The sequence below is a fragment of the Terrapene carolina genome, unplaced genomic scaffold, assembly GCF_002925995.2.
Source record: "Terrapene carolina triunguis isolate 2854851 unplaced genomic scaffold, T_m_triunguis-2.0 Scaffold604, whole genome shotgun sequence".
Classification (NCBI taxonomy): Eukaryota; Metazoa; Chordata; order Testudines; family Emydidae; genus Terrapene; species Terrapene triunguis.
The window spans coordinates 1,115,881-1,187,969 of NW_020664955.1; the positions used below are offsets into that span (position 1 = coordinate 1,115,881).

The 72,089-nt window shown below is 43.6% G+C and overlaps 1 protein-coding gene across 3 annotated transcripts; it reads right to left on the bottom strand.

Annotated features, from left to right (window-relative positions):
- Positions 1 to 14,810: 14,810 nt before the first annotated feature.
- FKBP5 (FKBP prolyl isomerase 5) lies at positions 14,811 to 41,684 on the bottom strand. 3 transcript variants are annotated; one of them, XM_029913345.1, is made up of 11 exons: positions 41,556 to 41,684; positions 39,999 to 40,143; positions 38,249 to 38,391; positions 36,993 to 37,107; positions 26,810 to 26,966; positions 25,690 to 25,780; positions 24,234 to 24,317; positions 22,452 to 22,624; positions 21,978 to 22,185; positions 17,724 to 17,963; positions 14,811 to 16,419 (listed from the first exon to the last, which is right to left on the bottom strand). In XM_029913345.1, the coding sequence occupies exons 1-11, from the start codon at positions 41,658 to 41,660 to the stop codon at positions 16,330 to 16,332; spliced, it is 1,551 nt and encodes a 516-aa protein (XP_029769205.1). In that variant the 5' UTR covers positions 41,661 to 41,684; the 3' UTR covers positions 14,811 to 16,329. The 3 variants fall into 3 exon arrangements, with proteins under 3 accessions (XP_029769205.1, XP_029769206.1, XP_029769207.1); XM_029913346.1 differs by lacking the exon at positions 22,452 to 22,624 and having other exon boundaries at positions 21,978 to 22,163; XM_029913347.1 differs by lacking the exons at positions 14,811 to 16,419; positions 17,724 to 17,963 and having other exon boundaries at positions 21,985 to 22,163; positions 22,456 to 22,624.
- Positions 41,685 to 72,089: the final 30,405 nt, after the last annotated feature.

Sequence of the window (72,089 nt, forward strand, 5' to 3'; positions counted from 1 at the left end):
AACCTGGTTGAAATACGGGAATTTAATTAAGGGGACAGAGGTGGCCGTTTCTGCTGCTGCACGTTAACAGGAAAACCGCAGCATTCAACAGGCTTTGCTTGGTATGTGGGAAAGGAGGGCGCTGCTTGTAGGAAAGCTGCAGAAGCCGAAAGACAATGGCTTACCATGGCCGCATGCAAGCCGAATTCTGTTGCCCGGACCTGCATCTGTGATCTCTAACACCAAAGCCGCAGGCACTCAATATTAAGATGCAAAATGCGACCTTGTACCGAAATCACATGTGCTATGTAATGTGAATAGTGTTGTTCACCGTGAAAGAGTATAAGCATTGTTCTGTAAAATGTATCTTTTAAATACTTCTCTCCTTTTTTTTCCCTCCCTCCCTCAGCTGCAAATTTTTCAAGCCTCCCTCCTCCGTCCCGAAGGCTATCTCAGATAAGGCGGCGAAAAAAAAAGGACGCGAGACGAAATGTTCTCGGAAATCATGGAATCCACCCGCAATGAAAGAGCTCATCTGAATGAGTGGCAGGACACGGTATCAAAGTACAGGAAAGATACCAGTGAATATGAGACCATGAGGGACGCTCGAGGTGAGAGGTGGCAGGCTGCAATGCTGGGGCTGCTGCGTGATCAAACGGACATGCTCAGGCGTCTGGTGGAGCTTCAGGAACGGCAGCAGGAGCAGAGTGCCGCTGCAGCCGCTGTATAACCTCCCTCCCCCCTCACCATGTTCCATAGCCTCCTCACCCAGATGTGTAAGAATGGGGGGGGGGAGGGCTCCGTGCACCCTCCCACTCCACCCCAGTGAACAGCCCAACCAAAAGGCTGTCATTATATTGAACTTTTTAGTGGCCTTTTACTTCCCTCCTATCCTCCTCCCAAACCCCACCCGGGCTACCTTGTCAGTTCTCTCCCTCTTTTTATAATCAATTAATAAAGAATGCATGATTTTTAAACGATAGTGACTTTATTTCCTTTGAAAGCAAGCTGGGATCGAAGGGGGAGGGTGGGTTGCTTACAGAGAACGAGTCAATCAAGGGGGTGGGTTTTCATCAAGGAGAAACAAACAGAACTTTCACACGGTAGTCTGGCCAGTCATGAAACTGGTTTTCAAAGCTTCTCTGATGCGCAGCACTTCCTGGTGTGCTCTTCTAATCGCCCTGGTGTCTGGCTGCGCGTAATCAGTAGCCAGGCGATTTGCATCAGCCGCCCACCCCGCCATAAAGGTCTCCCCCTTACTTTCACAGAGATTGTGGAGCACACAGCAAGCAGCAATAACAATGGGAATATTGGTTTGGCTGAGGTCTGAGCGAGTCAGTAAAGTGTGTCAGCGACCTTTTAAACGTCCAAATGCACATTCTACCACCATTCTGCACTTGCTCAGCCTGTAGTTGATCAGGTCCTGACTACTGTCCAGGCTGCCTGTGTATGGCTTCATGAGCCATGGCATTAAGGGGTAGGCTGGGTCCCCAAGGATAACTATTGGCATTTCAACATCCCCAATGGTTATTTTCTGGTCTGGGAAGTAAGTCCCTTGCTGTAGCCGTTTAAACAGAGTAGTGTTCCTGAAGACGCGAGCGTCATGAACCCTTCCCGGCCATCCCACGTTGATGTTTGTGAAACGTCCCTTGTGATCCACCAGTGCTTGCAGCACCATTGAAAAGTACCCCTTGTGGTTTACGTACTGGCTGCCCTGGTACTCCAGTGCCAAGATAGGTATATGGGTTCCATCTATTGCCCCACCACAGTTAGGGAATCCCATTGCAGCAAAGCCATCCACTATGACCTGCACGTTTCCCAGAGTCACTACCTTTGGTAGCAGCAGCTCAGTGATTGCTTTGGCTACTTGCATCACAGCAGCCCCCACAGTAGATTTGCCCACTCCAAATTGATTCCCGACTGACCGGTAGCTGTCTGGCGTTGCAAGCTTCCACAGGGCTATCGCCACTCGCTTCTCAACTGAGAGGGCTGCTCTCATCTTGGTATTCTGGCGCTTCAGGGCAGGGGAAAGCAAGTCACAAAGTTCCATGAAAGTGCCCTTATGCATGCGAAAGTTTTGCAGCCACTGGGAATCGTCCCACACCTGCAAAACTATGCGGTCCCACCAGTCTGTGCTTGTTTCCCGGGCCCAGAATCGGCATTCCACGGCTATAACCTGCCCCATTAACAGCATGATCTCCAAAGCGCCGGGACCCGCAGTTTGAGAGAATTCCATGTCCTTGTCCTCATCACTCTTGTCGCCACGCTGCCGTAGCCTACTCCTCGTCGCCTGGTTTTGCAGGTTTTGGTTCAGCATAAACTGCACGATAACGCGCAAGGTGTTTACAATGTTCATGACTGCTGTCTTGAGCTGAGCGGGCTCCATGCTTGCCGCGGTATGGCATCTGCACTGTTCACCCATGAAAAAGGCGCGAAACAGTTGTCTGCCGTTGCTTTCCTGGAGGGAGGGAGAGGATGTACCCAGAACCACCCGCGACAATGTTTTTGGCCCCATCAGGCATTGGGATCTCAACCCAGAATTCCAATGGGCGGAGGAGACTGCGGGAACTATGGGATAGCTACCCACACAGTGCAACACTCCGGAAATCTACGCTAGCCCCGGTACATGGACGCACACCGCCGAATCAATGTGCTTAGTGTGGCCGCATACATTCGACTTTACACAATCTGTTGCCAAAAATCGAATTCTGTAAATTTGGATTAATCCCATAGTGTAGACATATGCCGTGTCATTCAAAAGTAGAAAGGCTTTAGATTCTGTTTAATGTTTATACAGTGATTTTGAAGAGCTAACATGGTACAGAAGTGCTAAATATTATGACTGGGCAGCCATCTAAAGATCTGTGTCACTTCTAGCTGGTACCTTTTTCTTACAAACAAATGCAAACGGTAGGGGGCTGGTGCACACAGAACGCATGCTTAAAAAACCGCATGTCGGAGCTGCTGATCACACATTCTAGAATAGATAATACTTAGTCCTGCCATGAGTGCAGGGACCGGACTAGACGACCTCTCGAGGTCCCTGCCAGTCCTATGATTCTATTCTATGCTTCTAATTGTGGCAGAGCTTGGTGACAGAGTGGCCTGATGTGGTGAATCACTGGAGATTAACTACACAAACTGGGTATCATCCCACAAATAATATTTGGGTTCAATTCATTGTCCTCAGCCAGTGCCACACTGGGAGGCAGCTTTCAGAGCAAGACAGCCTAAAATACAATGCCACCCAATGTAATTTCCCCACTCCTACTTCCTCTACTTCAGTGGATTTTACACCCGAGTGCTTTTCTTTTACATAATAAGAGTTGGCTGCCTCCCAGAGTGCAGTCAGAGTGAGATAGGGTGTGTGGTGTAGAGTCCATAGCTTGGGGGAAACACCTGCAGGGCTTGGCTTTGCACTGTGCCACGTGGAGAGCTGAGGGTAGACGCACAAGGTGGAAAGAGGTGAGCAGGATGGGGAATGTTGCAGTGTTCATCCTCATATAGATGAGCACTCCACTTCCTCAGAGGAAGGAGGCCCAGGAGAAGGACAGCATAGCATCCCCTGTGCTACCTCTTACTCAGAAGTATCTGTAGAGAGATGTTTGACTTCATAATTTTTTTTGCAATATGTCATTCATACTTAAGCCCTTCCCCCCCTTAGCCTTAGGCCCCTCGTTACCTTAATCCTGCCCTGCCAGCCACACAGGCATCCTGCAACCCCCTGCTCCACCCTGGGGCTCAGAGCCAGCTGGAGCAGCCCAGAAACTGGGTGGGAGGGCATGTAGCCAGAGCACCCATACAATAAGTTGAATCGGCTTACGTGAATGGGGCTTTTCCAGGCCTGGAACCCCTGGGAAGCGGCAGTACCAGTGCCTGCCCTCCGTCAGTGTGAACACCTCCACTGACATGGATGACAGGGTTCCATCCCTCTCTACCCGGGGGGTGAATGGAGCCCAGGAAATGATACAACCATTCAGTGCTCTGATTGAAGACAGGACTTTCTCCCCTCTTTCCTGTGTAACAGCATTACCGGGAACCCTGAAGAACAGACAGGCTAGTTGCTAGCAGCTGGCTGTACTATCTAATCCATCTCTGTATTTACAGGCTTGCAACTCCATAGCATCTGACATTCCCTTTGAAGTTACTTCGCTTGCATATTATGCAAGCAATCACATCTCTGCCTACTGAGCAGGGTCACTGGGTCTTTTTACCTGTTGAGTTGACTGAGGTTTTGGTTTTTAAATCTGATGCGACTCAGCTGTCAGGACAGATCAATTGTATTTTTGACTTTCCCATTGTCACTTGACTGTCAGTGTTGAGTCACCAAGCCAGCACACACAGCACAACGTGAGTGAGAGATGGTATAAACTTACAGAGAAACGGGATGGAAAGAGACTGAAAGGTGAAATCTATAGCATGTGCAGCCTTCAGTTGGTGGTTATGGAAAGTCAGGCCCTGATCCTGTCCCTTGTGCCTGCACAGAGTTCCAGCGAAATCAGCAGGGCTCCAGCCACATGCATCTGATTGGGAGTCAGAGTAGTGTTTCTAGGGTCTGCATAACATTCTCCCAGTGCAACCAAAACCTACTGAGAACAAAACAGTGATCAAGAAATGCTATGGGGAAAGTGCCAAAGTTCCTTAGTTTAGCCCAAGGGCCGCAGGGATGCAAGATATCAAGTCACTGCACTTAATCTCTTGTATTCTGTTTCATTGTCAGCACTGGTGAGCGATTTTTCATTCAGCAGGCCATGCATCGTCTCTCAGGGATGGCTGCTGACGTCCAGAGTTGGGCGCCCTGGAATTTTCTGTCTGTGACTCTGAAGACCAAGGCCTTGGTCATGGGCGGGCGGAGTCAAATGTCTGTCCACTGGAGATAAACTCTTCCCCTATTATAGCAATGGCCAGAGTAAAGAAATGGCAGGCACTTGTTCAAGTCTAATTTATCCTGAGCCGTTCCGCTGTTAAATCATGTTTGTTTCGTTCATTTGAATGTGTTAGAATAGGAAACTTTTGTACCATTTCCACTACTAAACCATGAACGGCTCCCTGAGTCATTTCCCAGCTCAACTCCTGCAGTGGCTTCACCCCCAGATTTTGGTTTCTTTTCTCCATTTTACCTTCCAGGATCTGGAGCCTGGCAGACAGACAATTTGGGACCTAGCCACTGTCTTTCCCCATCTGTTTAGCTAGAGAGGCAAGTTTCTGGCCCCATTCCTACTTCTCAAGGTAACAGAGGCTTTGTCACCCAACTGGAGCTGTAGGAATGGGATCAGCTGCTCCCTCGGGAGAGCCATAGTTCAGTGGAGTTACTTCTGATCTACCCAGGGGTAAGTCAGAGTTGAATGGGGCCCCGTCTGCTAATCACCAAAGTTCCAGTCCGACTGCCTGCATGCTGGGGCAGAATGCAAACGGTTCAACAAACAAAACAAACTTGGAGGAAGAACCTTCCTGTTGGAGGGGAATGCTCCCCTGTGCCCATATTGCCACAAGCAACACTTGGTAAAATACAGGGGATCTAGAACTCGGGAGATGCTAAGACCATTGGCTGCTAAGGCAGTGATGGTTTATTAACGAAGCACAGGTAACGGCAAGGGTGGCGAAGACAGGAAGCGCCGAGAGCACGCAACGCATGCAGTGAGGCTCATGAAGTCTCCTCAGCTCCGCTGGAGTCGAGCTTCGCAGCAACACTGCTTCCAAGAATGGGCCACGATCCCCCCTCGAACCCAGCGCCTAGAGTTGAACTCTGACCCCCTGGTTAGTACAACTCTGACCTATCTGCAGCAACCAACCTACTTAATGCTCATGGTGTGTTCTGCCCGGTCTTATTTCCTAACCAGCTGCATCTTGTGCCACTAGGTGGCACCACAATACCATTTATCTATTTGAATGTCAAGAGCAAAAATATGCCGTGGTTTCGAAGAGGAAAGGGGACCTGTGTGATGGGCTGAGGGAGGGAGGACTGTGGTGTGTAAGCCCTTTCCCTCCACATCAAACATCCTCTGCAAAGCAATTGCTCTTGTTATCCTTTGACCAGGCTAATGCATTATTCTTAGCAAGCAATTCACTCGGACTGGCATTTGGCAAGCTTCCAAGCCAGTGGCTCCTTCACCTACAACATCCTCCCACTCCTTCAACTCCTTTTTCCAACACTCGCTTCCATGCCACCAGAATCCTTCCTCCACGCCTCTCCTCTCCACAGCCCTCTGCCGGAGGACAGAGACCTCTACCCCAGCTCCCCCATGTTCAGTGCCTCCAACCCACCTCTTCCCCAGAAGCCTGCCAATAAAGGTGGGCGTTGCAGGAACGCTAACAAATCAGAGGGTGCTCTCCCTTTTGAGTCAGTCCTGGGCCAACTGCCCAGCATGCCAATAGAGCGATGTGCTGCTGACGGTGTCTCCTCCAGCATGGGATGTCAAACCGAAGAGCTAAGCAGCCATGGCCATTAGACACCCATAATATTTTGCACAAGAGTAACAGAGTTAGCCCAGGCATCCTGATCGGATTCCAATCCCGTGCGTAAATACATTCTGCCTAACTCTCTCCTTCACGTCTCGTTTTAAAACTGCTGTGTAGTGCCGCCGTGCATCATTATACAGTCTACCCCAGAGGCAGCTGCATTTCAGCAGTGGGTGACGCTGGACACAGCTATCAAAACACTGGGCTCCTTTACGGTTAAATCTTTTCACTCCGATGACAGCTATAATTAATAAAACAGCCAACAGGCCGTAGCTCAACTGACTGTCTCAGCACCCTGCAAAATGTTCAGTTAAAACACAGACCAGTTCTCGAGTTATATGAGGTCAGCAAAGCAACACACTCATTTTTCATTACCCAAATGCTTAGTAAAAACAGACAACCACAAGTAAAACCCAACCATGCATGCACGGCCTCTCGTGGGTTCAGTTTCACCTCTGATCTTATTTTTACAGTCATTACGTATACACCTCCAAGAAACTGTTTGCAACGTAGGAACAGCCGGCTGCTATAGGAACAGTTTTGCTATAATTAAGTAACAAGTCACATTATGAGATGTTCTCCCTTGACACACAACCCCCCCCCCCCCCCCGAGCTTGGTGAGTTTTACAGAGCGTAGCATACAGCAAAGTGCTTCTTAGGTGCTTTGACACCGAGGTAGGACCCATATCATGTACAATGGTGACAAGCCAGTGCTTTGACCTGTATTTTCAAGCGCTGGATCAAACTGATCCATCACCCATGGTTATCATAGAGGAGGGAATCCAGGTCAGTAGTTGAGAGACTGGAACTAAGAGGTCTGGGGGGTTTTGTCCCAGTTCCATTTCAGGCTCACTGTGTTAATTCACTCTCTGTGCCTCCTCGGCCCCCATGTATAGACAAAGCAGCAAACACACCCCTAACTCTACAGCTTGTGAAGTTTGGTTTGTATTTGGTGAAGGGCATAGACAGCCTCAGCGCAAAGGCACTACGGGCAAAGCATTTCTTATGTCATATATAAGAAATAACACTAACAAGATCGCTTATTGTGCCTTGTTCATGCTAAGGCATCCAATCCAGCTGCATGATTTTGAAGAGCAGACTCTGGCCGGTTGGGAAGCTTTTAGGAGTTTGTCAACTCTCAGCTAAACTGGGATACGTGTAGTTGTTGTCAATACTTGGGTGGAAGGTCTCATGGAGTTAGTGGCCTCTCCGCTGAGTCTGGACCGCCCCAATGTGCCAGGTGGCACCGTGCTGGTGGAAGTCACATCTCTTAGAGACGGTCTCGATCACACATGTAGTCATTAAAGATCACATAAAAGCAGCAAAGAGTCCTGTGGCACCTTATAGACTAACAGACGTATTGGAGCATGAGCTTTCATGGGTGAATACCCACTTCGTCGGATGCATCCAACGAAGTGGGTATTCACCCACGAAAGCTCATGCTCCAATACGTCTGTTAGTTTATAAGGTGCCACAGGACTCTTTGCTGCTTTTACAGATCCAGACTAACACGGCTACCCCTCTGATAAAGATCACATGGCGTTCTTCACGAGACAGGATGTGAATGGGACACTGGCAGGCCGGGTGCCAGGTTATGCCAAAGTCCCCATGTCTCAACTGAACACTGACGAATACGTTGCTGGAATCTGTCTGGCTCACCTGCGTGTTACCATCGTTCCAATAGGTATCAGCCTTCTAAGGGCGTATTTAGACTTTATTGAATGCGTGTGAGTTGCTGTACGCTTTAATCTCACTTAGCGCACCTGTATCCCGTGGAACTGGCATTTCCTTACATGCCATCAACAAGAGGACAAAAGGCTGTGTTGTTCTGCCCTCCTCCCCTGAAAGTGAGTCATGCAAGCGGATTCTCCTCATCAGCTGAGGTTGCAGCTCTGGGTACATGGCAGGGAGGGAATAAAACCCCTTAAAAAGGGAACTGATTATCTCTATGCTGCTTGGATTCCAGGTGGCTTTTCTAGGCATAAGCAAGAGATCCTCAGCTGCTTAGCCTGGGTTAGCCCTAATGGACACACAGAGCTTGCAGATCATAGAAGCTTCTATGACCTTTAGAAACTTAAGATTGGAACTCATTTGTGTCCTTACGTTTGCCAGCTTTAACCTTGTAAATAATTCTTCAATTTCCTTTTCCTATTAATCACTCTGTATATAGTTTATTATAAGATTGGTTACAAGAATTGTCTTTGGTGAGAGATCGAAGGTGCGACTGACCTAGGGTAACTGACTGGTCCTTTAGGACTGGGACTAACCTGAACATTGCTGTGATCCTTGGTGGAAGGGTCTATATCGATCACAAAAGAATGCTCACCTGGGTGGCGAGATCAGAGTACCCAAGGGGACTGTGACTCCACGTTCAGGCTGTTCTAGTGCATGAGGATTTACACTTGATAAGTGGTTTGTGAAATCCAAGGGTAGGACTCACAACCAGTTTGGGGTTTGTGCCGTGGTTCTAACAGTTTTCCCTGACGGTGGTAGTCACACTCTTGAGTCATTGAGAGCAGCCGTACAGTGAGCTAACAGGTCCTGTCTGAATTCCAGTTTCTGGCCCCACACATCCTGGCCCCTTTAAATTCCCCTCTGCAGTTTCAGTTCAATACAGGATTTTTCGTCACTTCCTCTCCTATACAGTTTCCTAGCTTTGCTGTGCACTGGTAGGTAGCTGCCAGGCTGTACGACTGCACCTCCACGATCCTGCCCCTTCCTGGTAACACAACCATCTCTGAACAGGGCCCAGAGAACCTCTGCAACCATTCACGATGAATACTGGGGCAGTTCTCTGTAGGCAAGTTATAATGAGCCAGGACGCTGGTGCTCAGACCTCCTATTCTTCAAAAAGGTGCAGAAAGATTTTAATTGGCCACATTCATTAAAGCCAAGAAACTGACTGTCATCTGCAAGTTAGCGCCTCTAGCAGCACAGCGTCCCTAGCCATGGGGGGTGGGGTGGGTTATGATTCAGCAGCCCAAGGGAAGAGAGCTGTGTGCTGAATAACCAATGCCACTACCTGAACAACCCAAGTGTACCCTGCCGATCTCCCATCCACATACAGACCAGGCCAAACCCTATTTAGCTTGTGATAACTGACAAGATTGCAGTCAGCAACGTTACAGCAGCAGACGCTTAGAAGAGTGTTTAGCAGATTGTGGGTGGCCAGTGTCGAGAACCCCACTTCCACAGGCAGAGGTGCTTAGGTGCCATATAGAACTCCTGAACAGTAAATAACACATACGAGAAAACACTCTTTGGCAGCAGGCTCAGCATAGTCTCTACCCTTGTGGCCTGCAGGGTTGGGGGGGGGGGGGGAAGAATGTAGGGAGAAAGAGAAATCTTATATCCTAGCTTTAAAACAAAGACTGATCATATTGTAAGTGTGAATCAGATTTGCATTTATGCAAGAGATAGCAACGATACCCAGGAAATGTCCAGGGCCCAAGCCGGTTAGCTGGGGTAATTAGAAATTTCTGCGCTTAGGCCTTCTCCCCCCCCGCATAAATGACCAGATGCAATATGGGGCTCCCTCTTCCTCTGCCTGAGCCATGTCAGGAGCCAAACAAAGGGTTCACAAGAGGGACACTCGGCTTCAAGATCACTTTCTAGTTCCATCCTGTTGTCATCCAGCTGCTGGTTTCTTAGCAACCCCTCCTCCTCCACAAAGACATGCATGAGAGAACCACAGTCCATTTACAGAAGGAAATAAGGAAAGATACCGTGCAGCTAAGGGGCTGATCTTAGGGTGACCAGATGTCCCGATTTTATTGGGACAGTCCCGCTATTTGGGGCTTTTTGCTTATATAGACGCCTATTACCTGCCTATTACCCCCCACTCCCATCCCAATTTTTCACACTTGCTATCAGACGTCCTGATTTTATAGGGACAGTCCCGATATTTTGGGCTTTTTCTTATATAGGTGCCTATTACACCCCACCCCCTGTCCTGATTTTTCACACTTGTTATCTGGTCACTCTAGCTGATCTAGATATGCCTGCCTGGTGGGAATCAATCTGCTTTTACAGGGAGCATGCTACCCCTCCCCCTTCTAGGCTCACCTCAGGGCACTGGGGCAAATAGAGAGAGCTGTGAACAGGTGCGGAAATCTTGCCAGGTACTCCCTAGCTAGGGGGTGGGTGGGGTGGGGGAAGCCCCATGACCTCCAGCAGGAATAGCAATAGCAGTAGGAGCTACTGCAGTTCTACAGAGGATGTACAATTCAACATCCCAGCCTCACTGGAGAGCAGACACTAGTGCAATGCACGACAAGGATGCGACCGCAGGGGGATAACCAATCTACAGAAACACCGCAGGCAGAAGGCATGCTTCTAAGGAGCATAGATCTACCAGGAGTGAAAACACTGGGAGGAAGGTCAGGATCTACGCCAGTGGTTCTCAATGGGTACGTGTGCGCCTGAGAGTACACAGAGGCCTTCCGGGGGTACATCAACACATCTAGATATTTGCCTTGTTTTACAACAGGCTACATAAAAAGCACTAAAAGTCAGTACAAACTAATGTCATAGACAATTATTTTGTACTCCTCTGTATACTATACACTGAAATGGAGGTACAATATTTATATTCCAACTGATCTATTTTATAATTATATGGTAAACATGAGAAAGGACGCAATTTTTCAGTAATAGAGGCTGTGACACTTCTGTATCTGTATGTCAGATTTTGTAAGTTTTTACGTGAAGTGAAACTTGGGGGTACACAAGACAAATCAGACTCTTGAAGGGGGAACAGAGAAGTCTGGAGAGGTTGAGCTCCACTGATCCATGCTTCAAAATTCTGCTGGTGGCTCGGACCGCTTCTCCCATTGGTGAGAATGAGCAGTTTAGGGTGACAGCCAGGAAAGCGAAAGGAGAATCAGATGCAGAAGGTGGAGCCAGAGTGACAGAAGGCACAGCCGCCTTTCCCGTGCGGGAGAGCTGCAGATGAGCTGGGGGGTTGTAGGACACCAGACGGCTGCTGCAGGACACAGACAGCAACGAAGGGACAGAAAAACTGTCCAACTTGATGAGTGTTTCAAGCTTTGACGTGCCCAAGGATACAACATCCCCCCAGAATAATAAATGCTTTAAAAACACTAACAGGCGTGGCCAAGAGCCCTGCAGCCACTCTAGTGATGAGGAGAGAGTTGGCAGTAAACCTCCCTCAGAACCATCTCCCTCAGCACCACAGTATATGCACCAATGGGAAGGGACATGGACTTGTAGGCAGCCCATTCCTTACCACAATAGAAATTAAACCACATCCAAGCCGAGGCACTCTCCACTCACAGGAGGAGCAGAACACTGGGGTTGTGTATTGCTGCAATATATTGAACTGAAAGACATCTGGGTTGCTCTCTGCACAACAGTCCACGGCGTGGCAGCCGGAGCTGGGAAACGACTGGCGACGTTCGTTTGGAGTTTCTCTTTATTAGCTGTCCAAGTAATGCTGGCTTCAAATCCAGCAATTTTGGCTTCACAAAATAAAGAGAAGAGGGTTTGCTTTGCTTTCAGCTACATCTTTATTATGATGTAAACGGATGACCACACATGCTTTTGACCAGGCTCCCCGGACTGTAATACCAGGAGCATCTGCCATAAATACAGCCCTGCTAGCCACCCGGCGGAGGAACCCTGCCTCGGACTCAAAGATCCCGATACCCTTATTTTTTCATTCAAGGCTACTGCAGTTATCAAAACAAGGATGTCGCCTGGTCACTTGTGGCTGTGTATCTGTGTCTCCCCCTCTCCCCGAGGCACCAAGCCTACAGTAGCATGGAGGATCCAGAGGCCAGGTTGAGTGCTGGGGAAGTCTCCAGCAGGTGAAACAATAGATGAGCTCGAAAGATACTGCAGCCTCAGGCAGCATTTGAATGAAGAGGAAGAAAGGATGCTGAATTTACCTGGCCTGCGCTCTCCCTTTAAGGTGATGGGGTCTGGACTCCCACAGCCTTTGCAGTGGGGTACAGGAAGACCACCACCACTTACAGATACAATAAATTCGTCCCTTCCTGCTCTCTACTCCCTTTATGGCCTGCAGCAGGGACAGGCTGGATGAAGCAGCCTGTGTGGAACAACATATTCCGAGAAGAGGGAGTGCTGAGCAGAGATGGGGTCCACTATCATGGAAGGGGAAGAGTATCTGGGTAACCTTGTGAGGCAGGCTTTAAACAAGTTTCAACAGGGGCAGGAGACAAAAGCCCACAGGTAAATCCAACACATGGAGAGCTGGGTGAAGGGTCAGAGTCTGGGAGGAACATGAGCAATCATAGCAGGGAGAGACAAGAGAGACGATAGAGGGGAATCTAATGAACATCTTAGATGTCTGTATACGAATGCAAGAAGCGTGGGGGAAATCAACTGGAAGAACTAGATACGCTCGTGAATAATCACAATTGTGACAACAGGCATCACAGACTTGGTGGGATAATTCACATGACTGGAATATTGATACAGAAGGGACAGGCACGGGAAAAAGTGATGATTTGATCAGGGCTACCACGTTGGCTGTGGGCAAAGGGGCTATGGATAGCAAAGGTGGACACTAGGGGAGCAGTTTATGACAGAGGATAGGGCAAGTGGTTTAAGTAAGAGGCCCCGTTACCCTAGAAAGGGAATTTAGATGAGAATGGGGAAGGGGGTGGATCTTGTGCCTATTACAGAAGTGATGTGTGACCACATGACCCGAGTCACCTTCATTCTTGTAGCTACAGCCCACTTAACCAACTACCGGGGCTATGTATGAATACAAGCACGGCATTTAGGGCTGGGTGTCCCAGGGCCATGAGAATAGGATATAGCACCTTCCTCAGTTGAAATGTGGTCCATTTGCACATACGTAACAGATAACTGTTTGGCCCTCTAGGAAATCAGTCCGTCCAGTCCAGATCCCAAATGATCACTTAAGCGCACTGGTCTCATCCAAGATTCAGTACGGAATGGGCAAGGAGTCTTACCTCCCCCCTCACTCCTAAAGATTGTACCTTTGCCGCCAGGTTGACGTTAGACATACTGGAAGGACTGTGAGTAGGGGGGAGGGGAGGGACAGCTTGCCTGGCTGGATACAAACAATTTGTCTCCAAAGCCGTCTACACTAGAAACCTTTTCTGTGGTGCAACAGGCACACTGAGATCAGTTGCACATGCGGACAAGGACAAAATCTACATTCAGCCAAACATGGTTTGTCTTTCCCATCTCTTGCAGCTACACTGCATTCACCACTCATTTAGCCGCACCAGCTGCTGACACCCATTGTCTGCAAGAGGTAGGTTTGCTAACAAAGGCTCAAGTCTGCCAGCCTGGCCCCTTCCGTACGCCCCACAAAACCTGCAAATAAACAACAACAAAAACCGTAATGCACCCATGCACTTTAGAAGTTAGTTTGCAGATCCCTGTAGAAGTAGAAGTCCTTTTACAGTGGCAAGAAAAGCTTTCCAAGCACCAAACTGCTCACCCATCCACCGGGTCAAATCACCTTTGCTGTCCAAAAGCATGCAAACTGATGCTTAAAGCCTCCCCAAAATACATTCAAATGAGATGACAAGGTCTGACTAAATAGACACAAGAGGCAGGACATTCAGTGTTCAGACTCAAATGCTATATTGAATGTACTTCACTGTGGGGCTACTGTACAGTAGATGGAACATTCACTCAAATCCCAGCAAGGTTTAAAGGAGACAAGGACAGATTTTAATCTTCCCTAGTTCGTGGGTTGAAGTTAAGCTCTTCCCGTTATTTAAGTGTCCTGCTTCATGGCACCGGGTGGTTTATTTCTGTATTTTAAAATACAGTCGTAATAAAAAAGGGCAAGTGCAGGTAAAGTATCCGAGTCTTCCCTCCCGATGGACCCTCTAGCGTATCAGCTGATTCATTCAAGGGGCACTGCTTTCCTGCTCAGGACAAAAATTCAGACTACTTTAAAATGTCTATAAAGTGGGGATTGGGCTTTAAGTTCTAAATATATTTAACATTGTTTAAATCCATTACCAAGTTGAATTTTTAAATCTGCTTTCCGTTTTGATGGGATCACACTAAAATACAATTAAATACAACCAACTCCCTCTACTATGCCCACAGCAGAGGCTAAATTCTGCCCTCAGGTACATAACTCCCAATGATGGTCAATGGCACCTTTGCATGCATACACCAGGGCAGCATTAAGCCTGTGCCTTTATATAGTGAACAGACTCCATCACTAGGGTCACGCAGATTTTCAGGTTGGTTCCATTATCAGCCATGCACATTCCCCATGTCACAATGCAAGGTCGAGAGACTGAGAAGTGAAGAGAGAGAGCCCGTTGGTTTCTGCAGCATTAAAGAAGAAAGAGCAAAATAAAATCCGGTATTTGCTAAATGGAGAACAAAACTGATAGGAAAAGTAGTTTTATTTTCAAGCTTCAAAAGGGGGTATTACAAACAATGGAGAGTAAATAAAAATTTAAAAGCTGGTTTAAAAAGGTAGTGACAGCGTCCCTTTAAGGTAGAAGTACGTTCTAGGTTTCAAAGGAGCCATAATGGTGTATGTTGAGAATGTGTATTCCCAGTCAGATCTGTAATTCACAACGTATTTCTGTGCTTTGTAGGTTATTAATAAACAAATACAGCTCTCACCAAAACATCAGTGAGTGTTGGATAAAAGATATACATTGGCAAGCTATGATTCCTGGTACCACGTATGTGCAGTAAGAGACCAAATAACCGTTTTGAACCACAATATTTCATCTGCCTTTTTTTTTTTGCACAACCCCCTAATAAGCTGTAAACTCCATTTAAAAAAAATTAAACCTGCAGATTGTAAATTAAGCATCTGAAAACAGCAGCTTCTGAAAACAATCTTTTGCACGCCAACAATATTAAAATGTGGTGCAACTTTTTTTTTTTAAATGTAAATAAATTAACTCCCAGAATGAAACCCTATTTTAAAGCCAAATTATAAATCCCTAAGAAGAGAGAGGAGTTCTAATGGAAGGGATGAAAAACGTAACTGAAGCAGCACTTGTGGGAGCCGTTGTAACAGTTTCCGAAAAGGAAATGGGAAAGTCATGATGAAATGCAGTACTTTAATGCTGGTTACTGTCATCACATTGTAACATCCCCAGAAACGCGTCCAAGGAACCTCCAGACAGAAACCCAACCCCCAAGAGCTCATCACCGCTGAATGTAACCATAAGAGCTAGATTGTTCCGTCCCCTGTGCTACAGAAACCCATTTGAAGTCTATACTGGAGTGAGAGAGAAGAAAGAAATTATGTGAGAAGGTAACCTCTCTGCTTCTGGCTTTCAAGTCCATAACACTGCGGTACACAAACCATGGCACATTGCTTTGCACTTTGTTCTAGTAGGTACAGCGCGATACCTTGAATCGGTAGCACTTGGGTCAATTTTTTTTTTTTTAAAAGAACAACAACATAGGCCCGTGTCGTGCTATGACAGTACAACCAAATGCAATACTGAATTGTACAATTGATAGCTCCTACATTCTAACTCGTTTCAGAGGACCCTGGACACTGTACAGAAAGTTGACATGAACTGAAATAAGCAGGACTTGAGCCGCCTCAGTTAACCCCCTTAGTGCCAAGTTTTGTTGCTTTGTTGTTGTTTTTTTTGTCGTTCCCCCTTTCTTTTTAAAGACCATTTGTTCCACTTGGAGTGGTCCCACCGTCCCTTTGCTTCTGCTCCACTGCTGAGCATGCTCACAGCAGAAGGGCTGTTTAAACATTTTTGTTTGTGAAGCTGCTGGTTAGGCATTTTGCTTCCACGATCACACAAACTGTAACAAGCTTTACAATAAACACTGTGGAGTCCTGAGTTCCGCAGAAACCTGTTTTGGCGCGGGCCAAGTTCATAAGGATCAACTTTCCACCTTCTCTTCCGTCGGATGTGCCCCTCAGACTTTGCCTTCAGGCACTGGAGTTTTTAGCCCCTTTTCACATGGTTCTTTCTCTGCCTCGCTCTCTCCCACGGCTTTGCTGGCCTCCTGCACAGTGGCAAGTAAACCAAGCATGGTTAGTTGAGACACAAGCAGTAAAGACAAAGGGAACCCAAGGGTCCTCACATGCTTTAGTGAGGACAGACAATCCCTGCAAACACATTGTAACAGAAATCTCTTCCTAATCTCAGGTTTGCCTACGGCATAGCAGTGGTAGTCACACAGCGCGCACAGACTGGGAACGTGTACCTTCTTGGCTAGGAGAGTTAGTACATCATATGCAGATTACACTCCACTCCTCTTGGCTAAGTGAGATTAGGTACATAGAAGGTACTGGATTCACCTTTTAGCACTTCCGCAACTAATTCACAGGAACGGGGTGTTGTATGATTCACCCCTCCTCTGTGTGCATTTGGTCCCATCACTAAGAACTCTTACAGAAGTGGATGTTTGGGGACATGGGGGAGTAGAAGAGGGAAACAAGGTAAAACCTCTCAGGATAGACTACATGGAGTTATGGATGGAGCTAGAGCCAATGCTCAGATACCTGGGGCCAACACTACAGAAGCAGGAGAACATTATTCCTGGGAGAGCAACTCAACTGGCTAAGTTGACTGTGACACAAAAAGGAAGTTAATAGCCCTGAGTATTCATTGATCCTTACGTAGCAATGTCTGGCAGAGTTAATTATTTGGCAGGGTTCTTTATTTATCAGGCACTAGTTCTGAAGGTAATGCTGTAAAGGATTTATACAAATTTGGTTTCATAGTTCATGTATTCCCTCCTGCTAGAGTAGTGTGTGCATCAGGTACTTGTTTGTTTAGGCAACTCATAGCCTGTTGTTGTAAGAAAGAGACATCTATATTATAGATGGAGGAAATGGGGTCTTGTGTGGCAAGACACATGCTTGATATCCAGTGGATTTCCACTACCAACTCCTATCAGACATTTCAGGCCTAGCAATAGAACTGAATGACACCTTCAATCCAGCACAGGTCAGCAGTGACTAGGAGCATGCCACCAAACAGCTGTCAGATGGAAATCATAAAATTAAGTCTTGGTCCCTGGGAAAGGTTCACACTGCAAATACCCTTAACAACAACTGATACCTGTGATATCAGCCTCAGCTGTAGAGAGACCAAGAATGGACCATTAAAAAATACATAGACTCTCTTTCCATAGGGTTGGTCCCTCCAGGTAATGGGTCAAACACCCCTTCTTGTTCCATCTGTTAGAAAAATACAATCTGCAGTTCTGTTAATCTGGTCCCTTTCTCCATCACAAAGTCCACTTAACTTGAGTCAGCTATCAAGTCATAACGGATGCGCTCCAAGCGTCAACACAATACAAACCTTTGCATCTCTCTCTGCAAACTTCTCGAACATGTTGGCATATATCCTCCGGTCACGCTCATTGTGCTCCTTCATCTTCTTCTGGCAGACTGTGATCTGGGACTTGGCAGCTTTGTTCTGCGGGTTTACTTCCAGTACTTTTTGAAAGTCACATTTCGCCAATTCAAATTCATTCATTAGTAGTCTGGCTTCACCTCTCCTATACAACCCCTTCTCGTTGACTTGATCCAGTCCTAATGCCTGCAAAGACACATTTCCACATTAATGCTGGATGCCATCCTAAGCTTTGCTAGTTACCCTGGGGTTTCCCTTTACTGTACTCCAGTTAACACAAGCAAGGACTGTGCTGGAGGAAATGACTTTAGCAAATATGCACCAGGTACAATTTATAAAAGATGTACATGGCCACAGGTGTCATCAGGTATTTTTGTGCAGAACAGTCTGCCACCAAACGGCACACAGAAGAATTCCATTACCTAGCTATCTGTTAGGGTGCACAACAACAACAACAAAATGGTCGCATGCTACTCTTTGGTGAGATGGAGTGCTTGATTCTGATCTCACACCAGTCTAACTCCACTGACTTCGCTGAAGTTACTCCAACTAAGATCAGATTAAAGAGATAAATACTTCCACCACAACTCAAAACCTAACCCCCTAAAATGAGACATTGCTGTAAGACACCCCAATAATGTTGAGGTCACACAGTCACCTGAGCGCTCCTTGTTCTGGGGTCCTAAACGCTCTGCTAATGTGAATGTGTCTCTCTTTCAGAGGCATTGCAAGTTTTAAAGCCTCATCAAGCATGACTTATGAGGAGAGGCTGAGGGAACTGGGATTGTTTAGTCTGCAGAAGAGAAGAGTGAGGGGAGATTTGATAGCAGCCTTCAACTACCTGAAGTGGGGTTCCAAAGAGGATGGATGTAGGCTGTTCTCAGTGGTGGCAGATGACAGAACAAGGAGCAATGGTCTCAAGTTGCAGTGGGGGAGGTCTAGGTTGGATATTAGGAAACACTATTTCACTAGGAGGGTGGTGAAGCACTGGAATGGGTTACCTAGGGAGGTGCTGGAATCTCCATCCTTAGAGGTTTTTAAGGTCAGGCTTGACAAAGCCCTGGCTGGGATGATTTAGTTGGGGTTGGTCCTGCCTTGAGCAGGGGGTTGGACTAGATGACCTCCTGAGGTCCCTTCCAACCCTAATCTTCTATGATTCTATGACGAAATTGGAATGGCAGAAAAGGCTTGAAATCTCTACAGTGCTCCTAACTTGTCTACACAAAATGGCACTGGCCTCCAGTATTGGTTGAAAATCCATATAAATATACTGCAGTTGATTATTATAATTGCTCCTCCCTCTCCCCCCGAAAAGTAACAGTCAGTGGGAGACAAACCCACAGATGCAAGAATTCATGGGTAAGTACCAAACCCAAGCCCAGAGGAACACACGTGGATGACAGTAAAGTGACACTCTCAGAACCCACTAAAGTTTAATCCTTAGCAGTGTCTGTTTTTTCACAAGTTTGTTTCACTGCTTTAAGCCCCTTCTTGAGGCAGCTGCATTACTTTATCTCTTTTTTAAAAAATTATCTTCAGTTGACTTATATTTAAGAACATAAGAATGGCCAGACTGGGTCAGACCAAAGGTCCATCCAGCCCAGTATCCTGTATCCGACAGTGGCCAATGCCAGGTGCCCCAGAGGGAGTGAACCTAACAGGTAATGATCAAGCGAGCTCTCTCCTGCCGTCCATCTCCACCCTCTGACAAACAGAGGCTAGGGACACCATTCCTTATCCATCCTGGCTAATAGCCATTAATGGACTTAACCTCCATGAATTTATCTAGTTCTCTTTTAAACCCTGTTATAATCCTAGCTTCACAACCTCCTCAGGCAAGGAGTTCCACAGGTTGACTGTGCGCTGTGTGAAGAACTTCCTTTTGTTTGTTTTAAACCTGCTGCCTATTAATTTCATTTGGTGGCCCCTAGTTCTTATATTATGGGAACAAGTAAATAACTTTTCCTTATTCAGTTTCTCCACACCACTCATGATTTTATATATCTCTATCATATCCCCCCTTAGTCTCCTCTTTTCCAAACTTAGTTGTGTATCACTAATAGAATTCCCTATGACAAGATTCTGATCTTGCATATTATTATATATTACACACACACACCTATGCCTACCCCAAGCCAGAATCTGGCCCATTGGTAATTGTGAGTAACTACATTATTAGTACATGGAAAGAATGTAAGACTCATTTAGAAAAGGCTTTGTTGAACAAATGTACCATGACTCATGATTACACGCAGAAGCTGATATTTAAAGGTTTCAACTTGATTTTTTTCCAGTTAAAATGACTAACTTATACTACAGATCAAATCTGCAAGAATCCTAACCACCAAAATCTAAGACAAAACTTAGACAAAAGTTTAAGCTAAGTTAAGTTTAAGTTAAAAACTTAGCACAAGACAAAACTTTCAACACTCTAGCTTCTAGTTTACACAAACTCCTTTATTGCTGCCTACATGCCCAATATGCTTACATGTCTGCTGACAATGCTGACATTCCAAAAGTTGGTATGTTGGCATGCTGAAGAATGTCACTGATGCACAGGTCAGCACCTAGGGGCTAGATTCAAATTAGCTGTGTGTGGGTAGAACCTCACTGAAGTCATTGGGGTCTATCCACATGGATCCAGCTGCAGGATCTGGCCCTAAAAGTCATACCCTCTGGCTCCAAATTTCAGACAAACACACTTTTTAAAAAGACCAAAGGCATAAATTTTGAATGCCTGAAGATTCGGGGGACCACCCCCCACCCCATCTGAAATGCTTTTCCCCACCCAACCGATCTGTACCAGGTAATTACTTTGGATGAATCAGCTCCTGAACTAATTCTGTGAAGCATTTTATTTTAACAAAGTTTGCATGAAAGACACTGTTCAAAATAAAATTATACCATCATTACAAAGCATCTTAGTAAAAATGAAATTGTGTCCCTTTAAAATCTTTGGGACCAAAACTCCCCTGGACAAGAGCACATAATTCCCTCACTAGGGTTAACAAGATATGCAGCACAGATCAAGAGATCACCACTCCTAGAGCATGCCGCAATTTATTTTTAAGCAATTTTTAGAAGTGTTTGTAGTTAAGTAAGAGAAATACTCAAATGTCTGAAATTGACCTGGTTCATATGCTTGTATGTTCCTGAAACTTAACAGATTGGTTTCAACTTACTTTAACTTCTCCATCCATAAAGAGCACTAGACCCCCGCCCCCCCTTTTTAAAGGAAACATCACATAAGAAATACTGAGATTCTACAAAAACAAGTCTATACTGTCCAAGTGCCATGATGAAAAAGTACGTTAGAACAGTACACAGTAGAACAGCCCCAGCAAGCGTAACACAACACTCTGCTAGCACTTTCCATCTTTTAACAAAACTTCAGTTTAATGATCTGTAACAACATTGCTAGGCAGAGCCAGGCTCACCAAGGAGGATTTGTTTGGCTCTACTTCGCACCCTTCCAGAGATATAGGCACTTTGATATGAATAGGGAGGTTTGTATGCATGTTGTATGAAGGAATGGATTACTGTAACTATTTTCTGACGTCTTCAACTTTCACTGTTAAATGACTAGCAGCAGAATACTGTTTCAAAAGCAGAATACATACAAGAGTAATCTTATTTAATCCCAGCACTGGGATTTTGAAGTACATTTGCTAATCTATAAGGTTATTAATACTGCAAGTCCACAGAATGTTTCAGTTACTTGTTTTCCTGATTACAAGATAGGCTGGTCATCCTAAACATACGAAGGCTGGTGCGTTATAAATAAAACAGATACAAAGTGCAGTTATTTGGGCTGAGGTTGTTTAGGAATTAAACACTAATCAACTTCTGAATATTTGAGAAGCCAAATTTGCTCTTAATTCACATTTTAATTGAGAAGATTCTTGTTTGATGCCAGCCCTCATTTTGTTTGATGCTGCTTTTAATTTGGTGTGAGTTGTAATGTGTCCAAGACCACTCTGTGCGTAACTTTATAAAGATGTGCTACTGCTCTACCCCACCAAAAAAGTTACATTCAGAAAACCTTAAGTTTCAGTTCTAAGCCCAGAGAGGAGACTAAACTTACACTGAAGTTTGGAAGTTCCTTCTGGAATGTAGAGAAATTCAGTGTAAGGGAAGAGGAGAAAGACAGGAGAGGTAGTGGACAGAAAAACAGCCTATTCTAGCCAGGTGTACCTTTACCTTATCGCAACACTCAACAGCTTTGATGTACTCTCGCAGCTTCAGGTAGCACATGGCCAAGTTGAGGAAGGCTGCCAGCAAGAAGGATTCAGCTTCTTTAGATTCCCTTTCTGATAAACCGTACTCCATCTCTAACCAGGACACGATCTTCCCATACTGAATCACTGCCTGCATGTACTTGCCTTCCTGGGATGAAGGGAAGACAAGGCTAAAGGATTGTTATTTGGCAAACTGAAGCGGATGTGCTTCTGGAACAGTTTTAAAGACAGTTTAACAATCTGAACCACCTGGAGTCTTTTAAAATTAAAAACAAGGGGGCTGATTTTCAGAGGTGCCGTGCACCCACAACTCCAGGGGAAGGTAACGGAAGCTGCAATGCTCAGCACCTCTGCAAAGTCAGGCCCTGTTTTCTACTCCCCACTCCCATGAGTGCTAGGAGGAATGCCCACACATCCCACCGTCCTAGGCTTTCACCTGCCTGAGGAAATGAACTCAGCATTAGCCTGGTCCAAGTGGGAGACAGTGCTTCTCTCCTGTCCTTCCCTTTCAACGGCCATCTCTCTCTTTTCAGGGTTCCAAGGAGACACTCCCCTTGAAGCTAGGAGGGCAGGATGCTTGCAAGCCAACACCACCTGATAGGATGCCCGCTGTGGGAGTAGAAAAAAATTATGCCCTTTCCTCTGCTGGACAGGCAAAACTAGAGTACAAAAGGCAGTTTCCAGGGACCCAAAAGATGGGTGTCCCATAGTTCTCATGAGAGAGAGACTGAACAGGGAACTGCTTATTCAGAAACACGCTGTGACACAGGGGGAGAAGGACCAATGGTGTTCATCCAGTTTCAGAAATTAAACAGAGCTTCACAGCTGAAAGCGGAAGGCTGAAAGGCAAGGATATGAATATCTTCATTAACTCAAATACAAATCCATCAAAACAGCCAACTACGTTTAAACAACATGACTTGTAACAAATAATCTTAACTGTACAGATAAAAGATGCTGATATCTCCTGACAGAACAAAGTCTGGAGTCTAAAACATCTTCTCCCAACCCACTGTAACCTTGATGGAAGCGATCTGATTTTCAAGGTCACCTATATTTTGATGTGTCCCTGAATTCAAGTAATTTCATTTTACTTACAAAATGGACAGCGCGTATCTTCCTTTCAATAAAGCTCTCTACTATTATTAGGAGCTATTGGAATTGTCATACCAGATAAGGCCAATATCCTGCATGGCACAGTGGCCAGTACCAGATGCTTCAGAGCAAGGGGTGAGAAACCACACAGCAGACAGTTTAGAATAACTAATCTATACAGGAATTTTCTTGGCAATTCCTCTCAGTGTTGAGCTTATATCCCGAAGCAGGAGGGTTTGTAGCCCCATAAATTATATTTGGCATAATGCAACTGGATATTCCCACTAGTCATATTCATGTTTAATCCTTTTTTTAAATCTTGCTAAACTCTTGACCTTAATATCCTATGGCAATGAGTTCCACAGATTACATTTGCACTGTGTAAATAAGCATTAGCTGTATGAAGTTTGGAAGTCATAAGGCTATTCCATACAGCGCCCAAAGAGGCAGACAGTAGTATTAAATGAAGAAACCTTTTCTTAGTGGTACCTCCTTATTTAGTAGGAACCACATATCAGGCAAGAACAGTCCAATGCCAAACTGCTGTCCTACACTGCAGATCCTTCCTCAGGCTTCTGTGCTACGCCAAGCTGGGAAGGTCAAGTTTGCAATAGACCATATTGGTCACCTGAAGAGGAGGGTAGGCAGGAGAGGGGCATTATTTGCCTTGCCTAGGGCTAAAACTGTTTGGGAGGGACAAACTGTGACACTTTATGCCTGTTCAATGATGTTTTAGAGCTTGTCTACACAGGGAAGTTAGCGCGCAGCAAGCTCGCGTGTGAATTTACAGCACGCCGGCTACTTCGCATAACTCCCCATGTGAACACTCTTACTGCACACTAAAAGTGCCCTCGGGCAGTTTAGTTTATTCACTTTAAAGTGCATTGAGCTAAAGCACACAAAGGTACCTTCAGGGCGCGATGAGCGTGCGCCCAGATGGGGTTTAGCGAGCAGTAGCGAGCGCACTGTCAAGTCAAACTCCAGCTTGCTGCATAGTAACTTCCCGTGTTGACAAGCCCGTCAGTTGTTTCTCTGAAGGGTCCACCAGCAATTTAAGAAAATGTTAGACTGGAAGCCCAGTTTCATTTCTTGGCGACCCAGTTTCTACTAAGTCTTTACAAACCTTGAAATACACTGTCCCTTTCTCTTTGACAATGGCAGCCTGCTCAAGTTTCTCTTTGGTGTCCATCTCCCAGGATTCTTTGGCCTGTGTGCAAACATTTATAACAATTGTTAGAAGATGAGACAGGAAACAGTATCAGCTGGAGTTCCTGACTTCTAGGGCGGCTCCTCATCCCAACTTGTTTGTCATGTTGTTGTAGCCGTGTTGGTTCCAGGATACTAGATAGACGAGGTGCGTGAGGTAATATTTTTTATTGGACCAACTTCTGGTGATGAAATAGACAAGCTTTCGATCTACGTAGGGGACCTGAAGATCTCTGTGTAGCTTGAAAACTTGTCTTTTACCAACAGAATAAAATAAAAGTTATCACCCCACCCACCTCGTTTCTCTTTATCCCAACAACAGAAACGGACTTCGAGAAACCCAGATTTCAAGACATGCTGGCTCCAAGCGACACTGCTATTACCAATTCTTTGCCATGCCAATGCTCACTCATTATCTGAAGGAGTTTGTTCTCTGGTGTCAGGAGGAAGCCACTTTGCCCACAGAAGGCAGTTGGGAGGAGTGGATCACAAGAGCAAGTATGGGTCTATAGTCATAAATAAATCCTTGATCTGTCCACCAGATCCATTCAGCTTTAGGAATTGAAAAGGCAATAAAGTCAAAATGAGCGGTCGGTACTGTAACCTGAGACTCAAGTCCTTCACACCAAGTGGCCTGAGCTGTCTAGGATTTCTCCTTGACTGGCTGGTCTGGTCAGTGCTGCGTGTTAAAGAAAGCCATTCTGTGCCTAAGATCAGTTAAGAGGACACTTGTTTAACAAGATTGGTCCATTCAAACCCCACGTGCTCCAAAACCCCATTCAAAACAACACACCAGCCAGCATCGGAGGGGTGGGTAAAGTGTCTCCACAGGGAGAAGGGAAATTCTGTCCTCTCCCCTGTTAAGAGATGGGGGAGGGAAGCCAGGCACAGATGCCTTCCTCCCACAAACATGCCCCGGGACAGAGCCTGGCAGCATCTGCTCCACCCCATGTACATCTTGTTCTTCATTAACACTGTACAAACACGGGCACATTTTCCAGCCTCCCGAAGAGGGCACAGCTTGTTCAGCAGCCCAGCCCTGCCCTCCTTTCAGAGCACTTTGGCAGGACATGAACTTTTTTGTCTGCAGCCCAGTTAAAAAAAAAAAAAAAAAAGTACAAAGAGAACAGACCTAGGAACAAATAAAGGAACAAGTCTTGAACCGCATCCAAAAAAATAAAACAAACCAACATAGGAGAACAAATTAAGAACACGGAGATCTTTGTTGATGTAACTGCTTTACCAGGGCTGCGTTACAGCCATACCAAAGAAAGTGTTAAACACTTTCAATGCAGAACGGCTTCCAGTAGAGGTAGGTAGGTAGGTAGGTAGGGGTGTGTGTATGTGTGTGTGTAGAGAAATTCTCTTCTCACCTTTTCAAAGCTTTTAAGTGTAACTTCATACACAAGCTCAGCATTTGCCTCGATGCCAAATTTCGGCTTCCCTGCCTCGCCAAACCCATATCTGAAACACAGCATAAAAATAAAGCGTCAGAGGAAAGGGTGTGTGATCAGGCACTTCATTCAATATTCTGATTATTCACGCACGCATGGAGGTACGAGTGGGGAGCTACACGCCAGACCCTAGAGACAAGCCAGATGTTGAATAGGAAACTGTGCCAAGTTTCTCGTCAGTGGCAACGTTGTTTTTAGAAACAGGACTGGATTCAACACTATTCCCCTGGCATTCAGAGGGGATGCATCACCCATGCTCTTAGGAATTATTAACCCCACCTGATCTGCAGCTCTGCTGTTCTTCAATTCATTGTATATTTCCATTTTCTTTCAATGTCACCCTTCTAGGTCAGTGCTCTTTTCCCTGTGCCTCTGAAAGGCAGGCAACTTAAATCCATATGTAGGCACCTAACCCTGCAAACCAGAGTTGGACGTTTTGGCCTAAATTTATCTTGGTAACCGGATGCCGTTCCAACCCTCTCCCAGCGTTGAAACATGTCAGGATAGGATGATTTTATTCCGTAAGAGCAAAATGAAGATATGCTAGATCATAGGCTGCTTTGGGTGCATGTGGATATTCCTATCGTCAACCACCACGCATGTGATTTTGGTCTATGTAATATGCGGAAGCTATAAGGCTGCACAAAAACAAGCCGTGGCTTGCACTGATAGTGATGGGTGCATCTCCTTTAATAGTTCAGATACAAATATCTGAACAAAAGCGTTCGCTCACAACTCAACTCTCCTTAATCCTGTGTTTGTGACCGATTTTATGAATACTATGAACAAAGCCAAATTAGATGCCATTATCTACTCCACAGACAGAGTTTCACACAAGTACAACAATGCTCTTGTCAAACTTTCCAGAAACTGAAAATATCAGTTTACAAGTCTGGGTGGCTCCTAGGAGATCATAGGAGTGGGCATTTGTAGAGAAGATCCTATGAAAAACATATCCTTTTCAGTAACAGCCTGCTACTGAGATTGTCTGTAAGATGCTCAGACAGATACTGCTCACCCAGAGCTAAGAGTTTCTTACCGTGGTCCAAGGTACAAGATACAGTATTCTTCTCTCTGCATTTTTTCTAGAGCTTTGTCAATTCCAATTGGAATGTCATGGTCTTCCCCTTCTCCGACAACGAACGTCACATCTCTGCAGTCAAATATTCTGCCACCATAAAATCCTTCCAGGTGGACTGCAGGGAAACAAAACAGAGTAAGAGATGCAAGGAAGGCCACAAAACTGCCAGAAAGGTTTCACTGGGCCGACAGAGTTGCACAATTAAAGACTTTCTGTTTTGCTAGCACTGTTACAGCGCTGTTATTCAACACAGCAAATTGGTTTCAAATACGGAGTTCTCTAAGTTACCCCCTGCCTTTGGGAAGTAAGGCAGTCTTAAGAATCTAGAAATGCATTTTGTCTCTGGACATCTAGGTTCTACCAGGTTGAGAAAACTAGTCTGTTGGTCTTAATCTAATTCCCATTTGTGATTATTGCCTAAACTCCACCAGCAATCTTTGATCAGATCTATAACTGGGGGGATATTGCAGAGCAGTGTGGGGAAGCCAGCCCGTCAATCTGTGCAGCACTTGACGGCACACCGATGATTAGCCCCTCATGGAGGGAGGGGTGGGGGGAGAAAGGACCTGAAAACTAGTGGTGTTGGAGAGCACTGTATTTGAATCCCTGACCATGCACCTTCTGTCCAAGGTTAGGACATCAGATAAGCACAATGACTAACACATCCTCTACTATACTGGACAGACTTACTGGAATCTGAAATAGACACAGCCCCTTGCATTGCAATTACAACTCTTCTGCATAACACTATAAGCTTGTCCTATACTTTACACAGCTAAGACCAAGTCTCTTGCCCTTAGGAGCTTCAAGCACAAGATTAACATTTTTTAATCTTCAGGGAATAACCCAGCTCTATTTTGAGACAGAGGCAAATACAGTCTCAGGTAAGTAGCTTCTGGTTACAGGTAAGAAGAATCCTGTCTATAGCATCCATGTTTGTTTATACATAAAGTGAAGCCTCTTGTAAGCAACCACCAAATTGTCTTTAAAAGTTTACAGAGTAGCAACCGTGTTAGTCTGTAGCCGCAAAAAGAACAGGAGTACTTGTGGCACCTTAGAGATTAACAAATTTATTTGAGCATAAGCTTTCATGGGCTACAGCCCACTTCTTCGGATGCATAGAATGGAACATATATTGAGGAGATATATATTTGGGGTGTGTGTGTGTGTGTATGTGTGTATATATATATATACACACACACCCCAAATATATATCTCCTCAATATATGTTCCATTCTATGCATCCGAAGAAGTGGGCTGTAGCCCACGAAAGCTTATGCTCAAATAAATTTGTTAGTCTCTAAGGTGCCACAAGTACTCCTGTTCTTTTTAAAAGTTTACTGCCTACCCCCCAGGGCAGTCTCTTAAACAGTTACCACAATGCTGCTAAAAATCTTGGTGATTACTTAAAGTGGCCACTTAAGACAAGGGGGTGCCTACTAGTGGTCAGGGACTTTGTGTAAACGTCACTACAATCTGGGAAACGAAGTGTTTTCATTCTTTTGCAAAAAGGTTTAAAATTAGTTCTTGTGAAAATATTAACATTTGAGGGAAAAGCTGTCCCTAAGCCATAGCTGAACAGAATGTAACAGACTGAACCTGTAGACTATGGAAAAAGCATGAACTCCCTGCTTGTTTAAGATTCATGTGCTCTGTGCTCTCAAAGCGGTACCAATACCCACAACATCTCCTGTATGTTCAAATAAAAGTTACTAACAATTGTAAAGTCTGGAGACTCCAAGAACCACAGTAGTTTAGATTGGGTTTCAACTTGCAAATTATCAACAATGAGAAGTTGTATTCATACTATTGTGCCTAGTCACTACAGCGAGGGGTGCTTTGGAACCGTTCAGGGATCTATTCCTTCATTCTATCTTCATGTAGCACACAGCCTGCAGTGAGATATGCAACACGGCCGTTCACTTTCCTTGGGTTTTGGAAGGTTCAGCTCCTCCCTGTTTATGTAAAATCTAGCCAGCTACTGACCAGATTTCTGGTGGTGAGGAGGTTCAACATTCCCCTCTCCCCTGCCCAGAAGCATTACAAAGCAAGGCAATGGGAAAGTAACTGAAGGTGTATTTTCCTTTAATATCTCTCTGAGAGAATTTCAATAGGCAGCCTGCCCATGGTCTGATCCCACCATCCTTAATCAGATACCAGTTCTACTGAAGTCAACAGGACCCTGGCCTGAGTAAGGAAACTGACTTACAGCTTGAGAACGCAGGTATAATTTCGGTTCATTGCTAACTGGTGCTCAGATACTCACTTTTTGAAAAACTATTGATTTTTAGGCAGTTTTCACAGGTTTATAAATCCTTGACTGGTAAATATCAGACAAAACAATCATCATTACAACACTGAGCTTCTGTGTAGAGAAACATACACGAATGTAACCATCAGGTCTCTCTATCCAATAGGCGTAGGGTGTACCATACTAAAGTATGCATCTTCACACAACCCACATATTTAAACAAATCAGGCGTGTCTAACAAATGTTAATATTCAAAGAAGTTGGACAGGTGTGGGGGTTTTGTTTTGTTTTTTGGCAGGGATATGTAACTGCTGCGTTAATTTTTTCCATAACCACATTCCATTTTTTTTAAGCCATTCCTCTACAGCTGGACTATTTTTCTTTTTCCAGGGAGAGGCTATCAGTAGCCTAGCAGCTCCCAGCAGATGAGAGAGTAATTCTCCATTTCCTTTCATGGGACCATTTTTGCTAGAAAGCCCCAGGAGGTTTCGTAATAAATACCCAAGTTACAAACTATCCCAATGCTCTCATGACTAGACATGGCCACCACATATTCACAGAATCTCCTCTCTCACCACAATTGTTCCCCTCCACGTTTATCCCCATTCAGGCATGTATACATATATTTTTAAGGTGACTGGTGTAAGATGCCACTGAAGCAGAAGCTTAAAGAAATGTTCTTTCATCATGCTACAGACGGAGGTTGCTTGTCCCCTTTTCCAGATCAAATCCCATTCCTTTGGGATAATCTGTCTATCCAGATGCTTTCCCCAGCATGGACATTTTTTTTGCACTTAGGATAAGTTGTCTGCAAAGATTGATATAATTAATTATAATTTTTTGTTTAATTGACCAGTCACCATCACAAGTTAACTTTCTAGGAAAGTTGTTTTATACAGAAAGCTGAGAAACATGATACCTAACTGGAATGTAGCGGTACCATGGGAGAGAGAGCCAGTTAAAGTTAGTTTTGATCTTTAAATAGGTTAGAAAAGTGTTTTTACCTAATATCTGACCAACTGTATCTATTCCATGGCCTTCCCAATCTTTAAAACTCTCTGGTTCTATTCACATATTTCTAATGATCCTAAATCAGTACCACACTCTGCAGGCGTGCTCCGCAGGTGCTGCTGCACCAGCTCAGATGTTTCCCATATGGGCTAATAGATTTATAAATTTTATTAAAGCTAATGTTAAAAAATTATATAGTACACTGGTTAAGAAAAGAGTGGCTGTACATCTTGGTATAGTGCTTAGATTATCCACAAATCCAAAGTTTGTTTTTAAAGTCATAAGATACATATAGTGCATAGTCAGCAAAAACTCAAATTTAGGTGAATACATTTAAGAATACAGTTTAGATATTAGCATCCAAGCATTCGGGTACATCACTCATGAAAAGTTATATGGTTGTGGAAAGCAAATATGGCAATGAGTGAAGATTGCCCCTCAGTAATTGAGAATTTAGGGTAGGTTGTCCATTTAGAAAATACAATCCACGAGGAAAGTTACTACAAGTGGTAAGGAACAGACAGAAGATATCAAACTAAAATGCTCTCCAGGACAACCTGAAGGAGAATCCATTTCAGTGTCAGAGGTCGATAAAACAGGACAAATAGGAGTAATATAATGACACAAAGGAAGAGCTACTGATCTCTTGTAGAGAGCTGGCAAACCTCTGTCATGCAGAGGTTATCTTGCTTTGTGCCCTCTGCCGGGTGGGAACCAACCACCCCAGTTCAGCACACAGCAGTTAAACAGCCTTCTGATGAGACAGATCACTCTCTATCGCTGCATCTGCACTGTTGTGTGGTTTTGGGAAATTCCAGCCCACAACATGGATGACTAATCCAGTTTCCATTTCATCACAATTAGAGGCGCCTGGAACTTTTACAAAATGCAATCACTAGAGAGAGATACATGCATCTTTACCAGTTTAACAAAGCCACACCTTAGCACTGATGCTGCACCTGGAATACTGCAGAGAAGGACAGGGATTGTGATGACGCTCTGGATTTGCTCAACAGCCTCGGGACACGTCTTGCATCGGTCATCTATAGCTAACAACTAGAACAGCAGGCCAGTGCGTGGCTGGCCAGTCACTGAACTAGAAAGCACAATGTGACAAGTTTTGTGCAATTGGTAACAGAGATCCTATGACAATCAGGGTCAAGAGACTCCAAGGGGAGAACGTAAGGTTGAACCTTCCCCAAAATGAGCAGCTGAACCAACTTATGGCAAGCTGTATTTTATGAACGCCTGCAGTGTTCTGAACTGGAGGGTCATTATGAGATACATACACAGACAGTGGTTATGAATTTATGTATTTGTGTATATACAAAACTCTGCACATAATCTATGTTGCAACATTCCGCTACCCCTCGCAGCAGGGCTGGGAGCAGTGAAGTGGAGAGGAGCAGCTCCCAAACCAGGCGTTTACACAAACCCAGTTCCAAGAAATGACTGATTGTGCAGCCTAGGAAAGGACAATGGTGGACCACTAGGAGTTAACCGGAAGACATTGAGACATCCTCAGCTATCAAGTCAAGAGGGAATTTCCTCTGCTCTGAATAAACATGGAAACACCATGGATAGAGAGAAAAAAGTCTTTTAAAAAGCAGGCTCGTGTCTGAGGTTTGGCATCCAGGTCTAGGGGTACACTGGGAAACAGCTCCCAGGCAATAGGAAACTTGCATTAGAAAAGGGATTTTATTTAACATGGAAGCGTAAAGCCTAAGGTTGCATCTTTCGGTTTATTTTCTTCCCTGACAATTTCATTTTTCAATCTGGGGGGTTTGTATTAACTAAACTTTTTGTTTATTTTTACCCAATCAGCTCTCTGGTGTGCAAACTGCGTGGAGCACGCATCCCAAAAGAAGCGGTGTCAGGGTGGCTGATTTGGGGGAAGGGGTGACGAAGGAGAGAGGAAAAGTCCAAGTGTCCGGTACTTAAGAACTCTGGAAGGACGGATCTAGGGAGACTCGGGACTGGATGGGCTGCAGGTATCACCCTGCAAAGAGTAACTAGGCTGGTAGAAGCTAGGCGGAGACCTTTTGCTTGTGGGAAGGCTACCAATGTGAGGGACCTGAACCAACGCTGCACAGCATAAAGGCACCCAGTTACCGGACAGGCAGTGACAGAACTCCTCACTGGTCTGAGTGATCCCCTAAACGTCACAGTTCCCTACCCCACAAGCCAGAGCTACAGGAAATCCACTGATTTTTGGCTTATCGCACTGCTGCATGAGGGCCCCTATATGAATGATATGAAAGGGCACCAATTGCAGAGAGGAGAGCTGGTCAGGAAGTTTTTGATTAAATGTTTCTGTAGGAAAATACCAATTCCTTGAAACTGAAACTCTTTGTGCAAACTCTTAGTGTTTTTTACCCACGAAAGCTTATGCCCAAATAAATCTGTTAGTCTTTAAGGTGCCACTGGACTCCTTGTTTTTGTGCAAATGTTATCAGTTTAATGAAACTTTAGTTGGGAAGGTTTCTCGGGTCCGAAAACGAGAGCGCAAGAGACAGACGGGAACACCGCACCTCAGAATAGCCAATTGCCCAGTGGTTAGAGCACTCTCCTTGGATGTGGGAAACCCAGGTTCAAGCCCCGGCTCCAAATCGTCCCCCCTCCCTTCTCCCGCCTTTTTTTTCCACAAAAGGGTTCAAAAGGTCTGTGGGGAACACAAACAGATTTTGAAACCTCCATTTTTCGTGAAAAGAAATCCTTGTTATCCCAGCCAGCCCTAGCCAAAAGCATGGTGACTCCTGACCTACACTCTTCCACTACTGCCAAGTCACCTTGGTTTTCTGCTTTAACAAAAAACAGTGCACCTCACACACTCCCACACCAATTCTCAGCGTACATTTTGAAAACAAGTAACCCGATAACCTTACAGTATCATGTAAACCCTCCCTTCTCCTTTGCTTTGGTGCAGAGATCTGGCGTGCTATTGCCTGTAAACACCAATCACAATAATGGGGCTATCCAGGTTATTATAATCATTGAAACCGGCAGGAATCACTGTCGGGAATAAGCCAAAAGACTGAGCCGGAGAGGGAGCTCCTTGCTGCTCCAGTTCCATGCTGCCTTAAGAGGGAAAAGAGGGCTCATTGAAACAAGTGCTCCCAATTACCCAAATCCTTGCCTTTACCAGAATAATTCTGAGAGTCTGATGTAAGATCCCTGGTTTTGGCAGTATGGCAGTCAGAGTTAATCGGTTGCCAGCCTCTGCCAGCATGAGAAGACAATGATCTAAGGTGCGAGCTTTAAGACTAGGACGCACAGGATGGCATGAAGCTTCCAGCTGGCCTTTCACGGACTTGCTATGAATTCAAGTGTGCTTTTTTTTTTTTTTTTTTAAAAGCACAGTAGTTTTTATTCCATTTTAATTATATGGAAATATAATGGCAGCAGGAAAGTCTCCTGCTCCGTTTTTCAAGTGTATTTAAGAGCTATCTAAAGCAGATCGTTTGGACACAGTTATACTCGGATTACACAGCAAGAAACCCCAGCCCGGCTGCAGAACATCACTTCAGCTGCAGCGTTGACTTATTGTTCTCTCAGTGCCTAGAGCGATTTTGTTTTGAAGAGCACAGAACGCTGTGTTCTGAATGTGGCTGGCACATGAACCCGATGTGCTGACTGCAATTTGTACTCCTATTAAAACAGAAAAAAGGCTGTAACAAAAGCTGGAATGCAAAAATTCTACTGCAGGCTGTGTTTTAGGAAGTGGGACTGTGAATTATGCCCTATAACTCAAGCTAATAACATTGCCTTTGAAAATCCAACCCAGAGATGTCAGTTCTGCTAAATGCACATTTTCTTCCAGTTTAATTATAGCAGTGATGTCAGGTACCTTTGTACTAGTTTCTGAGTTAATACTGGGGTTTTTACTAGAACTCAATGGAAATATTTGAACAATGAAAATGTGGCGGCTGTCTGGTTGAAAATAGATTATTATGACAGATCATTGCTATTCTTCTGGTTTTGTGCCATCCTAATCCCACTACCTGTGTCTGATCCTACTGCCTTGTGCCAGACATGGAGTCTAGAGCGGGGCACTCAGAGACACAGAGAGAGAGAGAGAGAGAGCATGGTAGCAACCAAAATATTGTTTTTAAGAGGCTTCCAGGTCTGAAATGTGCCCCTACCCTTGAAGTATCAGAGGGGTAGCCGTGTTAGTCTGAATCTGTAAAAAGCAACAGAGGGTCCTGTCTTAAAGGTGCCACCGGACCCTCTGTTGCTTCCTACCCTTGAAGCACATTTAAGGAGACCCAGGCCCTGGGCAGCTAGTTAGATCAGAATGAAACTGAAGGCCACATTGGTGACTTGCTCTGAACCAAACTGCTGGTACAGCACAACTTTGGGGAATAGGATTAGTAAACGGTTCTTGACCTCTGCCTTGCACAGGCTGCATGTGTTATGCAAAACTGCCTCAGAGGACATTAATCTCCACTATCCTGACTATGCCCATGTCTGAATTAATGCAATAAGCTAAGAAGAAAATGTACCTTTTAAATACACCTCTACTCCGATATAACGCTGTCCTCGGGAGCCAAAAAAATCTTACCATGTTATAGGTGAAACCACGTTATATTGAACTTGCTTTGATCCACCGGAGCGCACAGCCCCCCCCACCCCCCCCCCCGGAGCGCTGCTTTATCGCGTTATATCTGAATTTGTGTTATATCGGGTCGCGTTATATCGCGGTAGAGGTGTAGTTAAAAAAAAAAATTAAAGAAGGATTTAGAATCATGTGCCATGAGAAAGCCCCACTACTAACCACCACTCTGAGGGAGTCTTTAAAGTACTGCTATATCAGGATGTTTTAAATCAAGATTGTATATATTTCTAAAGGATCTGCTCTAGGGATTATTTTGGGAAGTCCTATGGTCTGTGCTATGCAGGACGTCAGACTAAGTCATCACTATGGTCCCTTCTGGCCCTAGAATCTATGCTTAAGGAAGAGCCAAATTGCTGATTACATTGATATTTTTTCCTCTTTCTGACAAATCAAACCACTACATAGTGATTAAAAACAAAAATTGTGCTCTAAATGAGAACAGTGCTTTGTTCTATTTGTTACTTCGTGGCATAATAAAGATAATTGTGTGTCTGGTTACAAACTTCCTGAGCACCCAAAAGCATAATGGGTTTTGATGTTTAAATGAAACCAAAAAATAAGTAATAAAAAGGAATGCAGCCCTTAGAACTATTAAACTGGTATCTACTTTGATTTATTTTACTTGGCCCTTAGGTACAATAAAGCAAGCTTGAAACTTTACACAAAGCTTGTCTCAGTGCACATAACCACGACCCAAAACATTTCATAGGCAGAGTGAAATTAACAGAGTCCAAAGGAGTTCTCTCTAAAATCAGTCCCGCTAAAGGACTAGACATTGAAATTAACAGGCTTAACAAGGTGAATGTGACAATTTGGATCAATTTCTCCCCTCCCAAAAAGGTTCATAAACTCATACTGTACAGAAGCTCTGATATAGGGAGAAGGGTGACCAGCTAATCCTAAATGTACAATTTAGCCATTCAAATGGCCAAGACTTCCATAACTGCTGTTTAACTCTCATTCTATGGTTCAATTGTTCTCTTTAAAACTTGGCTTCCTTTAACCTCCCACCCCACATCAAATAGTTGCTTTAGAAGAGAAGCTATAATTACTCCATCATATTGATGGAAAGAGTGCTATAAGAAATCTGAATGGGATTTCAGCTCACTACTTTGGGGCCAAATTAGGACTTCAGTTAAGCCCATAGAGTAGTACTGACTTCAGTAGATCCTTCTCATTAATCTATGCCCTCCAGTTAGAGCCATCCAAAGTTAGCAGTAGTATTCTGGCCACAGGGAAAGGGAAAGAAAAGACTTAATTGTATTATGGATGCAACCCAAACATTGTATAGGACTATGAACATAGGAAACTGCCTAGTTTAGGCCAAGACATGCATGCATGCAACAATCAATAAATATCGGACTCAAGTAAAAGCTACAGTAGTAGCTAAATTGAGTCTGAGATTTTTAATCACATATACACAAGAAAATCCAGAGTTTGGATATACAAAGCAGCCTACACACTGTCCCCTCCTGCATTACAGTGTCTTTCAGACGGCAACACAAGAATGGAAAATCTTCAAAAAAATTAATGAATAAAGGAAGACAACACAGGAGACAGAACTCTCATACCGTACACGCTAATTTTCTTCCAAGTTTCCACATCAAGCTAAGGAGAACTGGTTGCACAATTTAGTATCGGGTTTGTTTATCAAAGCCCGAGGGGGGCCTTTGACAGAATGCAGGACCAGGGTGACTCAGAGAGAAGAGCCTGAGTTACACCTCAGGGCCATTTCATCATCACCTACCTGCTGCCTAGGTTTAATGCTTTCCATTAAACCCTTATGAGCCAGGGGCTCTGGATTGGCCAAGGAAGGAAGAATTGTGTTAACATATTAAATGCTGACACTCACAGGCTGAGAGTTAACTGTCTCTCTCTTCTACTTCCTCCTGCCCCCCGTCTTCACATAAAACCCCACAAACCATGGCCAGTGTCCTCTACATGTATACCTTGTGTGCGATTGGACACACGGCACACTCCGGTCTTTGAGCTAGAACATGTGCTTTAGGAACCCCATTCTGGCACAGCTGCAGGGTCTGACCTGGTCACACAGAGACAGAACAAAATACAGACTGGCAACCCGATGATGGATGACCCTCCCAGCACTCCTCAGAAACAACTCTGTCAACCTGCTTCGTCGTCAGAGATGGCTACAGTGCTGCAAATCCTCTGGAATGCTATTACACAGGCTTCATCTCACCAACATATTTGCACTCGGCTGTTAAAGTGCATTTAGTTACTCCTGCAGCCAAGCCGGTACTCACTTTCTACGGTGGCTCCTTCGTTTGGGTTGGAGTATCCTTCCCCTTTCCGTTTGATTCTCCGGACGATTCCTCCATCCTCAAATAAATCCTCCCCTTTGAAATCAAGAAGCTCGATCTAAAAAAATAAATAAATAAAAGGTAGCCTAAGCAACAGTTGATCCTAGATGTGGAAAACCAATCAATCCAATTCAGCTGACAAATGGAAGAAGCCAGCTCTAAACTAGGTAACAGGTCCGATTTATTAAAAACTGTAACGTGCGTAATACCTGAAAAGTAGCACAAAGAAAGAATAAAACTAGAGTTTACTAATCCTGTAAGGGTGTAATTCAAACAGTGATGCTGGATTATATTTCTGGCCTTCACAACATCCCCTGGCAAAGAGTTCCACAGGCTGACTATGCATTGTGTGAAGAAACACTTCCTTATGTTTGTTTTAAACCTGCTGCCTATTAATTTAATTGGGTGACCACTGGCTCTTGCATTCTGTACAGGGCTAAATAATACTTCCCTATTCACTTTCTTGACACCATTCATGAGTTTATGGGCCTCTATCATATCTCCCCCTCTTAGTCATCTCTTTTCTAAGCAAAACAGTTCCAGTCTTTTTAATCTCTCCTCATATGGAAGCTGTTCCATTCCCCTAATCATTTCTGTTGCCCTTCTCCGTCTCTGTTGACCAGACATAGCACCACTAAGAAAGAGGCCATTAAGCCTGTTGACAATGAAAACAGGCACACTGAAGCCAATGGCTCTCCAAGGCAATCAATTGCAGCCAGAGCTGGGACAATCTGTGCCTTAATTAACTAAAGATGCTTTACTTCTGTTGGGTTTTGCAAGGTTTTTGCAAGGTTTTGCCAAATGAACACATACACACTGTGCTCAGTTTGGCTGACCAACAGCTGCTCCATGCCAACTCTCATTTTGGTTTAGCTCACTGGCATTAATGGATTTTTATGACGTGAAAACATTTTTGACATGCCCTCCCCCTATTTTATAGATGTGTACACACACACACTTAACAGAGTCTGTGTCCTATTTGTGTCAGTGTTTTCCATATGCTTCCAAGTTAAGACTTCTTTTCAGATCCTGTTTGGGCACTGCTTCTCCAGTTTAGACATTTCTGAGAAAGCATGGGCATGAGTTGCCAAAGATGGGGGGAAAAACAATTCAAGAAGCCAACTGCTTTGTTGAACTGGTTTTTAACAGCATGCCCCAAGGGAGGGAGTTTCCATACCAACACTCTTACACATACTTGCCTCGAAAAAGAGGGTTGCATTGGAAGGGATTTTTGGGACGCTGCCGGCAGAGCCATATGCATATTCTGGTTTACACAGCAAGTGGCAGATCTCCCCTTTCTTCATGGTGGCAACCCCAATGTCCCATGCCTTGATTACCTGGCCTAAGAGAAGGACATGCTTTAATACGAGGGAATGATTTAGAACATGAAATTGCCAAAAACAAGTTTTAGACACAGTCCGTTTTCTTTTTTCAAATGCTCTGCTGTATCTGTGCATTTACGGTCTTTACTTGTGGTCATGAAACCAATACAATAAGAGTCACAACAGCTACACAACTCAACTACTACAAGGAATCCATCAGATCCACCTGTCATTATCATCTAGGGACACTCTGAAGCGTACGTCAGAAAAGTAGCTCATGGAAATTTGCTGCAGTCCCCTCCACATTAGTGGAGAACTTCACCCCAACACGGAGAGGCTGCATAGCACTCTGTGTTATTTAGGTGCTAGAGTGGGGTTGTGAAGGGAATATGCGCAGAGTGGCTACAAAGGGGTGTGCTGACACCCCCTGGGAGCAGAGGGCAGCTCCACACGAGTTCCCCACAAGCTTGCATGAAAGGCCCTACAGCAGAGTTCTAGGAGGGAAGGACTACTGCACTGAGCTGTTCTTTTGGCCTAATATCCCAAATTCTATAGACAGAGTTACATAAACTTCACAATCCATGAGTCTGGTCCATGTTCTCCAGTCCACTTTCTAAAGAAGGATTTTGGAGCTGTAAGCCATTACAGGAGCAAATGTTTCCATTCTGTAAGCTTAAGGGCCATAAAGGGGGATGCAATCTTAGTAAATAGAGGCCCTTAGTAAATCGTGGTCCTTAATTTAAAAAAATAAAATAATTAAAACCCATGTGCTCCAAAACAATTCCTTTTTGTTCTCAACCTGCCACGTAGCAAACAGAAGGTAGAATTTCATTTATCTAAGCGTAACTCCATTTATTGCTCATGAAGTGGTCAGGCCGGGAAGGCCAAAACCAAATTGCCTGGAAGATCTGCTTTGAAAAGCAAGCATTCTAATTAGAAATCACTCCTTTATATTTTTAATTCACTATAGCCCCACTCTCCCCACGTTTATGTTACTAGTGACATCTGCCTGACAACAGGAACTTTAAAACTTCATGAGAGTTCTTCAATCATTATTCAAGCTGCGGGATATAAAGGTTACCACTGGCTGCAAAAGATACAAATAGGCAGGTATGCAATTCAAATCCTGTCACACTCAACGTGAAGCACACTTAAAAAACCCATTTTGCAAGCGGCTATAACTATGTGGACAGCAGGAACGGGTAAAGCAGCGTACAAAATTAGAGGGAAAGGAAATATCTATTTCCATTGTGATCCGATTTTGAGCCCCTCCAGACAGATTCTCAGGGGTGCTGAGTGCAAACATCAACCACTGACTTAATGTAAATTGCTGAATATTAGACACCTACAGTCAGATTTCCAAAGGCACCCAACATGAGGAAACATTTGAAAATTTGGGCTTAATAAAATGTGATCTCAACACCCCAGGGGTCCTGAGCAGACACACAAAGTGACTGAATCACCCACAGCCACATTTAGTCAGCGACAGAACCAAGATTACAACCTAAAATTTCCTTATTCCCAGTCTTGTGTTCGTTCCGCTTAATCATGTGCTCTCTCTAACAACAGATATCCAGAGAAAATGCACTTTGGAGCCCTGAGACTGCATTTCCATTTCACTCCTTACCTTTTCCCAAACTGAAAATAAATGGCTCGTTCCTATCACGGCTGGAATCAAATTTTTTTCCATTGGCCAGCTTTCCTTTATAGTGGACGTAAACCTTGTCTCCAATCATAGGGGACTTGTCCTCATGACCTGGCCTCTTCACAATCTAAGAGAGAGAAGGACAACTAGGATAAAGATGGTAGGAGTCCATTTCAACAAACAGGCAGCTTCAGTTGACTGAGTCCCACAGTTCTTCTACTCTAGGCAAATGTCTAGGTTCTAGACACAACCGTGCAGCTAAGTATTGCTAGCATAGCTCCTCTCTCCAACAACTCCAAACTCCCATAACAAAGCATATTTTGAAGAACAAGGCGGTGCTGGCGTACACCAACTTCATCCTAGCTGTGGTTCCAGCAACGCAACAAAACACCCACCACACAGGTCCTTGCGCTGTCGCAATCCCAGAGAACAAGCCCAATGAGTGTTGCATACCAGCCAGTGGGTCCATAGTTGGTAGCACAGCAACACGGTCTTGTTTTTCAGTTTAAGTCGTACCACTGATGGAGTGTTTAAGTAAAATTGCTGAGCTTTCCCAGGTATATTCAAGGGAAGATTTTTTTTTTTAAATGCTACGTTTGAACCCAGAGCATGTTTTTATAGCCGTTTCCATGGAGATCTAGGGATGCTGATTCAGCCTCCCAATGGCCATGGCTATTCAAGCTAACTCCTGCCATAACCAGATCTCTCGATCAACCCTGTCTTCCAACTCACGATGGCAGAAATCTAAAGAGGTAATGATTTAAGTAGCCTTTTATTAATTTGTCCCCCCAAAATAAAAATCAATAAATAGCATTAGTTGTTTCCATCACATATATGGAGATTTTTACATGCCTCAATAGAGAGAGCTGTAGAGGCTTTACAATTATACAGGGATGTGTTTAAGTATCATATTTAGGAATCTAGTCAGTAAAATAATATTTACTTGCTGCCAATGTAATGCCACATCCATAGGGGTAAAATCGTTCCATTCGCTTTTGGTCAAAATTCTTTTATGCTACTGTTTGGAGCAGGCAGTTCTTAAGCTAAAAGGAGCGGGGAGCGTGCGCAGAGGAGATATCACTGGGGAAATAGTTGTATTCAATCGATAGGATGAAACAATCGAAAATATACAGTGGAACAATCCTGAATTTGCCTCCAGTAGGAAAAGGGGCTGAGCAGCAGACTAGATGATCTAAGTAATAGAAATTAGATCTAGGGAAAAGCCTATGAGTAATACATATATATTATACTGCATGGATGTACTACTAAAGATCTGATTAGACATACGCTAGCAGTGAAATTCACAGTGAAGGCTGATATCTGTACTGCAGTTGTGGTCTCCGTGCCATTTAAGTCTTCCTATTTTTGTAAAGGAAATTGGACAACAAAATCCCCTAGACAGCTTTGAAAAGCTCAGCTTTATTGTGCTGGAAGCCGCATGACAACCCATGCCACTAACATTCAGACAGTTAACAGGTGTGTACGTGCTCTAGGAGAGTAGCTATTGAACTGTGCCACTAGCTTTGGCGATGACCTCACCTTCAGAACCCCTCGATCTTGATTGGGTGTGATGTCCTCTCCTTGTTCAGCAAGAGCTGCTGTCTGGACCTCTCCTTCATTCTTTGTGGCCTCATCAGTTGTCATTGTCTTCTTTCATAAGCACAGACGCTGTCGAAACACACACAATACACCATGCTCAGTGGCAATTTGTATTTTCACAGGTCTACGCTCCTCTGAGGTGCCCAGTGCTAGAGCACCAGCACAGAGAGGTAGGAAACATCTCAGAAAAGCAACAGAGGAAACTTAACTACAAAGTTCTCCCATTTGACCTTTGCAGGAAAGAAAATCTATTAGCATAAAACTGATCTACATATGCAAAGTGGAACATCCCTTTCTATGGAGGACACGAGCCACAAATTGTTAAAAAGAAAATTCGTAAAACACAGAATCTACCTTGTATATGCAAACAGGACTAGACCAATCTGACCTCCCATTGCACTGTTAGTGACTAGGAACAACTTTTTTTAAAGAGTCAATGAAAGCCAGATTTCTCCATGCAAGGTTTCCTCTGAATAGCCAATATGACTTCACCACCACTGCAATCTACATAGTAGGATTCCAGGAGTGTCACTCGGAAGCCTAAAATGTCTGTTGAGTCAGTGTGATGTGATGAAACAGCTACAAGCATGGTGGAGAACTCTTTGTTTAGAATATCATCAGGTTCAGTCATCAGCAGGGCTGGTGGTCTGTTCCCATCCAATATAAATTTGCAGCCATTTTTGGTTTTTAATAAATACCAAAAAAACCATGATTTTACAAGTTACACCTGTGTGACAGCATGGGTTTTCAGCTACTAACAGTTTTGTTAATTCTTTGAGGATCTTTTTAGCAATACAGATCAGCGAGAACCTCACACAATCACTCAATTACATGAAGTCACGGAGAGGTGTAAAGTTATCCTGGTTTCACATCCTTATGTTCTGTCATTGTCAATCAATCACTGCCATGTTTTGAGGCATCACTATGACATCACAAATCAGCGTATCATGCCATGGAACGCCCTCAGATGAGTCTTGCCATCGGCCCTGGAAGGTTTAACACCAGGGACCCACAGCAAGAGCATGCTAGATAATCAACTGCTATGATGGGACAAAAAGTCAAAGATAGTCTCAGGCAGATGAACTCCAGATAATTCTGGGTTTGAAAGATTCCCACTGACATGCTGAAATGGAACCCAAGCAGAGCAGAAAGCCAGGACAGAGACCTGAGCACCAGAATTGTGCGCCCCAAGTGTCCCATTCCCGTTAGCTAACAGACAGCTGTTTGCTGCATCCCTAGATTGCAGGAGTAGCACATTACAGTAGAAGCTTAGCAGAGAGGTGACAAAGGCATGGATAACAGTCTCAGCCTCCTGACCAACTGTAATAGACAGGCATCAGCGCTACCCCCGTCAGAGATACACTAGCCATTCCTTCCGGGATCTTAGAGAGGAACACATTTTAGACGAGCATACAAAAACATCAGCTTGGACCAGCCCAGCATCCTCATAACCACGAAGCTTCTAAACACAAGGTGATCAGCATGTGTGTTAAAGGTGCCAAGTAACATAGAAAACTCCTTCATTCCCTAAAAGGTAGACATTTCTGTTTACAAGGTATGGAAAACAATACATGAGCAAACTCCCTCTCATCCATCAACCAAATAAGCCCGATCACTGAGGAGCTGTTTCAGGGCCCACAAGCTGAGAAAGTTATTTAGAACACTAACCTTTTTGTGCATTGTACTGCAAATTACTTTATGACAGTACCTGTAAACCGTTTCCCATAGAGGATTATTTACTGTATCTTTGGAAAATCAAAACCAAAAGCTTTTTTAAAAGCAGCAGCCCCACCCCAGATTCCTTGTTGTTTCTTCTTGCCCACCCCTCCTGGTCCATCTAATTTTTTGAACAAAATTGAGATCTATATCCAAAATATGCTCAGCACTGTACAGACATGCAGGGAAGTATAGTTCCTGCTCCAGTGAGCTGACCTCCTGAAATCTCTGCATGCTTGTTGCCTTTTAAGACCCACTGCTCCCCCTTTTTGTCCTGTCAATGTCTTTTCTTGTTCCGTGTTGCTGACACTCACAGTAAAACAAGTCTCAAGACACTTGGCATTTTTATTTAACCCCAAATTCCTGGAATCCTCTGCTTACATAAAAAAAACCCTCAGCTTTTTTTTAGAATAGGGTTTAACCCACACGGCTGCAGAGGAAAGCTTGACAACGTGACCTAAGTGTGCCCTTGGGTACATCTGCACTGCACCTGGGAGGTGTGATTCCCAACACATGTCAACAGGTGGTGGAATCTCCATCCTTAGAGGTTTTTAAGGCCCGGCTTGACAAAGCCTTGGCTGGGATGATTTAGTTGGTGTTGGTCCTGCTTTGAGCAGGGGATTGGACTAGATGACCTCCTGAAGTCTCTTCCAACCCTAATTTTCTATGATTCTATGACAGTCACACTAGCTTAGCTTGAGCTAGTGCGCTAAAATAGCAGTGTCGATGCTACAGACTGAGTAGCAGCTTGGGCTAGCCACCCAAGCTTGGACGTAGGGGGTTGGGCAGGCTTGGACTCAGATGGCTAGCCTGAGCCGCTGCCCAGGACACAACGTCCACACTGGTATTTTCAGTGCGCTAGGTCAAGCTAAGCTACTGTAAGTCTGAGTACCTGGGCTGAGAATCAACCCCCCAGCTGCGCAGAGACAGGCTCAAAAGCCAAAAGTCAAATAAAAAGAACCCCATGTTTTTTGTTTTGGTTTCAAAACCCATGATTTGTTAAGCCAATCTCACAATATTGGGGGTACTGACTCATGCTTTTTAAACACTGAGGGCTGGCAATACTGCCTTCCTCCCCCTCGATCTGATATCTCTTCTCACCACACATTCTTTTTGCCCTATGCCTCTTCCCACTTCCACCTCCATCTGGCTCCTCCACGTTCCTCTGCTTTCCACTGCTCACGGACTACAGGCCTCAGAAAGACACTAAAGTAAGTTTAAAAGACAAACACACAGCTCAGGTGGGGATAGCAGAGAAGAGACACACAGGGCCCAATGCGCCTGGTAAGCTGGATTTCCTGTTGGAGTGCTAGGCCCATTGCTGCAAACAATTCTCATTTAAAAAGATACACGACATGGCCATTACCTGAAAGAACACACTACTCAGGGTGGGGAGGGGAGTTCAAAAATCATGAATCAGGCTCTGCCAAAAAAAAATAAAAAAAATCACAAGGGTTTTTTAACATAATAAGCGTGGGGCTCTTTATTAGCCTTTAGGGTGTATTTGGTCATGTTTTTGTGGTTCTCACTGTAACCAAAAAGGGCTAAAATCTTTCCCTTGTTGAAGAAAGAAAGATGAGATTCTCACACATGTGCAGAACCCCAAGGGCTGGAGCTTTAAGAAAAATACCAAGTCTCGCAAGCTGCATGAGACAATAGTGACAGTGAGTTGGCAACAAGGTCAGAAGGATGGAGGATAGAATTTGTGTAATTACAGACAGCCCTGCAACAACACCATGCTCTTCTGGACTCATTGTGCAACCGGCTGAGGCTTTGACAATAAGGCAATTTTCTCCATCAAGGACACGTTTTACAATACCCCCTGATGAGAAAGGAATTGCCTGACGTTTTAAAAATATTTCCTGTCCATTTCCTTAAAATCATTATTCTATTTTGGTAGCTGCACTGCTGTGCAATGCGTAATCAAGGAAATGCATGACGTAGAACTAAAAAGCAATTGTGTTTAGACATAAAACAGATCTATTAAACTAGTTACAATTGTGAAACTTTCCCACTGCCTTTGGGGTTGAGGCTAATAGAAACCAGTGGGAGAAATCATTCATTCAGGGATTTATAAACAGAAAACGGATTTTTCAAGTTTAAGAAGTAGAGAAATCATTTGGTAAGGATACATCCACCTTTAAAGGGGAACATGACTTTGAACTCATGCTAACAGGGGAAACGGACTAGAGACAGTGTTGTTAAATACATGAGATAAACAAACAGAAAAGTAAAAAGCATGTTGTGTTTAGTTAATTTCCCGTTACCTGTGGGTTTCCCAGGCTGCAACAGAGGGAAAGAAAAATAACAACCTTTAAATGTCCTAAAGCCAGAAACCTCAGCAGAGGGATTTAGTGGCAGATATAACTGTGAAATTATCTAACTTTTTAAAAAAACGGATTGCATTTTAGATTGACAGTGTTCCTTGAGAGCTCTCTTTTCCAGTGATATTCATCTTTATACTATGTATTTTTTTTAAATTATAAATATTTTGTGCACTATACACTCAAAGCAGCAGTTAGGACAAAGCCACTCCTGTATATCTCATTTTTTGTTTAGTTTTAATTGAGAAGGGTTTTTTTTTCCTTGGGACATCCACCATAAGGTTTATTCAGTATTTAAGAGCTCATCTGTAGCTATGGATATTAATCCAAACAACAACAAAAAAGCTACCAACCAAACCCTACTGCACCCCAAAAAGGGGGTACTTACCCCAGCCAATAAGCGGGTAGCCTTTTTTTCTCTCCACACAGCTTCTATAAACACTTCTACCGCACTCACATCCAAGGATCTCAAAGTTCTCTACAAATATTACAAAACCTCATAACTCCCCAAACCAGCAGTTACACATTGTCCTGTTTTATTGGTGTGGACGATGAGGTACAGAAAGATTTACGAGACTTGCCAAACGTTACACAAGCAAGCCAGCGGCAGAGCCAGGAACAGAAACCCAAAGTCCCAACTCGCAGTTCTGCGCTCTAAACTACTGGACAATTTTTCCATGTGCCCACAAGTTACTGCTGTGTTCTCCCACAGTTCCAACAAGCACCTACCACAACAGAATAAGCACTTCCTTATTGCCTACATAATGACAATGTTCAGGCAGTTCCCATCACCAAAACCAATTAACCAGGGGCAGAAGAATTTGAAAGGAGATCATTTACTAAATCAATCCCGAATACCACCAGGCCAGCCTAATCTCAAGAATGATCAACTGTCTAATGCAGAAACCATGGCCAAAGGACTGCAGCAGTTGCTGACTGTCTGCCGAGAACTAGTTGGTCAATAGATGCTGGCTCTCTTTATTTCCAGTTGCTCAATCACATTAAGAGACTATTAAAAACACATTCAGTACATCCTTAGTATTACTTTTTTATGTAAGCAATTACTGTCGTCACCACAGGGATGTTATACAATTGTGAATGTGAGGGGAGGTGGTCTGCATCACAGCAAGCGAGAGGGAAGGTGCTCACAAGATTCTCTATTAAAATGTGGCCCACGTTATGAGAGATCCTGAGAACCCTTGTCTAGTGAAATTGCCTTTAGCTATAAAAGAGGGTGTGCTTTGGTCAGGCTTATCTGCAATTTATAGCAGCCCTTCCAGAGACACAAATGTAGCCAGTCTAGCTGGCTACGAGCCACGTTTTCCATTAATTTGAAACAAGCAATGGTAGAAAAATCTGCCACTCATTGAGCATTTAACTAAGTCTTCTGGCAGAGAGAAATAGACTCTTGCAAAGAGTCTTGTAAATGGGCTTTGAGATGTCAAAGCCTGACATTTTTCTTTGTGGGACCACATGTATTCTGGCTAAAAGAAGGGAATTAATTATCTAAGACAAAGGAAACTGGCATTTCTGACAGACTCACATCCTAACCAGGTCCTGATCTACCACCACTTTGACTACAGGACTAGGATATTGTTAGGTTTAATGTCAGACTGTCAAAAAGTATTCCCGGAGGGTCCTAAAAATTAAAGCCAAGTGGAAAGATAAATTACTTGGCAGCTTCTAGATGGTCTATACACCTAGATAGAACACAAATGTTATGCTACTTGATGTACCACACATCCTGATATGCCATTAATTTAATGTTGATATGTGGGAGGGGCGGGGGAGACAACAGGTGCAAAGGAAGGGATAATCAAATTACATCAATGTAGATATCTCCCTCCTGAATAGGCACCGATCCACTGAAGTGCATACCTATTAAGCAATCACTTATGCACGTTTAATTTTAAGTGCATATTTAAGGACCACTGAAGTCACGGGAACTCATGCACATGTTCAAAGTAAAGCACATTCTCAATTGGAGAACAGAAGTTTAGATGTCATGTGATATAGCGGTGTGTTTCATTCTCTACTCTGTCTAGAGTTTTATTTAATATGGGGCAATATTGCAGAATTTGATACCCTTAATTCTGAAACACTGCCTAAGATAGAGGAAAGCAAACATGCGGGAAAAAACCCCACATTCTAACTTACTGTTTTTAAATGGGTGAGACCAAAAGTTTTGATTCAGTTTTTAACCTCCAGATTCTATTAATATGTCTCTCTTGCTTGCACTCTTCTCTTCTCCTGCTCCATGGCCCACCAAATCAGCTAATTAACAAATTGTTTAGGAAATTGCTTCCTGTGGGGAATACAAAAAGGTGTTAACATTTACTTTGCAAGTGGGCACAAAGCTGCTTAGGAATTCAAGAAAAGGGGATGGGGAGGGGGGTTACTTGTTTTTAGCTATTTACCATTGCAAAGATTATCTGACAATTTAACATGGCAGCATAATCTGTAATGTAGGAGCAACTACAAACAAGTTTAAAAAAAAAAACTAAGAAAAAAATTGAGGTCTTAACATACCCTTCAAGTGTGACTCATATTCAATTAACTTGGTTTATATAAACAGTAAGGATCTGCCTAACTGAACAAAACAAGAGTTAAGGCTGTCCCTTCCACCCTTGAATCAACACATTGCCCCTGTACTACCATGTACTGAATGTTAAGCAGGAACACACAGTAATATCCAGTTCACAATGGGTCTAGCCAAAAAGGACCCAGTACAGACTGCAGTCCTCATATTTAACTCCGCTAAATAATTGTGAATTCTGGAGTTGATCAAAAGCAGAACTTGTTTCTGCATCTTTTATTCTTGCAAATCTGTTGTTTCCCCAAACACAATCCAGCACATTAGTGTGAGCAGTGGAAAACATTGGCTTTCATTTAACATTTTCAACTCCCCAGACTGAGAATGATGGTAATCAACTCACCCAGGCAAATGAAGCATGCCACAATATGCACAGATTACAAGCCTGTGCCTATATGCCTAGAATCCAGAATATTTAGTCACCACTATGAAATGCTTTTCTTATCCAGATTTTGAAACAGCCGTATGTACAAAAGTGAATTTCGGCTCTTGTTTTAGAAAAATGTTGTGCAATCATTACAAGCACGATAAAAAGACAATTTTCAGCTGTGAAGCAACTTTCTGGAATGTTCTCTACATCTATGCTCTGTGGTTGCATACATTTTTTTTTAAAAATTCCTCTGTACTTTGATGATTTTTCAGACTGTCTAAAGCCACTGCCAGACATGTGGCATCACATATGTTGTCACGGAAAAAAATGGCAGTCTATAAAATATAGTGGAACCTTCTTAAAAGTTGAAGTTGTTTTTCTTCGAACCACCCCTCTGCTACCACCCAAGTGTTTACTATCAAGTGGAATTTTACTACAAGCCATTTGCACTACATAGGTGTTGCTAACATCCAGTGTACAGAAAAGTATGCAAAGCAGAGAACAGGATGCAGCTGTATAATCTACTTTATGAAGACAGACAGGTATTACACATACTAGAATTTCAACAAAACAAGCACTACATCAGTCCTGATTCACACTTCCTAGAAATCAACATGCCAGACTTTCAAGCTCCAAATAGAAACTGGACTTTGTAAATCTCCGCTGGATGTTTGTATGAATGAAAAAGAAAGGACTTTGTGTTAAAAGAAAAAAAGGAACAAAATGTCTAGCCATAAAACCATATATAAATCAAAAAAGATTTCACCCTAACACAATTTACTAGTTGGAATTGTCTGAAGTAATAATAATCTTCCTCTACAGGAGGGAAACTGCCAATAGACATGACAGGAATTTATGACAGCAAACAGCCAACTGCTATATAAAAATAAATTCATGGGATTCTTAATCCTAAACCATAATTTACTTAAAAAAAGAATAAGCAAACAGAGGGCATAGTTTTAAACCATGAACCTAACCTAAGCTGTTGGGGGGGGGGGGGGGGAATATCATTTGGTAGCCTTTTTAAAAATTGATTTCAGTAAGTAAGGAATCTGTAAACCCCATGTTTATTGTATTATGAGCCATTTTATTTGTAAACCAAGTGAAAGCCACATCACATGTACACACACACCCACCCAAAAAAAGAAAAACTATTTTAAAAACAAACAAAACAACACATGGGTATGTAGAAAACCAGCTTCTATTCAAAGCCAGGTTTAAGTTCAGAATTCCATGTGCTAAGAAAGTGTTACAGAACCTAATTCAAATGCTCATCCAAACAGATTGTAATTCTGTAAAGGCAAGCATTACAAAGAACAACATTGTAAGAATGCAGAGCTCCTGCAGTTTATTTCCCATAGGTTAAAGTAAGAAGTTTTATTTGCTACTTCTGTGCAGCATTATTAAACAAGGGACACCATAAACCTTAAAAAAGGGCACAATTCTGTCAAACATTTTCAACTATTACAAGTCACTGAAGATTAATATAACTGAGAAAATAAGAGGAATATCTATATTTTTCTTCTTCTTTGTACTCTTAGCAGCATTTTGTATAGTCATTTTCACTCTTTCCTGTGCATAGACAATTTTGCTTCCCACAACAAACCATGGCCCCCACATGTCCTTCACACAGCAACATGGGAGACAAACACAATTTTTTTAAATAAAACATTTTTTAAATAAAAAAGTTAGTCTGAGAAACCACAACAATAAAATAAAGTAAACTGATAAAGGGAGTCAGGGCAGGACCTCAAGTTACTTGTAACTTTTTTGAACTTGACTAGATTTTGAGCTTAGGTCCCTTTAAAACCACAAACATGTCAGTTAGCTGAGTAGCTATAGGTACATACTGTCCATTAAATGGCACTCAAGTGATTAAGCAGCTGTGTGTTGATTAGATAATGAAAACGGAAGGGGGTGGATGCAACAGCTGAAGTTTCCCTTCACAGTTTAATGTGTTTTTGCCTGCCTTTGATTGAGAAAGTGGATTTTTTTCTGTTTTGTTTTTAAAGAAAATTGACTGACCAAAAGTTGACATACACCAGGACAGAGGGAAAGAAGTGATTTTTTCCCTGGTGACAGGCTTTTTTAAGATGCCTGTAATACAGTCCCTACAGTTACATTCTCTGCAGAGTGAAGTCAGAGATAAACGGTCTTTGATTCAGTAACCAACTGCAATTTGGATTTGAGAAAATATAACCTTCTTAAACCTGACATAGGCTCTCTGTCTTCCAAATCAAATTATGCAGCTGCAGGGTTTCAGATCTGTATTGGAACAACAACAACAACAAAAATGAAATAAATAGAATAATTTGCACTCTGCTTGGTTGCCGTTAAGCAACAGATTTCTCCACTAGCCTGGCTGTGCAAATCTGATAAAAAAAAAATCTTTAGTACTGTATTACTTCATTAGTCATTTATTTTGAGACCTGACTCAGTTCCCAAGAAGGCACATAGTGTTCTTCCTGAAACCACTTCAGAATTAGAGACACGAAGCAGCTCCAAATAAACTTCAATTCAATCTTAGACATGCATCTGCCCAAATGTTACATTTGGGCCTCTATAGAAAAAAGTTCACTCTCTCTCTCTTTTTTTTTTTAAATTAGTCATACTATTTTTGGAACGCCATTTTTCTCTATGTACCTTTAAGTGTTTGTATCTCTAATTCAGATAAACAAAATTTCATTAAAAACAAGGTAATATGTCAGGTATGTCCTTTAAAATGTGCCAGAATTTGAATTCAAAGATTCACAACTTTGTACAGTAATTTTCAGAATAGCTTTCAGCTTATCTAACATTCAGATTTTTTCTTCTTTAAGAAAGGGGGGAAAGCTATGAATTTCAAATTAACACTAGTTTAATGATAATTTGTCTGGGTATACTTATCTTCTAGTGTGTGCATTATGCAAGAAGCCAGCAAATGTATCACACAAAGTCATATCAAAATAGCTCCTTTTTAATGAAAGTTGCAATGTACATTGTTGAACCAAATGCACAATGTGAATTATGAGTCACTGGGCTAAAATGAACCCAACGTACTTCTAGATTATCATCAGTTAGCTCATAGTTAAGGCTGGCTGTTTCTTAAGGGGAGTCACAGAAATCAGGACTACATATATTTTTCAGGGGCCCCTGTGCAGTCTCCAGTTTATTCCCTCCCGGTAAGGGGAGCAGTGAAGGCTCACTCCCTTGCCTGGGAAGTTACAGCTGCCATCAGAGAGTCAAACACCTGGGTGACCCAGAAGCTTTCAACCCTATAACTTGTTGGTTTTTCAGGTGCCTACTAAAGATATGCACAAATGGCAAAAAGCATTTTTAAATGCCCATTTTTAAAGCTTCCCACTACCAACAGGTATTGGGATCTATCTCTTCTAGCAATCAGTCTCCTGGCTGATGTTTTCTTACTTTAGGTTGTTAGCTTGTAAGATACATAGGACACAGAGCCTCCTTTTGGGGAAACTTATCCAATTGTTTAGATTACATACAATGCAGCCACATACTACAGTGGATGGGCACCTTATAAAAGAGTGTATAGCAGCCAAAGGAATCCCAACAATGCTCACGGTGCATTAGAGCAGCTCTTCAGCCAAAGCTCCCTTTCATTTATATTTAGAGGTCTCAGCCACCACCTTGCCTGCAACCTTATCTGAACTTGTAATTACAGCACCATCTACAGGCAGCCATTGGCATAGTTAGATTCATGGTTTCATTTCTAATCCAAGTACAATTAAACTAATTAGGGAACACTAAAAAGAGTATTTCAAAGACACTAGTGCCAGGATTAACTAAACAGTACCACTACCATAAGAAAATAGAAGACAGAAAGGGATACCCATCCTCCCATGTACAATAATAATTGAATAAGCGCATTATGGATTTGCCTTCCTCTTAAGTACCAAGCATCGTGTACTGCCAGAAGCAAAGTATCAATCATCTTAGAAACCTAGTGTGGCAAATCTTATGTTCCTATTGTGCTTTACAGTTTTCCCAAGAAGCAAGGATAATTGGAAGTCCAGCATTAGCCAGGGCTGCAGGGTTGGGGAAGACCTTAAATACATGCTACACTTCATTGAGAAATACCCAATTCCCTGGCAGCGTTTTCCATCCTGCACGGCACACCATATTGTGTGACTAATTACAGCATACAAAACGGTTTCAGCACAGATTGTTTCAGCACAGCTGCGAAGACTTCACCAAGGACCCATGCTCTAGCACTGGAATTTCCCCTTTCCTGTAGATCCACTTTCAGACTACAAGACTATGTGTCAAGAGGCTAGCGTAATCATAGCATACGGGACCTGACAACTGTATTTAACTATCTATTGCCAACCCTGTCTGTTCCCAAACTGGCAGGAAGTACAACTTCTGAAGAGACCAACTCAGTGCAGCAGAAGAGCTACCTAACAAGCAGTGCTGAAAGGTTCCTGACAGTTTAAAAATAAAGAGAGAGCGCGGAAGCACAGTACATGTTGTGCAGCTAATATGAGGAGCATGTGTCCTAGCCACAGATGCTAATCATTCTGCCCACCTAATATTCTTGTAACTTTCTAGTGGTTTTAGTTAGAATCCAAGTCACAACCAGTTTTTAAGCAGTAGGAGAAAGTGAACAGTATGGCTCAATATTCTGCTGCTCTAAGAGTACCCACCATACTGTTGCCAACAGACAGCAGAACTGGTGAAGCCTGCCTGCACCCCTAAGAAGGATGGACTAAAGACAGTACTAGCCAACAGCAGTGACATTTTATAGGAGTTTTATGGACGTGCAGTTCAAAGTACAGTACAAGCCTAAAAGAATAATTTGCCTACTTATTCAGGTGTTGTTTAGAAAGCCACTTGTGCCAATAACAAAAAATGCACAAACAAATTCTGTCTTAAAGTGGATCGTTGATTTTAATTTTTCCAAATTGCTTAAAAATAAAGGACTAGAATGGGCAAAGTTCCTTTTGACTCAACCCACTGTATCCACATGTTACAAGGATCCCAATTAACAGGCATATTCTTACATAACATTCAGCATGCGCATACCCAGCCTAGACATAACATCTTGGCTCAAAGAAGGAAGGTCATCTTTAATTTTAAAAACTACAAGTCTAATGCCAGATTCTTAATGTTATTTCATAATGTCTGATCCTTTAAGGGAGAGATTTAAAATTTTTTATTAAAGTGAATGTTTAAAATTAAATATACACAAGCTAAGAGGAAAGGTACTGTATATCTGGAGTCAGGCTTGGGTTATGAGGGATTACAGGTATCGGTTGCAAGGGTGAAGAAATACATACATATCACATAACCGGCATAGACTCAGATTGGCGTGCAAGAGCTTTTAAAGTGTCAGTGGATAAGTGGGCTCGGGTACGCCACCCATAGAATGAATAAGGAGTCCAAGTCAGTATCGGTGTAGCGGATAAGTACATGGGTGGGGTATTACACAAGACAAAACTCCAGAAACATCCATGGTCAATCTTTCCTCCAAAAAAAAGAGAGAATTTTATAGCTTCCATCAATGAGATGGAATTTAAAATCACCTGTGAAACCTCCTGATTCCCGTTTTGTATTTCCATCAGTATGGAAAGGTTACAGAAGACACCCCCCACACATGCAATACAACATGCTATTTCCTGAACCTCCAGTTTCTTGCTTCCTGAGTGGGTGAGAGCCTGGTGAGGATGCTCCCATAAAATATATAAACATGTACACCACACCTGTTATTCCTGCCATTGGCAACTGTGGGGGTAATTATGAACCCAGCATTACACTATGGCATCATGCTTAGCAAACACTACCTAAATATAAATACATAATAATAGGGAGTGTGATTTCAAAGGTTTTCACAAGTTAGGAATAATAACATTATAACAGACAGCCCCATCACATTACAGAAGGTCATCCTTAAAAAGGTGTGAAAATATTTAAAATATCTGAGCACCCACTGCTTGCTATTCGATTACTGGAATCTATTTTTACCATCTATTATGGTTAGTCTTCCTTGGTCACTTTTTCTTAAGAATAACTCTAGCTTATTTCAATGTCCACAATCAAAACACGCCCTCGAATGGAGCAGCTATTAGCGAAGTGTTAGTGCAGAATACGAACATGCATGCACATTTCTGGACACCGGAAAGAAAGCCAAACCTCATTTACCAGAGGAACAATGCATATCTCCAGTGCCTAACCTGGGTGAGATTTTCCAAAGCACTCAGCGTTGACATAACACTGCTCCCACTGAAATCCAGGATAAAGATTCCCAATGGGACTAATTAGGCCAACCCTGAGCACTAGTGAAAAGCCACTCGATGTGTGGAGATTTCATATTTATGTATTATAATCCCCCAACTTTATTCCCTTTTGTTTGCAAATTCCGTATCCATTTAGTTTTTCCTCCGGAATGAGTGTTTTCAGTTAGTTTTAAATTAAATATAAAAAGGTACTTTAAAAAAAATTGCTCAGTACCAGCAGTCTAGCACTCAGGAGCGACACTACAGCAAGCCAGAGTACTGCTAAGTGGGGAATACGGACTCTATTCTGTTTCAGATGGCCAAGAAGTTACTGTATAAACAGGAAGAACCAAAATATTTGAAATGACGACCACCTAGACATTCTTTTAATACACACATTCCAGCAAAACATCTAATATACTTTGCATATGTTTAGATGTACAATTATAAAATGTATGTTATGAAAGGGTACATTTGCTTGGGTGGCAGCTATTCTGGCTGTGGTGGTTTCCATGTGTAACAACCACAGATTGGGATTTATTAACCAATTTACCAACCTCAAACACACTCTACCTGGGAAAGGGCAAGGACATGGAGAGCCAGCAGAAATCTCAGGAGTCAAAGCAAGCAGCTCAGCAGAGAATTAGAGTGAAAATGAGCACAGGCCATCTGGGATGAGTATTTTAGGATGGTCATGAATTTAATCACCATTAGCACAGAGCAGCAACACTTAAAATGAGAAATCCACAACGATAAGGAATCTCCTCAGGGCTGATTCAAAAGGGAGGACAAGTTTTGAAAACTCAGTGTTTGAGTTTGAAAAGGAGAGAAAAAATAGCAAGACTCCATCTGGAGGAACTCTGTTGCTGCTTGACAGGCCACTGCCAGGCCCAGAGAATACACTCTACAGATTCCATAGGGTAAGGAGAGCACAAGGATAGGAAAGAGTTTAGCCCAGGGATATAACGGGACACTAAAAGAAAGCTAATGATCACTAAACCCCCAAATCTGCAAAGACTTACACATTTGCTTAACTTTAGGCACTGAGGTTAAGTATCTGCTTTAGTACTTGCAGAATCGTGGGCCTCACAAGTGGTTTGATCTGTAATTTAGGGAATCCTAGCTCCCTATATGCTGGTTATATTAGAAATCCTACACTCAGCTACTATAATACTGTGCACATATACTGCACCTTTAATCCAAGGATCTCGCGGTGATTTACAAACAATATGCATAAGAGATAACTGAAAAGCAAATAATACCCATTTCCCAGATGGGCAAATGGAGGCACACAGAAATTAAGTGATACAAAGTTTAGTGACAGACCCATCAAACCTACAAGCCCGGACTCCTCAGGCCTCTGCTCTAGCCACTACACTAGAGATCAGTGGTCTAGCTGAGGTGGCTTATAAGCGTAAATTAATCTTATCCTACAATCATGAGGGAGATATGTAAGTGGTAAGTGACTGGCTGAGATGCAGACACAACTGAATGTTTTAAAGTGTTTACAAGACAACGCAGGTTGGTATAAACTGGAAGGCTGGATCCACAGTAAAAGTAGTTCCCTGTAAGTCAGAAGAGTCTGTACTGTTTAGTGGTGAACTTAGGGCTCTAGAAAGACTGCAGGTGTAACCACAAGGAGGAGAAGTAACTACCAATTAACCCAATGTTTTTCCATCACAGCAAACTGTAGCACCACTGTTAAGCACTCTGACAGGAGCCACGAGGCATTATGGTGGGGCAGCCCAAGTAATAGCTGTACACCTGAGACTTCTTTAAGCCCTGTGTACATAAATGGTTTAGTGTTGATACTGAATTCTATGCACCAGGGTGAACAATAATTCCTGTATATACTGAAATACAAGACTGTTGCAGGGCCAAGTCATGCTTCCTTTGGGAGGGCCCGGAAATGCCATGAATGTCAGTTGAGTTTTCTCCAAATCAGACACGGGACTTGGGGAGGGTGGGTAACGCAGCTTGGCTCCAATAAGCTATGGATGTTCCAAGAGCCACAGAATTATCTCCACAAATCCTGGTAGCATCTTTAGAAGGATAGTATGTTCGCTGAATTAACATTACTGACTCTCCACCAGCAGCATGGTTCCTTCATGATGACTTCTTCCTGCCTACATCTGGGCCTCCCCCATCTTCCTAGGAGTCAGGGGCTGACAGCAGAGCATATATATATATATATATTATATATATATATATATTAGCTGAGAAAGCATTAGCATTATCTGAAGTGGGGAGATCTCTGCAGGGAGGTGACATTCTCCCCAAGCAAGCCCTCCCCTCCACTCACATGGAGATTGCAGAAGCTGCCCCTCCCCCAGGCTCAGGAGGTGGAGGGATGAGATTTTCAACCAAATTTGGTCAAGAAGAGCAGGTTTTGTACTAATTTCATTCCTCCATGGTAGGAAGTCCGGAGGGGATAATCTCACCACTGATCTCCACACAACACAAGGTGATTTTTATATTTACGCACCCAATCAAGTATACAGCAAAACCTCTCTCAGATGTCTTTGAAAAGTAACATACTGCAAATTTAGAGTCTAATTGGAAAAAAGGGCATTTTCAGCTCTCTCTACTGCCAGCATTATGGGAGGACTCCAATACCTCAGGTGATGCTCAGGGACCTGAGTGTGCTCATGGACATGCACGTTTCATCGTTGGATGGGTGAGGATGTTTTAAACATAAAAACATCTTTTTGAAACAGCAACTAGTTCAAAGAGTCAAGGCAATAATCATTTCCACTGGGTCCGGAGTGGCAACCCACATATCAGAAATCTTATCAATCGTATCAGAGAAGAGGTGGCATCGGCTATAGTTTTTACTATTGTCCTCAACTTCACTAAGAGTATTCCTTTTAATGAAACTAGTTTATACAAGCAAAAATGGAATACAAGAAGAGCAGTTATAAAAACACTTCTCAGTCAGTTGAAGAGGCTTTAATTCTGGCCTCTTAACGAGATAGTTAAGCAGAGGGCCTGCATCATCCCAAGTCTGGATGACCAAAAAAAAATTATTTCGATTGCAATTGCTGTTTAGACAAAAACCTTGTTACTCATATGACAGACCAGACAAACTGCAATCAGTGCTTCAAGCTTTATAGAACCCCTCATCATTATTCTATGTCCCAGTAACCTAGAGAAAATAAATTATAGCTTTTTTCCTGCTAGTTTTTCCTGTTTCCCATTGATTTGAATGGGATCAAAGCAGGAATCTGCAGTTTAAAGCTGTTGTAGCTCCCCCAAGTGGCGGTCAGAGCTGCTCAAAACCCCGAAGGGTGAAGCTACCTCTCTTGATGCCTTATTTTCAAAACAGACCAAACTGTTTTAAAAAGTCATTTTTGCAAAGCTTTCCTCTGTGTCGGTGTTGCTGTACACCAGCTCTTCTTAACATTCACTCATTCAATAGGTTTCAAACAATAATACATAACCTGCCCACTTGTGAGGCTGGGCCATCGTCACTTGATTACTCTATAGAGTTGAAATACAAGTACTACAGTATTTGATACCACCTTGCACAATCCCAGTCAGAGCCTCTGGGAGCTATTATTTTATTATTTGTGTTCTAATCAAATGTCTGAACGTTATACTTTCGGGGGGAAAACAAGTGAACTTTTAAATAAGGGACATTCCGTAATTCTGGATTAATAATAATTGTATAATCTTACTGCCAGTAAATTGTTCTTGATTAATGTGATTTTAAGTAGTCCCTGCACTTTTTTGGACGCAGTGTCTGAAAAACAATTTCAATCACTGACTGAGGGCCCAACGGTGCAGGGGATTAGAGATTTATACATAGAATTCTGTAACTACTGGGGATACTTTCAAAACATGTTTATGTGACGTTTGTCATGACAACAACCACATTTACACACAATATCAATATATCAAAAATAGCCCGTATGTTCTAGATGTAAATTCTTCAGAGCAGGGACTGTTATTTCCATAAAGCACTAACCGTTTATAAAACAATATAACAGACATTTTTCCATGTCAATACATTTTTTTAACCAATTATTTATTTATTTTTTGGGGGGGGGGGAGGAGGTACAATATCAGACACAAAATGAAGGGTGAGATTTAAAAAAAATAAGTTAAAAGATGCGTAGATTAGTTAGGTGCCCAGCTTATAGTATTGCAGCAGGAGTTGGGCACCTAACTACTTCTAGCCAACATTGGCAAACTCACCCCAAGTGTTATTCAATTAAATAAATTAAGGTAGCAACAGCCCCGGAACTTTTTATTCTCCCTAATTTTACACAGCTAAATGTACAACAACACTTCGAGAAATTCTGAAACTTTACAGAAGTATTAAAGGAGAGTCCCCTTTAGGAACCTGAAACATCACTGCAGGGGGAAGGACCAGACCACCTACAAGATTTCTCTCAGTCTTAATAGCGAATACCATGAATTAATCCCCAGGGCAAACGCTCTTTCCTAGACTGACTCACACACAAGACTTAAGCAACCCTTGTCATTAAAGCCCACTTTGTTATGTAGTATCACATTGATGTTCATGAATAATACAGTTCGATTTGTGACTGCTTCCATTAATCTCTTTTCAGGGGTTTATTATTTAACTGTTTGAGCTTAAATTTAGGATAAAAGTTCTTTCTTGGGAGCATATTTTTACTCTCTATTATACCTCACAACATATGAAAAAGCTTTTTAAAAGATGTTCATAACTCAGAAATGCTCTCCATATAAATACAGATTTAGTAAGCTAGAACATTTAATAGTCTAGTAACTGCATTATAGATAGTTGATATTAAATAAAGCTGCTATTACTTAATTCAAAGGATGTTAACACATGGGTTCCCACAGTTGCTTAACAGACAGAACTGTCCTGAATTCAAATGGATACACTAGGTACTAGTTAGCATCCCAAGCCTTTGGAGAAAGTCCGAGGACTACAGCAGTTTCTTCCTGTCACCTCTCAAATCTATCTTCTTCCCTTCCACACAACTTTCCTTTTCCCTGAAGGACACAATTTACTTGCCCATCCCGGTCTTCACATCTCTCCTTAAAAACGTCCTTCCCTGACCTGCTCCTCTGTGCCTCTCTCTCCTTCTGTTGTGTGGACTTGTCTTAGATTGAGCTAGCATGTTGTTTAGACTTTGGCCTTCTCCACTGAGGGTGCTGTGCCTTCCATCACTAACAACCCACTCCTAGCCAAGTCAAAAGGATTCTTCTCCCTTTTTCATCATGTCTATACTGCAATCAAGGGCGATTGTAGCTCATGTAGACATGCCCACCCAGAACCCTGGGTAACACCTGCCTTCTTATCACTGAAAACTTTATCCTTTCTCTTTCCCATACTCACAACTTTGAGGTCATCTGTGATTCTTCTTCCTATGTTTGCAGTCTCTCACTCAAATTGTTACTTATTCCAGTAACATCTCACAAAAAGTCCACTCTTCCCTCACTAGTCCCACTGATAAGTAAGGTGTGGACAAGGGTTTTCATCTCTTGCCTCATTTACTGTAACTTTCCACTTTCCAGCCTTTTCAAAAAGCTCATGCTGAAGTCATCTTCCTTGGTCATTGCTCTGATTAAGTTACCCTTCTCCTAAAATCCCATCCTTCCTTCCACTTATCAAAGCCAAGCTTGTTTTCCTCAGCTTAAGGTCCCTATATAGACTCAGCCCCAATGGCATCGGCTCTAAACTCCTCCTACACCACCCATGTCTTCCATCCCCACCCCCTTCCTACATTCCTCCCAGTTCTCCTGCCTTGCTGCTTCCCTCGTCTTTCTTATTATCAATTTTACTCCCTCTCTTACACTCTCCACTGGCCTGAGAAAAATCTGCCAGCCCCACCCTTTATTTCTCTGAATCCCTCCTCCCCAAGAATCCTCATTCTCTTCACCAACTAGCCCCCCATATTTTCCTTCCCTCATCTTTATCTCTATGTAGTCTTGCATTTGTCTCGTCCACATTAGGATACAAGTTCTTCAGGATAAGGATTATGCCTTGCTTTGTAAAGCTGAGTGTAAAATTTACATCACTGTGCAGACTACAGCAATGGAAGGGGTTTTTCCTCATCACTGTAGAAACTCCACCTCCCTGAGCAATGGTAGAATGCTTCTGTGGATCTAGCTGAGCGCTGTAGCCATGTCGACCTAAGTTTTAAGTAAAAACAACGAGGAATCCTTGTGGCATCTGAGACTAACAAATTTATTTGGGCATAAGCTTGTGTAGCCCAGGCCTTAGGAAGAGTTAGAAATGGAATACGCCTACAGGGTTATTTTGTCCCTTCCCTGCCTAATTAGGCCTTTTCTCTATAGTACATCATCCTTTAGTGTTTTGTCCAACCCAGTTTGAAATACTTTGAAAGTACAGATAAATTTATTAGAGGATCTCAAAACAGTGCATAGCCAAATGGGTATTATTCCTGTTTTATGGATGGGGAAACCAGAGATAAGGAGTTAAAGTGACTTCCCTAATGGGACAAAACTGTAGCGACAGAGGCAGGTACAAAACGCTGCTCTGTCTCTCAAGTCCCCTGCTCTAACCACTAAGCACATTTACCTCCTAGATTCAGCCAGTGGGGCTTCAACCCCCTTGGAAGATTACTGCACAGTAATTGATCCTACTGTTTGGCATTTTTTCTGCTATTTAACCTAAATGCCTCAAACATTTTTTTAAAAAGTAACTGTAATACCAAGACATGCCTGTGCCTAAATTAAGTGTGTGATCTTACTGCAACACTTTGTCCTTCCACTCCCCTTCATCCTCCTACTCCCTAAATATTTGTTGCCCTCATTCATGACTTTGCATCTAATATTACATCATACGATCGTCAGGGCAGGGACTACATCTTTGTTCTGAAAGAAAAAAAAAAATACACCCCACAGCACTGCAAACAAATTGTTCTTTTCTCAGTTTCATCCCACTTCTCCTTGATACTATGCTTTGGATCTCAGCAATCATTTCCTCTGCCTCCTCGGTTTTTATACCCCTCAAATACTTGCTGTAATTCAAGAGCCTGTAAGGTATATTACAACGTTTAAAATCGAATATAAATAGAATTCAAAAAGATTAAAAGCCAGAACATTCAGGACTCAAAGTAGAATTTGTAGATTGAGAGCAACATCCTTGCCCTCCTTCGTTTTCCACTTAGGAATACCTTATTTTGACCCAACTGTATCTTTATGAAGTTTGCCAAAAGGAGCCAGCCTTGTTTTTCCCTGTGCCAAACAGCTTTTCTTTGGTTCCTAGTCCATTATGATATTTATGGGGCAGTGTTCACACATGGTTCCAGGTAACCCTCCCTCTAATACAACTTGATTAATCAATGAGGATGGGGTAAATAGTGTTTTCAATCCTGTTTATAATACCGGTTTCTAACATAGATTCAGCACCATCCACAGTGACTAAGAAGTGTTTGAAATTAAGTTTAAGCATCTTTCCCAGCCCCTTGTAGAGAAAGTTTTGGTTTAAATGATCTGCCCTAAAAAAAAGGTTGATATTTGAGGAAGCAATATTTAAATGGAATCAATTCACTCATCTGATGAAAAGAGACTCCCCAAACTGGCACCTTAAGGGCACTGTCTACACCAGGGGTCGGCAACCTTTCAGAAGTGGGGTGCCGAGACTTCATTTATTCACTCCAGTTTAAGGTTTTGCCTGCCAGTAATACATTTTAATGTTTTTAGAAGGTCTCTTTCTATAAGTCTATAATATATAACTAAACTGTTATTGTATGTAAAGTAAATAAGGTTTTTAAAATGTTTAAGAAGCTTCATTTAAAATTAAATTAAAACGCAGAGCCCCCCAGACCGGTGGCCAGGACCCAGGCAGTGTGAGTGCCACTGAAAATCAGCTCATGTGCTGCCTTTGGCACGCGTGCCATAGGTTGCCTACCCCTAGTCTACATTGTGGAACTGAGCATAGCAAAGCTCTGTTTGTTTAAGATGGTCAATTTCACGCACAGACAGGATCAATTCAATGGTGCATCAAAGAAGGAACCTTGAATATAACACTGGAAATATGAACCGGAATTAATCATTTGGAGACATTACATATTATTTCTGAATTTACCCTTCAAGGGCTCTTACAGCTCTTCAGATAAATAATATTCCTTTGTGGCACTGATATGCACTTAGCAGCAGGAAAATAGCAACTTCACAAGAGCTATTTGGGCTATCGAATGAGAGAAAAAGCGAGGGCAAGAGCCTTCAATCATGTTTATTTTGGGCTATACATGATAATTGCGCTGAGATATATTTTATATGTTTACTTTTACAATCCATGGTACATTTTTAGGTAGGTGTCATTTCACAGAAACCTCATTTTGTGACAACACTGTGCTTTCACAACTGGATTAAAAAACATCCTCCCCTAGTGCACCATTATCATGGCTGCAGACCATGTTCCGATTCATTGACGAGCACTGCTGTAGGAAGTTGCAAAACAGTATTTCAGCAAAGGATACAGGGCTGCCTATAGTGAAAGTAGACCACTTCTCAATCAGTTGATTTAAAATAGTTTGACATTTCAGTCTGAAAACAGGTGAAATCTCAGATATGGGACAAAGAAGATTAATCTAGATATAAACTTTTTAAATGACTGGAATAAACAGGGTGGATGCAGAGTCAATTTAACTTAAAATTTCCAGATCAAAATGATATTTAAATATCACAGTTGTAACACAATTAGACAAAAGTTAGAAGATTCAAAGCAAAGACTCTTAGCTCACTTTTTTGTGTGAGAGTGAGATTAAAACAGATTCTGCATCTACTTTGATTTGGCTGGAGGCACCCACAGGGTAGATTTGATATGAATATACTGTGAAAATTGAAACACATTTCCCCCTCGCCCTCAATCATCTGCTCAAGGTTTGATTTAATCCGGTCCTTTCACCTGGCTCTTTCAGAATTTAACAGCACCAACAGACTCTGCCTACTCGCCAAGAGTACAAGGGGCACATCACAACGGTTTAAGCAGATTTATTTATTACTTTTTTTGTTGGGGGGAATGGAATGTAACCCCAGCCAGCAGATCCTAAAGCAAAAAAAAATACCTAGCACAAACTACGGACACTGCCTTCCCTATCCTTGCACAACTGCATTTATAGAGATAACAGTGTTTTGTAAAAACAATTTGAAATCCTTGGTTAGAAGCAGAGCATAAGGTAGAGCTACCTCCCAAGGTTAAGGACCACGACAGTTACACAGATACTCCACTCTCACACACCTTCCATACACAGGAGGCTCCTCCTGTGGTACTTACCCAGGGTTCTTTAGCCACAGCACAAATAACCCACCCGTTCTCCAGGTTCTTCCTGATCCCACATCCCACCACGTTCCCTCGCCCCCTTTCCACCAGGCTTCCTCAATTACCTTCCTCCAATGTTACTATTACCACCTGGCTCTTACATAGCGCTTTCAATAACTATACACAATACAATGGACAGCATTTCCGTTTGCAGCTCTTTATGACCTCCTAGACCAGGGTCTCTATATTGCTGGTTATTGGAGGGGCAGGGAAATTATATCCCCCCTCACTCTCCTCTCGGCAGAAATATTGAAATTGACACGGTCTCATTGTATAAACTTTCCCTGTTGCAGGGGGTGTAATTCATCCTCCCCTACCCCCCCAAAACACCCACACTCCCCAAAATGTTCCTTTGGGGGATGTCATTCTTCTCCCCTTTAACATACATCCATGTAGAAGTCATACAAGGTGAGGGGGGCGGTCTGCGAGTGTAAGGGGTAAGAAGAAGGAGGGTTTGGGGGACACAGGAAGGGGGAAGCAGGGGGCTGTTTTGAGGGAAGGGAGAGACCTGGGGTCCAGTGGGGGGGGAAGAGCCTGTACCCAAAGTTGCCCATGAAGCTGCCCCTGGGGGGGTGCCTGCCTCTGACTATGGGGGGGATGCCCCTAGGGAGTGGGGGGCTGCCTCTGACTATGGGGGGGGGCTGCCCCTAGGGAGTGGGGGGCTGCCTCTGACTATGGGGGGGGCTGCCCCTAGGGAGTGGGGGGCTACGCAATCCCCCTCGCGGGGGCTGCCCCTTAAGCCGCGGTCCCGACACCCACCCCGGGGGCGCCGGTACCTGCCGCGCCGCCGCCGCCGCCGCCGCCGCCTCCTCTTGCTCCAACCGCCGCCGCGCTGCCGGGCTAGGACTGACACCTACCGCCCGGCCGGAGCCGGCCCCGAGACCCCCGCCTGCCCCCGCTAGGCCCCGCCCCTCAGAGCTCCTATTGGCCGCTGAGCCTGCCCGTCTATGTCAAGCGCACCCGAGGCGCTTCTTCATTGGCTATCGCTCCTCCCGCATGTAAATAAGGCGGCTTCTTCCCAGCCCCCTTGCCGGGAGCAGCCCGCAGCCTTGAGCTCTCTTTGCGAGAGAGGGGCAGCGCCGGAGTCGGACAAACTGAGTGCAATCCCCCAAATCCTCAATGCAACGGCCCGCAGCCCCCATGCAACCCCCCAAATCCCCCGTGCAACCCCCCCAAATCCTCACCGCAGCCCCCGTGCAACCCCCCCAAATCCTCAGTGCAACCCACCGCAGCCCCGCAAATCCTCAGTACAATTGCCCGCAGCCCCCGTGCAGCCTCGCAAATCCTCACCGCAACCCACCCCCCACCGCCGCCCCCGTGCACCCCGCCCACCCCCCCCCGCCCCCCCCCCCCCTCCTCACCGCAGCCCCCGTGCAACCCCCCCAAATCCTCAGTGCAACCCACCGCAGCCCCGCAAATCCTCAGTACAATTGCCCGCAGCCCCCGTGCAGCCTCGCAAATCCTCACCGCAACCCACCCCCCACCGCAGCCCCCGTGCAACCTGCCAAATCCTCACTGCAATCGCCCGCAGCCCCCGTGCATCCCCCCCAAGCCGTCAGTGCAACCCCCAAGACCTCGTGCAACCCCCAAATCCTCAGGGCAGCCTCCCAAGACCTCATGCAACCCCCAAACTGTCAGTGCAAGTGCAACCCCGCCCCCTCAGACCCGGTGCTTTCCCCCAAACAGTCAGTGCAACCCCCAAACCGTCAGTGCAACCTCCCCCCGCCCCGGCTCGGTGCAACCCATAACCCCAAACCCGCACATCAGCCCAAGCCGATGATGCTGCGTGGTACAACGGAAAAACCCAACCCAACCCATCTCAAACGCGGCACTATAACGAACATGAAACCTATACGAAAGCAACGGTACGGAACTCAGCGGTAATCAATCAACCCACAACCGTTCAGGGCAAAGATAAGACCTTAATGGGAATTTAAACTGGAAGATTAGCACAACTTTCATCGCCTGACTGTAGCAGGAGTGTAACCCATTATAATATTCAGAGTCCCCAAAATAATATCAAGTACATATCCAGTGCTTAAAGTCTGGCGTGTTTAAAGTTATTTTGTATCCCTTTTTCAGCATGACAGTACTTGGTACATAGTCGATTTCACTGTTTCCACTGTATAGTCAGTTTCGCCTGGGATTTGTTTGGGTCCTTGATGCAGCAACAGTAGAAAGAAAAACACGTTACTACGGTTCATGATCATGTAGGTTGTAAGGCCACACAAGGGGGCAGAGGAATCAGCAGCAGGTATAGAACCTGTGGTTCCTTGATCATTATTTATTTTCTATTTGCTAGATGAAGTGTTCCTTTAGGCAATTTCTTTTCACTGGAGCAAAACCAAGCAACAGACTTGTGGCTTCCATTCCCCTGCTTTTCTCTTCCCTCCATTTTTACATACAAACACAGACACTGCTGCATTTTGCTGCCATTATTTGGGGAAGTGGGTGGTTGGGTAAACTACTCTATACCTAGATCCGCTGGCCCAGATTTCTGGTTTTCAAAAGGGCTGAGGACACAGCAGCTCCCCCATGGTGACACCTTCTGGCCAGGTTTTCAAAGGAGTTCAGGGGGCTGAGCTGGTGTGAAAAATTGGGCCACTTGTTTGAGCTGTGGCCACTGTTGCAGCAACAGCTGTGAAATGGCTGCTCCGTGACAAGGGGTGGAGGGGGGGGGGAAGAGTCCTACTTAACTCTCCTTTATTAATACAAAGATGGTGAACAAGGAGTCCAATTTAAGGCCTGCAGGATCCTGTCAGTGTATCCCCCCTTTAAAGCAAAAACTCTATCCTCAACCCACCCCTTTGTGTATGTCTGGATATTGCAGCACTTATGGCATGTTATAAACAGTGTAGAGACACAGCAATAGTGGAGGGGGAGAATGGAGTTAAACACTAATGCACTCTTAATTTCCCTTCTTATTGTGGGTTTAATATTAGACTAGCAGCACCCTTAGCTGGACATATATTTTTCCTTGACTTTTAAAAAATAGTGCAGTAGAGAAATAAATCCTTTGTGACTATCTGAAAGTTAATGTTAGAAAGGAGTGATTTCAGAGCAGACACGGACTGTTGCAATAATCAGGATAGTTATGGTTTGGTTTAAAAAGAAGTTTGTTAACTGAAAACGCTAATCTGGGCTGGAGAGCCTCCTTAGATTAGAAAAAAATCAAGCTTTGTTTTAAACTATCTTTTTCAGTACTGTTGAACCTGGTTTACCTTTGTGTATCACTCAGCCTGGACAAGGAAACTAGTCTAGTTGCTTGTATTTCTAGTCAGTTTCACTTTCAGGTTTTCTTGCAGTAGCACAAATGCTGCAGTGTTTGGGTTGGACACATTGCAAAAGGGACCTAGATAAGAAATATTTAGTGAAGACACTATGGCCAGAGTTTTAGCAGGACTCAGAGTCAGCACCCACAACTCGAGTCAGATTTTCAGGACAGCTCAGCTCTCACTTGGGCACCAAATTAGGTAGCCACATTTTCGATCAAGCCTTTGCCCCCAATAGGCTGAACTCTTAAAAATCTGACCTCCAGTTGTGGGTGGTAAACATTTCAAAATCTGACCCTGATGTCTTTTGAAAATGTGTCTCTATTTGACTGACAATCAGTACCCAGAGGCCGTAACCAGGATCAGATTCAGGACCCCATTGTCTTGAATGTGTGTATATATGAAATAAGGCATTTCTGTTCATTTTAGGAATGCTAGTTCTTACAAATCTGCATTTTGACCATGTTATTTCCCTGTATGACTACAATAGTTGACCAAAGAATGTGCTTAGTTGTCAATGGATTTATAATGTTTAACAAAGTCTTCCTTAGAGCTTCTGTTCTTTGATACAATGTTGAAGAAGGTTAGGTTTTTGCATTTTGAATTAGACACCACCCGCACAGGTTGGAAATGAGGAATTTAACTTGAAGCTGAATGTTCACATAGCTAGTTCACTGTAACAAGGACTCACCCACTTTAACAGCGTTTTCCCTTCTTTAAAATATAGTGGGGAAAATATGGATCTTACTAAATGTCACTGATAGTAAAGAAATGAAATATATGAGAGAAGAAAGTCTACTATCATGATTTTTACTCTGAATTTAAACATTTTCTAGAAGATTGAAAGATACACTCTTTCTCCGTCCGTATCCCAAACAGTTTTAGTTTTCCATTTAACAAGCAATTGTGTGTTTCTAATACAAAAAAAAAAAAAAAAAAAAAAAAAAAAAACCACAAACAAACACAGACTGATCACTTTACTGTTATTTTTGTTCAGAAAATATGCGTAATTCTAAGAGTCCTCAATTTTTTATCCTAGACACCAGCAGGGGGAGAACACACATTGGTTTTGTGTTGTCCCACAAAAATGGTCGCTTTTTTACAATCTCTTGGCCAGAGGGTGATGGAATTTTCTTTCAAAAAGATCTTTAGACTCCAGCTGACATTCCATACCAGATTCTAGCTCCTTTAAAGACAGATACAGTGTCCATTTTACTCCTATTTCTCCCCCCTCTTTATTTTATAGTAGCATTAAAAAAGGAGATTACAGTTTAAAAAACACATTAAAATAACAGTGAGACTGACGTAAACTCACAAAAGCCAGGAAATTCACAGTTAAGGCAGCCACCCTGTCCTCGATTCACCCTATTTGTGCCAGCGTATTGCAGCACATACGTTATGTAAGATCACAATGTTCCGAGCCCTGTGCAATGCTTATGTTAAAGTGGTTGACTTTAGAGCAAAATAGAAGCCTCAGATTGCTTGTTTTTCTCTCAGGCTTTCATAAGTGAATTTGGAGCAGATGAGTAAGTGAAGCCTTAATAGCAGCAATTTCAGCTAGGTATATGGCTGACAGGCTTCCCCGTAGAGATCTACCAATGCACCATTCCCTTGACCAGTAGTAATGCTTACCACTCCAGTCTTGGGGTCACAAAAAGCTCTGGCAGTGGGGCCCCCTGCTATGTTAACCACATTTTTCAGTCCTGCCCATCCCCCTCTCCCCAGCTCTCCTAGTGCACTGAGTCATGACCAGCAGCAGCCTCTGCTACTCCAGTCCTGAGCCCAGACAACACATTCGACTCCAAAGCACCTCGATCCTAACACAAATACCTTGTTATTCTAGTGCTGGGCCTCTCTTGAGCAGACATTGCCAGTTGTGTAAGCCTCAATTTCCTGGCTTTGGCTGTTTAGGATATAACCTTAATATCATTTAAAACTTACTGTAGCTTCTAGTATTTGCTATGCAAAAGTTATTTAATGTTAACCACAGGAAAACACGGGATAAGAATGTACATTGGATATTTGTACAGGAGCATGTATAATATAGCTCGTAAGTTTCATAGATACAGGTACCCAAGAGTGTGTTATCTGTGTACACTTAGATGCTATGACAATAGATGGCTTAGGAGGGGAAATAAGGTGGTTCTAGCCATGGCATAGCATTATTTATTATTACTAAAGATGCTGTTCAGAGCGTCTTGGTGATGGTGTGTAGGAGGTGTGGTGGTTCTTTGCACTGAGTAGAGCAAAACAACTTCTGCAGTAACACAAGTTACCACCTCATCCTCCATTTGATGTCAGTACCCTATACCGGCTCCGGTCATAGCTACACCTCTTCCATTGTGAGTGGCCATTGCAGTTCGTCAGCTTGTGTGCTCAAGTTAACCATCATCCCTATGTACATCGAGGGGCTGGGAATCTGGAGCAGGGGGAGGAAGGGGAAGAACCTCTATCACTGATAGCTGCTTCCTCTGCTGGTCTGACAGAGCCTAACTTTGTTAACCTTACTTGTCAGTTTGGCACAACTTTCAGCCCCTACCAGCTGGCCCATGAGGTGCCTAAGCTGATTGGTACAATATATAACAAGAAATGATGTACAGTATGTTGTGTCTAGAAAGAGTGCAGCCAGGACCTGCTCCCTTATCGTTAGTCTAGGCCAGTGGTTTTCAAACTAGGGCCGCCGCTTGTTCAGGGAAAGCCCCTGGCGGGCCGGGCCAGGCCGGTTTGTTTACCTGCTGTGTCTGCAGGGTTGGCCGATCGCGACTCCCACTGGCCACGGTTCGCCACTCCAGGCCAATGGGGGCTGCAGGAAGGGCGGCCAGCACGTCCCTCGGCCCGCGCCGCTTCCTGCAGCTCCCATTGGCCTGGAGCGGTGAACCGCGGGCCCATGGGAGCCGCGATCAGCCAAACCTGCGGACGCGACAGGTAAACAAACCGGCCCAGCCCGCCAGGGGCTTTCCCTGAACAAACGGCAAACCAGCTTTGAGAACCATTGGTCTAGGCCCCATTAGTAACCTCGGACTCTAAACTAGTAATATATACTCTGTATGCCATGCACAGTACACATCTGGACAATAGGTTCCACACACGGCCTGTGTTAAGGAGTGACTCTGATTATACACTGCCCATCTCTGTCCTATGGCACCTTCGGGGCTCCGGCAAAGCTTTCCGAAATATAGGACCAACTCAGGTGAAACATGCACAAAGATCAAACAAAGGCACCAGGCAAGTGTGTAAGGAGAGAGAGGAGTAACAACGGCCACCCTGCTCCACTCCCATCCTAAATCCACGCAAGCCCTGAATGTGAATATCAAGTGGTCAGGGCTCTGTTAAACAAAGGGGGCAGGAAGGGGAGAGGAACACAGCTAATCAGCATCAGAGACAGCAACACCCCAAGAAAGTCTCTATGGGAATTAGTTCTGTCCCCAGCGGCGTTAAAACTTCTTGCTCCAAAGCCACTCGGTAGAGGTCTGGGCCCAGGTGCAAGGAGGGGGGTTATATCAGCTCAGAAACAAGCTGCATGAGGTGGGAAGGGGAAGCCAGGGTAATAATGCAGAAAGGCTGGCCTTTTCATGGGGATGCTCCCAGTCTTCCATTGTTACACCAAAGTCTGCAGGGAAATGCTATAGATCTCAGGGCAACGGCTTTGTTAGGGGAAACTGTCTCCCCTCCATCCCTTAGACAGCGTGGGAGAGATCGTCAGAAGAGCTCAACACGTTGGATGCTGAGCTGCTTGGAAAATCTGGTACCTATTGTGAATGCTTAACAGCCTTACGAGGTGGGGTGGGAAATTCCACAAATGTCACCTCTCGAAGAGTTTTCCTGCAGGGGCATGTGGTGCAGCCAGGATGGATCTTCATGCTAACAGCTCAATATCACCCTCTACCATGAACTACAGCATCATCTCTAGAGAAAATCTCTGTTCTTCCCAAGCTATGACACCATAAATAATCTCCCAATACTTTGCTACCATAGGGACTGGCTGTTCTGCCTAAATGGGACAGCTGGCCTTGATGTACTACCTGATTGCATGAGGCAGAGCTGTCTAGGTTGACTCCAAGCTCATTACCTTGGCTCCAGTGGAGCGGGGGCGGAGGTTCTGGGAGAGGCCCTTGAGGATGAGCTCAGGGTTAGAAAGATCAGTTTGTTGCAAGAATTAATATAGCAGAACCAACCCCCATTTATAATACCTCTCTCTCCCTTTTGACATAGATGGGATCCTGTCGCTTTTTAGTCTTTGTGGCATTGAGAATCTCAGCAGCATCTGATATGACATGAGAGTGGAGGTAAAAGAGATATTTTTATTCATCTGTGTCTCATTCTAAAAATAGACTGTATTATCTGCCTTAACCACTTGAGATGGAGAAGAAAAAGAAGTCCCGGCTATGCTGCTTTAAATCTAAAAGCCACATCAGCAAATCCCTCCAGCACATTTTAGATTAAAAACAAATAGGCTTCCTTTTGGTTTCCCCCTCACCCTGCGCTGTAAAGTTGTTAAGTTTTGAGTCATGTTTACCAGGCAAGGTTTCCATTCCTCAGTATTCACTTGCTGGGAGGAAAGGGGAAAAGGAACCCCAAAAATGCCTTGAATTTGATCGGCAACACTGTCAGGGAGGTTCAGCTCTTCGCACCAGTGCCTCGGAAGGTGGCTGCTTTGAGCCCCCAAACAAGAACCATGTTAAAACAGCAAAGTAAGTA

Coding starts and splice junctions, on each gene's coding strand:
- FKBP5 (XM_029913345.1), bottom strand. CDS start 41,660: ATGACAACTGATGAGGCCACAAAGAATGAAGGAGAGGTCCAGACAGCA. Junction 24,318..25,689: donor CACTTAAAAGCTTTGAAAAG/GTGAGAAGAGAA, acceptor GTTTGCACACAG/GCCAAAGAATCCTGGGAGAT. Junction 22,186..22,451: donor GAGTTCATTTCCTCAGGCAG/GTGAAAGCCTAG, acceptor ACAATCCTTTAG/CCTTGTCTTCCCTTCATCCC.